We start from the raw sequence: 72,089 nt of genomic DNA on the forward strand, positions 1-72,089 counted from the left end.
TCCATCTTTATCCAAATGTAGATTTTCCACGTTGAGTCCATGTGGCATTCATATCGACTAACTGCCAGCTTGGCACTTCATGTTGGTCCAAATGGGATCACCAACCATCCACTCAACTAATTCTTCTTTCCTGTCAGTTTACTAACCTTGCAGGTATCACACACTGTACCGGTAACCTCATCATGTCTACATTCTGCTGAACTATGGGTGGAACACCTTGACCGGTCATTAGTGTTGGCATTACGTGAACCAGCATGTGAACATGATCATGACATTGTATGTTGTCATTGATGTCAATATGATGAAGAAGAGAGAACTGGTATATATGAAAACTGGTATAACATGGCGAACCAGTATATGTGCCAAAGTAAAGTGGTGTGTCTGTTCAAGGTAAACCAGCATGTTGATATGGGAACTAGTACATGGAACCTTTGTATGACTACTGGTTGGTAGTCTGAGGGTTTTTGGTTGATGAGCTCCAAGCCTATGTGACTCAACCGGTGACTTTGTGTGAAGAGTTAGTATTGTAATAAAGAAGAGACTGAGTTGCCACATCAACCTTGTGCACGTGAAGGATCTTGCATGAAGGAGATTGTTTCCTTCTACCTCGGGAATGTGCGAAGTCTGTAAATAGAGAAAACACGTGATGGGTTATCAGCCACCATGAAAGCGGTGGAAAATGAATGATGGTGAAAATCTTGGGATCAGATCAAGACTATTGTGTTTAATGCAATATGCTCAACGGTCAGGATTGAATCATTTGAATTGCTTAACCTAATAGGTTTAGGGTTTAGGCCTTATTCTACTGACCTATCTTTCCTATAAGGTCATTGTTGTGCTTCTTTCTAAAGTTGTTGGCAAAATTTGTATGTGTGTATCCATGGGAAGTGATACATGATTCTTGCCAGACTAGAGAAGAGAAGTGATATCTACACAGTGTAAGTGCAGAAGGTGAAGGGAAGCTAAAGCGGATCTGCATTAGCATTGAGTGTTGTTCTCAGATCATTGTAAAACCTGTTGATCTTTAATCACCTCAACAGTTGGAAAAATCCCTTAATAGGGTAGCTCTAACCAGCTTATTGAAAATCCTTTAATAGGGTGACTCAAATTCATTGAGTTCTTTAAATCCTCTAACAAGGTAACCTTTAACAAGGTTTAACCCTTAACCGAGTATCTTAGCCATCCCTTAACTGGGTGATCCCTAGCAGGATCGATTCCTAACAAAACCTGTTGTAAGACTTCTTTAACCGGACTAGGCTCCTAACAGAGCGAAATTCTAAAGAGTTCAAAATAGCTTGTGGGTATTCATCCCCACCGTGGTTTTTCCCAGTTGGGTTTCCACGTGAAAAAATATGTGTTATGTGTGATGATTTTCATGTGATGGTTTAAGTGGTCTGTGTCTGATAGTAAATCATACTGAACTAGCTATTGTATTTCTGATGACTTACTTCCTGATTATTCATAAGGGTGAAATGGAAGTGTAGTACTAGGATTACATGAGAAGACAAGTGTTAACCGATTTATGCTCTTCCTAGCTATTCTAGGTTTTGTCGGTTGTATTCTGTTGAGGATCGGTATTATTGTTTGTCTATCAATGCACAGTGTCTGTTGACTAACCAATTGAAGGAAAGTTTTTCTTTGCCTATACTAATTCACCCCCCCCTCTTAGTACCGGTTTGGTACTCACTGTTCATCATTAATCTATCAATTAGATGTGTCTTTCTTTGAGAAAGCTCATTTTCTCATTTCCCCAAGGTGGAGATTCATTTGCATCTGCACCTTGCTCATATTATCGGTGGGATTACATACCGGTTATCATGCCTGTTGACACCCGTCATCAGCCTTTGTTAGACTCCTTCATTGGCCAGACCATTCTCCTATGATTGTATCTACTCAGCCAATTTATCTGAATGACAAACATATCACTCTTCTTCAGCAAGCCTTCTTTGTCAGTCTAGTGCATAATCCTTATCTCATGCACCTAAGAAATTCCCTTAATTCATTAGTGGATCTAGAGTTATCATTCAAGTCCTATCTTTTTCCTCTTCACTCTTATCTCATCAAACTATAATGCCTCAATGCATATAGGAGATAAGCCCCACTTACTTAGTGGAGTAACACCTTGTCATCTGCTCATGTGAGTTCCCTATTTGTGCAACATATCTTCAAATAGGCACATATGATCCAGTGTGGACACACTTACTGTTTAGTCATTTCTTCTCATGATGACTGCATCTTCAATTGGTGAGGCTCTGGTAGTTCTGCAACTTCACATCACACCAGTTCATTCTTCTCTTCCAATGTTGATGTGATTCAAATAACATTCTGCCTCTTCATCACAAACAACCGCTCAAACAAATTTCTATCTCATCACACAAGCCAGACACTAACTTGTGTATTGGTGACTCCTGAGGTCATCTTCCTCATCTTTACCGGTGTTCTGCAATACAAGGTGATATCCAAGATATCACATCCTATACTCCTTCATAACAGTGTTGCACGTACATCTCTTCTACCAGTGATCATCCCATACCAGTTGACATCAATGACAACACAATACCAACAATCTCCCCCTTTTGCATTGATGTCAACACATGTAGTGTCTGTCATACTACAGAATCCTTCTCCCCCTTTGACAACAATGGCAAAAGGCACTGTCAGGATTTCATACCTCCTTGTCTTTATCAACACTTGACCGAATACTTTCTCCCCCTTTTTATTCATCAGATTTAACAATTCCTTTGATACCACTTGTTATATCTTCTCAAGTCACAACACTTGAGATGGGAAACTTAACCATCAATTGACACTAATTGAGCATGCATGTCCACTGCAATTTGAAATCAATTTGCAGAAAGACTGATACCAATTTTTGATGTGCCGGTTAATGATAATCACCTATCAGTCATCCTGCAACACCTCTGCATTTTCCATCTCTTGCAGTTTGGGCAATTAGTACCCTTGCAAGTTCAAGCAAGTCCTCTCTTCATCATGAGCACTTGAACTCCCCCTGAGTCATACATATCAGGTTCTTTATCTCCGATCAGGTACAGTACTGGAACTCCAATGTTCTCCATATACTAGTTTAGTTGTGCATATGTGATCATCTGATGATCCTTCAACTCTATTGTATTCAGCACAACCTATGACATGATCCTAAATTTTCCCTATGTCATACAATGGCATCATCATGCCAAGAGACAAACTAGTTAGCCCAAAAACATGCAAGCCTACATGATCAACAATTGGGGCTAGCATATGTCTTTCAGGTCTTCATCAACACCTCCTAAGACATAATTTCACTCCATGCTATCGGGGCTAATGCAATGCTCTCCAACCTCATTGTCTTATGCATAACCTACAACTACCTGTAGCATCCATGTTGGCAATATTTTGCATGTACCGGTTAACATCTAATGCCAATTGTTAACCTTCACCCTTTGAAACATGCAGTGGTGGTCTATCACTGATCTCTAGGTGTGTAGTCAAGACAACATCTACACACACCTATCTTTACATTCTCATCTTTCATACCAACAACATCATGTTCTTTCATGTTGCCTCCTTCACTGAGGGGGTGAAAGATAAATTCAATGTGTTACTCCCCCTAAGATTTTGCATCTCCTTTAGGCCTTAGGAGACATCACTTGTGCACTAAGTGCACAGTGCTGGTCCATGGTCTTCTTCCTCCATACCTGCTTGGTCTCATCCTTCTTCCCATTTCCAGACTCAAGAGCAGGTCTTTCCCTTTTCTGCTGATGAGTCCTTCCATTTCCTGATTCTTCATTATAGTCGGAAGTAGTGCTATAGTAGCACACAACATTCATCCCAACATTATGATTGGGAAATATCTTGACATACCAGTTTGACCATCTTCTCCTGGTCATGTTGCTTTGACTAGCAACCAAAACTGGTGAACCTCTTACTCCTGTAGGAACATTTATCCTTTGGTTCCAAGTAGATCTCTACCTTCCATATGCTTTGTCTTTGCCTATCTACAGAGAATGACCATTTTGTCAGTATCCATGTAACTACAGGTTCCTCTTCCTGCATTCACACTCTCTATGGTCAGATCCATTGTAGCTATGACAAACCATCTTTGCATAACCGGGAGAAGGGTCATGCATGTATCTACTTCTAGATACATCCTTTCCACAAGCATGATTTCTATGAGATCCTACATTATTCTTTCTACATCTCCTTCTACAATCCCTTACCTTATGGCCATAATCATTACATGTAAAGCAGTAACTAGTAAATGACAGCATATGACACAGATTTACTTTGCCATGCATGAGGAGATCTTGTTGGTTTTGCATCCCCATCTTCACCTTTTTGAGAATGGATCCTTGGTTGTCCATTTTGAGCACCTCTTCCATCTGATCTCTTATTCTTCTCCCACACTTGCTTCCCCCTATGAGTGGTAGCATTTTTCTATTCTCTGTCGATGGAGGATCTCCTTTGTTTCTTCCTCATCTTCCTTCTTCTGGTGGAGTTTTCTTCTTCCATCCTCCCCTTACCTCTGGGATCTGTATGAATATTCCTTTTTGCGGCATTGATCTTCACTTTTGTCTGCAAGTCCACACCAGTTGTGGTCAAGTTAACCTTCTTTAGAGGAACATTTCTAACTGGAGAGGTCTGGCATTTGTTTTCTTCAAGCAGCCACTGAAGTTTTTTGTCTTTTATCTCTAGCTGAGAGGCTAGATCTTCACACCAGAATTTCTTGGTGTCTTCTGCCTGAGTCATCAACTCTGAGATGCATTTCTCAGATTCTTCAAGTCATTTGACTAACTGGTTCTGCTCCAGAATAGCAGCATTCTTGAATAGCTTGTACTCCCTTTTAACTCTATTGAGTTCTTCAAGAGTATTTACAAGCTCTCCTTCAAGGTCAACTTCTGCAGCTTGTTCATCATTAAAAGGATCTTGATGGCAAGATCTATCTACGATGTCTTCCTCTTCATCATCATCACTTCTCAACATATTTTGTTGAGGGGAACTATTTGCCCAGCCACTTTCAGATTCTTGGGCCACGAAGAGGTGAGCTCCTTCTTCATCACTGCTATGGTTGCTAGCAGATCTATGTTCATCATCTAGATAAATATGAGAGGTATTTCTTATATTTTCTTCAATTTTTGGTTCTACTGTTGAGGGTTCATTTCCATAGAGCTTCTTCAATCTTTCCTATAATCTCTTTGTTGTTTTACACTTGTCCACCTATGAAGAGACATCATCGGTGAGTCCACTAAAAATAGCCTTCATGGCTTCTTCGTTGCACTGGTTTCTTCTTTCTTCTACAAATCTGGTAGGAAGATTGACCTTTCTAGGGAGACCATCAACTACTGCCATCCATACATCAAATCCTAAAGAGGATAGGAAAACTTCCATTCTATAGCTCCAAATAGAAAAGTTTGAACCATCAAATACAGGAGCAGAGATTGATACTAAACAAACCATTGTGTCCCTAGGCCGGAATCTACCCAAGTTGGAGAACACTCTTCTAACTGGGAACCTATGCTCTCATACCAATTTTTAGACACAATGCACCACTGAGAGGGGGAGGGGGTGGATCAGTAGTTCTCAAATCCCTTTTCTTTTTGCAATCCTATGTGAGCATGTCGGTTGATAGATTTAACTCAATGCAGCCTTACCGGTTATGGAGGAGACTCACTTAAATGCAAACACACTTACAAGGGGACATCGTATAACACCAACATATACGAGGAAAACCCAAAATGGGAAAAACCTTGGTGAGCAATGTTGTTGGATTCTACTGCTCCAATCCAACCTCATAATAAACACAGTTACAAAGTTTAGGGTACCAACCCCTACCTGATTTATGGGCTAAAACCCAAAGGAGCACCAACCCCTGACTTTAGAGCACCAACCCAAGGAGCTACAACCCCTGCACCGACCAAAAACTCAATGTTCACAATGTAAACATCAAATACATAGGTGGTTATCTTGTTACAAGTGGATCTTGCAACCATTACATTTATCTTACTCTATCAGTGAGATACCTTCTCTACTTGACCGACTCACTTCTCTACTGCTCTTCACCTGTTGCTTCTCTAATAGTAAGAATTACTAGTATATCTCTCTTCTATACTGCTCTCACTGAATCTCCTCTTCATTGCTCTGCTTTTCATTGATTCTCCTCTCAAGCAGTTCTCTGTTTAACTTCTCTATAGCCTCCTTCACTTTTTGCATTGCCAGTAGAACACTACTGGTTCTTCTATCCAACCAGTCGAATGCTTCAACCAGGTTCTCTCTCACTCCCACTCTCTTTACAAATGCTTGTTGAGCACTTGGCTGGTTTTCTCTTGTAGAAGTCTACAACTTCACAATCACACAATATTCTATTATTCAGTAGCACTAATCATTCTCTTCGGCCACACACTTATAGACCAGTTTTCCCTCCCAAAACCAATTCAAAATCTAGGCAGTTAGGATTTCCTCACCATCCTTGACGCAAACCAAATCCAATCAGATCTTTCACAATCTGATCTTTCTGACATCCGATTGCACATCTCCGCCATATTTGCATCTCCTGGATCATGCCTTCCATCTCTGGCGACTTTCTTTTTATCCTAATAGTTGATCCCTTGGTCAATCACAAAAGATCTATCATGCTTTTTCCTCTATCACCTTGATCTGATCAATCACTCTTAGCTGACTCATAGTTGTCTTCGAGACCTCAAGCCTCAAACCCCTACAGGCACTCTGTAGCATGTCCCGTGATTTGTGTGACCTTTCATTAAATTTGACCAACCCTGAAACAACCCTGTCGATGTACATTCCATCTTTATCCAAACGCAGGTTTGCCATATTGACTTCATGTGGCATTCATATTGACTAACTTCTAGCTTGGCACTTCATGTTGCTCTAAATGGGATCACCAACCAGCCACTCAATCGGTTCCTCTTTCCTAATGGTTTGCTAACCCTATCGATATCACACACTATACCAATAACCTCATCATGTCTGCATTCTGCCAAACTATGGGTGGAACACCTTGACTAGTCATCAGATGTGTCTTTCTTTGAGCAAGCTCATTTTCTCATTTCCCCAAGGTGGAGAATCATCTGCATCTACACCTTGCTCATATTACCGGTGGGCTTACATATCGTTTATCATGCTTGATGACACTAGTCATCAGCCTTTGCTAGACTCCTTCATCGATTAGACCATTCTCCTCTAATTGTATCTGCTCAGCCGGTTTATCTAAATAACAAACATATCACTCTTCTTCAGCAAGCCTTGTCTGTCAGTCTAGTGCATAACCCTGATCTCATGCACCTAAGACATTCCCCTAATTCACCAGTGGATCTAGAGTGATCCTTCAAGTCCTATCTTTTCCCTCTTCACTCTTAACTCATCAAGCTATAATGCCTCAATTCATATAGGAGATAAGCCCCACTTACTTGGTGGAGTAACACCTTGTCATCTACTCATGTGAGTTCCCTATTTGTGCAGCATATCTTCAAATAGGCAAATATGATCTGGTGTGGACACACTTATTGTTTAGTCATTGCTTCTCATGATGACTACATCTTCAACCAATGAGGGTCTGATAGTTCTGCAACCTCACAGCACACCGGTTCATTCTTCTCTTCCAATGTTGATGTAATTCAGATAACATTTTGCCTCTTCATCACAAATAACCACTCAAACACCTTTCTATCTCATTACAAAAGTCAAGCACTAACTTGTGTATTGGTGACTCCTAAGGTCATCTTCCTTATCTTTACTGGTGTTCTGCAAGACAAGGTGATATCCAAGATATCACATCCTATACTCCTTGATAACAATGTTGCACATACATCTCTTCTACTAGTGCTCATCCCATACTAGTTGACATCAATGACAACACAATGGCAACAACTCTTGCATGATCTCCACCTTTGAACCTACAAGTGCTAAGGAGGCATTTGGTGATGATCATTGGGTGAAAGCTATGGAGGAGGAATTGGATCAAATTGAGAAGAACAACACTTGGACCCTGGTGCCTCGACCGGTAAACAAGAATGTTATAGGTACTAAATGGGTGTTCAGAAAAAAGTTAAATGAAGATGGTGTTGTAGTTCGCAACAAGGCAAGATTAGTATGCAAATTTTATGCGCAAGAAGAAGGAGAAGATTATGGAGAAAATTTTGCACTAGTAGCAAGACTGGAAGGTGTCATAACATTACTTGCATTTGATGCTCATAAGAAGTTCAAGGTATACCAGATGGATGTTAATTATGAATTTTTGAATGGGATACTAGAAGAAGAGGTTTATATAGAGCAGCCCGATGGTTATGCATTGACAGATAAGGAAGACATGGTATGAAAATTGCATAAAGTTTTGTATGGATTAAATTAGGAACCCATATCATGGTATGAATGGCTTCATACTCATCTGATGAAGATAGGCTTTTCTAGAACCAGTGATAACAACAACATTTATCTCAAGTCTGAAGGAGATGAAATACTGGTCAGTGAAGTATTTGTTGATGACATTATATTTGGAGGTAGTGATGACATGAGTAATTTTTTTGCAGATGAAATAAAGAATGAGTTTGAGATGTCATGAGTAGGGGAAATAAAAAAATTCATAGCCTTGCAGATACAACAAATGAAGAATGGTATTTTCATTACTCAATCCAAGTATGTGAAAGAGGTTTTGAAGAATTTCGGTATGAGTGACTGTAAACTAGTTGGAACCCCAATGGTTACAGGTTGTAAATTGTCCAAAGAAGATACATCTAGGTCTGTAGATGAAAAGGAATATAGGTCAATGATTGGAAATTTATACTATGTTGTTCACAGTCGGCCAGATATTGCCCATGCAGTTGGTATTGTTGCTAGATTTCAGAAGAATCCAAAGGAAGCACATATGATGGCAACCAAGAGAATTTTTAGATATCTTAAAGATACTATTGACTATGTGTTATGGTATCCATATGGAGGAAATTTTGACTTGAAGGCATACAAAGATGCTAATTGGGAAGGAAATATTGATGACTGTAAGAGTACTACTAGTGGAGAATTCTTTCTGGGAGGAAGGATAGTTTCATGGAGTAGTAAAAAGCAGAGTTGTACTTCACAATTTATTGTTGAAGTTGAGTATGTAGAAGCTTATATGAATTGCACACAAGCTATGTGGATGAGGCACATTTTGGAAGGTTTGAAGATGCAAATCTCAGAACCAATAAAGACTTTTTGTGATAATACAAGTGCAATAAACATTTCTAAAAATATTGTTTTGCACACAAGGACTAAGCACATTGAATTGAAATATCACTTCTTGAGGGAAAAATTTCATAGTAAAGATGTTATCTTGAAGCTTATTTCTACCAAGGAGTAGCTTGCAGATATATTTACCAAACCTCTACCTAAGACCACTTTCGAGTATCTTAGAAGTCAATTGGGGGTTGTCCCTCTTCATGAAGTTAGTTGAGCATGATGTTGATTACATCAGTCCCTAGACCACTTTCAAAATTTTACATGGATTGATGAAGAAGTGAATGTTTTCCACAGGGGGAGCATCAAGTTGCAGAATGATGTTGATGCACAAGTCAGAGCAGAATTACATGTTTTTACTTTCACTCTGGCATTGTTGTCAAAAGGGGAGAATAATTATGTGATTAAGGAGAAGAATTGTGTGTCTAATTAGGTAAACCAGCAACAGGCTGAAGCCAGACAGAGCAAGGTGAATACTTGGTAATGTAAACTAGGATTCCTATTCACCAACCTCAGTAGCAATTAGAGGCATTAATATTTGTATTGCCATCAATGCCAAAGGGGGAGATTATTGGCATTTTTAGTTTGTTGGCATTTTGCATATAGATTGCATTAATGATATGTTGTCATTGATGTCAATTGAACTGATAATGGTATTCATGTCATTATTGATAATGTTGTTTTTGATATTGGTTGGTAACCGGTAAGAAGAGATTTGTGGAAGATGTTGTAAACCAGTATGTAAAGTTTGTGAGTTGAAATAGTGAACCGATGTAAAGGGTTAAACCTTTCTATGCAATGTAGCCAGTAAACCCTATCAGTTGTTAAACCCTAACCGATCAAGTTTGTTGGTTTATTATCTGATGAGTGGTAATGATGGAGACACATGTGATCATTGTATAAGGATAAGTTCAAATTGTTTTGGCGCATTTGTTTATTGTCTAGGGAAGGAGCAAAGTGGATTGCATCTAATACACATCACGTGATGAGTTACAAAGTCTGATGAAGTAGTGATCATGTAGTGGTTGGACTTTTCTTGAAGAATGTGAAGAGATTGTCATGATTTCTAACAGTCAAGATTGTACCGACTTGTTTGTAATCTCAATAATGAGAATTAGGTTTTTTTTATGTTACCAACCTAATTGATTTGTATTTAAGGTCGATGAAGTTGTTTGTAAAAGTTGTTGGCAAGATTAGCAGAAACCTGTTGAGTGTGTTGTTGGCTAACCAGTGAATGGATTTTCACTTTGAGTGAAGGTAGATTGAAGCTTAAAAGGATCTGATCAACCAAATGTAGTTCTATTCTGACAGAAGTGAAATCCCTTAATCAGGTAAGCTCGGACAAGCTTGGTTACTCATTAAATCCTCTAACAAGGTGGTCCATTAGCTTGGATTATTAAATCCTCCAGCGAGTACTCCTAACAGGGTATTGTGCTTTTCATTAAGACGTATTTGTAAATCCCTTAACCAAGTGATTCCTAATGAGAATTAGTTCTTAACAGGACATATTGTAAAGCTTTAACAGGCTTGGCTCCTAATAGGGTAAACTTCAAAAGAGTTCAGATAGCTATCCTTGTGAGTCTCATCTCACCGTGGTTTTTACCTATTTGGGTTTTGCACGTATAAACATTTGTGTCAAGTGGTGAATGCTTTTGTGGTTGTGATCTTATTTGCTGATTTGATTAACTTCTGATAAGGTATGATAACTAGAAGCATTGAGAAATAAATATGTTGAATTATGATTAAGCATTGTTGATGTTTACAAGAATAAAGTTGTTTACTGTTAAGTTGTCATAACAGTCAAACCGGTTGATGTCAAGTATTCTTATGAATGTTGATCTTGACTGAGATATGTTTACTTTGTGTGATTGAATTTAAGTTTGGGAACTTTGTATCAATTTTTCAGTATAATGATTCACCCCCCCTCTCAATATTCTACCAAATGCTTATTATTTCATCATACCATCAAGTAAAACAATAGGTAAACATATCCCATCCTTGCCTTTCTAGTCAAAGACATCCTGGAGATAGAATCTCTAGTCAGAGACATCCCGGAAAAGATAAAAGACATGTCACCAAAAGATAAAATCAAAATAAAACCAAGACTCAACACCAACATCCATTGTAGTCCTCCATTTTAGTGTCTCTTGTCACTTGTATAAGTCTATTTGATTTTGGCCACAATGTTTACTTTCGAAAATATAATAGATAGCACTAAACCATAATATTGTTTGAATCTACTAAAAGAGTTGATTTGTTGAAGCCCATTGTTGTTGTTTACATCTCATTTGCAATTGACTGAATCCATGAAATGGATACTTTATTATGGAGAAGACAAAATTTAATTGTGGATGCGTGATGTAAGTGTTTCTTTATTGTGGATTGTGCGCGGATAGACTAAAGAAAACTGGAAGAAATTGTACTCCTTGAAACATATGATGCTCTTAGTTCCACACCTATCACTAAACTTAGGATTTTCCTTAGCCACAGATAGGAGCTGATTTATTATGGATGAAAAGGGGTGAAAAGGAAGGATTATTATGAATGGCTAACCAATCTTAGGTAGATCAATAACAAGCCATGATGGGAATGGGTAAGTTTATTATGTATGGATAGGATGTGAGTGTGTGCAAAGTGAAGGGATGAGATTGAATCTTGAAGGAGGGAGGAGAAATGTCTCTACACATGGTACCAGTAACCTGGTTTTCACTATGGTACTTGCCTAGGGCACCACCGAATTGGTTTTCACCATTGGACGAATTTATTTCTCTTTACTTTTTTTTATTTTTTTCAACTTCTTCTTTTTTTGATATTTTATGATTTTTTTTGTATTTTGGGATTAGAATATTTTGAAGAGCTATGTGTAAAACCTACGAAGGTGCATGTTATTGATAGGATCTTCCAAAGCTTCTCCATCTAGTGTTGAGAGCTCATATGCACCTAATCCATAGACTGTTGTGATGACATAAGGACCAAGCCACTTTGGTTCAAACTTGCCTTTCTTCTCTCTGTATCGCTGATTTTTAGGATTTTTTATCAGAACTAAGTAAACCACCTCAAATGTGGGAGGCTTTACCTTATGATTGTAGCTTCAACTTTCCTGGACTGAATGATATGTAGCTCAAGTGACTATCATCCTTGATGAAGGAACTAAGATAGAATTACTGGGATGTGGACTACACAATCTCATATGCATGTGATCTAAAGAAGTTTGGGCATCCTTGATAACAAAGTCCCTTGAGGAATCTCCATTAAAAGTCCATGATGTATCGCCAGAAGGGAAAGGATGTGCGGAACAAGTGGATGAGTGATGAAGGCTTATGATTGCGAAAAGAAGTGAAAGTATCATGACATGATGAAGACCTAGGATCAACAAGTATGCTTTTTGACATGAAATTTTAGAACTTTTGCCCCCAGTTATTTTGATATTAGGGGAGATCATCTCTTTCTCTTTTTTATTCATAGGATTTTTGTCCTTGACCTTGATTTTTGCAGAGTCCAATAGCTTTTGATTTTGATTTGGACTGAAGGACTTTACTTTATTTTTTACTTTTTGATTTTTCTTTTCAAAGCTTGATTTTTTATCCCCAATTAGTAAGGACTTTTGTGATTCCTATTGATCCAAGTCTAGGAGAGGAGTAGAAATGGAATGAGTGGATGAAATGGTAAAGCTATGTCAGTTCTCAAGAGGGTTGGTGATATGCTCAATAGATTGTTTGCTAGAACCACTCTTAGGACTATTGATATCAAGAGTTGCTGGTGCCACTAGAGGAGATTTGCATTCAGACTTAGTAGCCACAACACTAGGTGTTTCACACCCAATTCCTTGATATTGCAACTTATTTGTAGGTTTTTCCTATCAACTAAATTTCTTAGGAGATAGTGGGACTTGATCAACATGAAAGATATACTCAACACATCCTAGGTATTTAATCTTGAATTTTTCTTTGAGCTTTGTTTGCTTTGATGTAGAAGCTTTCAATGATTCTGGATCCACATATGTTGATGATGGAATAGCTTTCTTATTGACTGGGATTGTTATTTCTGATCTTTCTCATAGGTTATTGCAATATATGAATGAATTTGAATCACCTTTGAAGGTCACTTCAACTCCATTGTGTGGGAACTTGATACATCAATGATATGTTGAGGGAACAACTCTCATTTGATGAATCCATGGGTGTCCCAAGAGTATATTATATGTGAGATCTAGATCAAGGACTTGATAAGCCACATCCTTCATGACCTACTCCTCCATCTATCAGTACTCATTTTATTTAATGTTTGTGTAGGAAGGCTTCAATGTGTAAAGGTGCATTATGTGGTTGGATTATGGAGGTGTCATCAACTTTGGTGAATGTAAGGCAATGTGGAATGGAAAGGTATCCCACCATGGCTTGAAATTGGTCCATGTTTAGATCAATGTGTACATAAGTTTCTCTTAGGACTTTGTCAAGTATGGCTTTATGCGAAGGAGAGATACGCAATAGTTATAGGATTGAGATAAGCACATGTGCCTTCCCTAACTATTCTACTAGGTTGTACTTGGGTTTGGCCAATGAGGAAGTGATGGTTTTAGCTAGAACACCTTGCAGGGTGGCCTTACCTTGACGAGTTGTGATATTACATTCGGATGTAGATTCAGAAGAAGGTCCAATGCCTTTTAGGACAACTTTGGTTCTTTGGGTAGAACTTTTAGGCATTTTTTCCTTTATGATAATAGTAGAAACATAGTTGTCCATCGAAATATGGTTAATAGTTGAATCATAGTCATAGGACACTTTGGTATATTTGACTTGATTATTTGTGGCTTTGGCTTTTCCATTGTCATGTTTAGGGAATGGTTCCTTGAACATCTCATGTTATTGATTGGACTTATGTCCATCAATCTCAATGTCACCTCTATCAATAAGATCATGTATAATGTTCTTCAAGCGATGGAAATTTCTTGTTTTATGTCCCTTTCTCTTGTGATATTCGCAGTACTCATCATCGTTCCACCAATTTGGTGTGACTTTTGGTTCATACGGAGGATTATCTAGAATTTTTATTATCTTGTTTGCCACTAGCTTCCTAAAAGCTGACTCAAGTAGTTCTCCCAATGGGGTGTATTTCCTTTGAGGTTTTGATGTTCCTTGAGTATTTACTTAGTTGTTTGTAGAAGAACTTGGTCCTGAAAGAGTGATTTTTGGTCTCACTGTGTTAGCGTCAACAATGCCATCATTTACTGTGTTCTTGTTCTTGTTCTTTTTCTAAAATCATGGCTTGTCCTTTCCTTTAAAATTTTCTTTATTTTCTTTAAATATCTTGATGATACCTTTCTCATTTAAGACCTTCTATATTTCGAAGCCTCTCTTAATGACTTCCTTAAAAGTGGACAAACAAGCTTTCCTCAAGTCATAACCAATTTCTTTGTTAACATTCTATGTAAATATCTATACCATTTGTTTTTGTGGAATTTCATAAGAGCATCTGCTGGCTAAATTCCTCCATCTTTATAAGAATGATGAAAATGACTCCCCATCTTTATGTTTGGTATTGTACAAAGTGGCAATTGATATATTTTTCTCTGTTATATGATAAATGTTGGATAAGTTCCTTTGCTAAGTCACCCCATGACTTAATTCCAAGTGGAAGTTAGGAGAACCATTCCATAGTTTGTTCACCTAAGCTTTGTGGAAACAATCTCATCAATTATGTTTCTTCTACTGCTACCTCAATGCAAGTTGTGAAAAATTGTCTTATATGTGCCTTAGAGTCCCCTTTCCCTCTGTACTTTTCAAACTTTGGTGTTATGCAGTGTGTAGGAAATGGAGGCATTGGAATGTTTTTATCAAATGGATAGGGATATATATCTCTCATTGTGTAAGCTAGTTTTGGTGTATTGATGTCCTCCATCTTCTTTTGTAAGTCCTTGATCTGTTGTTCCAAATTGTTTTTGGGTGCAGACTGACTTCTTGGACCATATCCTGTTAGAATCAATGATAGCCCCAAAGACACTGAGAGGGGGGATGAATTAGTGTCTAACTGATTAGCAGAATATTTAAACTTATGTAGAACTTTGTATCCCAAAACAGTGTACTAGTAAATAAGAATTAATGCAGTAAATAAGAATAACAGAGATAGCATAGAGAACACACCATAACACAAGATATTTAACGAGGAAACCCGATATGGGAAAAACCTTGGTGGGATTTGTGACCCACAATATTCACTCACTGGCCAATGAATAAATATTACTTACAATGAGGGGTCTACACATGCAGGAAGGCTAGCAGCCTAGAGCTCACTACTCAATTACAAAATAGAAGTCTCACTGACTTAAAAATGGATTATCAAAATCTAATACAATGTATTGCTTTAGATTAGCATCAACTATGTCAGGTTCAATACCAGTTTAAGCTTAGTCTATTACCAAAAACCTTCGATGTCAACTATATCACCTTATACAAAAATCTCATCTATATCATATCTTCTTATCTATCCTCTATGCAAATGACCTATAAGATCTCACACATATATATGAGTCTTTTACAATATGACATGTCATCTTTTACAAAAGATAATTACAATATAAAACAATAAACAAAGTTTATTCCATGTCAGCTTGAGTGTTGGTATGCATTATTGCTCTGGTCGATGAAGTGCCTATCGGTGTAAGTAGAAGTCTATTGCTAGTGCTGGTAACTGTTGGTGGGTAGCCAGATGATTTCCAATTGGTTTCCTGTTGGTTGCCATAAATGACAAAATCAACTATTCTCATAAGAGTGTAGAAATCCAATAATCTCCCCCTTTGGCATTGATGACAACACTCATGAGAAAAATCCAAAAATTGTTCAAAAAACTAGAGTCCAAAAATTTTCCAAAAAGATGTGCTCCCCCTGAGAAAATGATCTCCTCTGATTAAGAATTTTTCTCTCCAGTACTCCCCCTTTGACATCAATGACAAAGGTTGTCAAAAATTGTCAAATGAGAGAAAAAATTTCACCTCAAAGTCTGTAACCGATTGGTTACAATCTGAAAGATATCTGCTAAAACCAAATTTAGACTCTGCATAAACCTTTTTCTATCATTCAAGGTTGCCTTAGTCTATTGGATCATGTCGGTGAGATGATGCATGTGATCTTCTGGTGATTGTTCTCCCTGAATTAATGCCTTAGTTATTTCAATTCTCTGGGAAATAAGATTTTCCAACTTACGACCAAGTTTATCCTTAAGCTCTCTAGCATTAGACCTTATCCTTGTCTTTTCTTTCTCAAGTTTCTCTATCTTTTCCTCAAAACCTGCCATCTCTTTCTCAAAAATTGATATGTGACCAGATGAACCTATTATATTATCAGCTATGTCATCAATTTCTTTTTGTATTTTGCTGATCTCCTTGTCTATGTCTGATGTCAGAAGGTGAGGTTTGCATGTTTCCCTGTATAGCTCTTTATACTCCAAAATAGTAAGAGTTCAATGTTAGTAATAATGTAATCAGATGTTCAGTGCACTTCTTTATGGTGTCAACAAAGAATTTGTTCTCTTTTTCAACTCTCTCCTTTATTGTATCCTCATTCACTTTATCAACCATTATTACATTGTCAACAATAAATTTGGACAATGTGTCCAATTTACTTAAAGAATCCTTAATATGATCTATGTTACATTTTGGTGCAATCAATTTAAGAATTGGTATAGTGTTATCAATTGCCTTGTAGGCCAAAGCATTGCAATCCGTTATCTTTTTTATTGAATCCAAAAGTACCTCTGTAACATTGGTAGGTCTTAATTCACTTGTTGATGTGCCGGATGTCTAACCAATTGCCTTAATTACCTCTATGCTTCCATAAGTTGTAACCATTTTACTTGTGTTTTCATCTTGTGGATCAGCCTGTGTTTGCATCTCAATTAACAAGGGTTTCTCAGACTGCTTTGATGTCATAGTGATTGCTGGTTTCTCTACCTCAGTATGTACCTCTGCCTCAATATGTACCTCTACCTTAGTATGTACCTCTTCCTTAGTATGTACTTTTGTCGGTATCTCAGTCTTCGATGGCTCTATGCTAGCATCTATTCCTTCATTAGGTTTCTCTATTTCTAATGGTTGCTCTGTTTGGGTTGGGATCTCAACCTCAATAGTCTCTACTGGTTTCTCAGCCATGTTGCTATTGCCAACATTGTCTTCCTTAACCTCTGCACTGTCCTTATCTACAACAACATTCACTTCCTAAGTATCCACATTCATGTTGAAGAGTATCTCAGATTCAGGATTTGTGTCATCATGTGTAATACCTTCAGTGTCAATAACCGGTGGATCATCTGTACGTACCAGTGCAGTATCAAAAGGTGGTGGTAAATTGGTAGTGTTCTTGATGTTTGGAATACCACCAATTTTACCTTTTCCCTTGTCCTTATCCTTCTGATATACTTTAAATGTCTTCTTTGGTCGGTTCATTTCCTCTTGTTTTTCCTTCTCTACAAAAAATATATCCGAGTTATCAACAGTTTCATCTGCAATCTCTTTTACTCTTCCTGCCATTAAACTTACTTGTCGGTGTCGACTAGCAAAAATAGATCGGTTAGCTTCAAAAATTAACTCATCAATTTCCTCTTTTGAATTTACAGGATGTACAGCTAGAAGTTTTTCACCTTTCAGTTTGTTATCTAATTCCATCACTGCAATCCTTTTTGCTTCCAGTATCCTATACAAATCATTGGGTAAGTCATCCACAACTTCAATTAAAACCTTTTTGTATATGTCCAGATGTAAAATTATACTGTTTTCAATGCTTTCCCTGTCGAAATCAATAAATGTGTTATAAAGTTGGTGTACATTGGCCAAATTTCCATCATCAGTTATCTCATTCAATAAGTCATTCAAAGAAGGGGTAACAGGTTGTTGTTTCTTCTTTGGTGTCAGTTTCTTTGGTGGTCCCCCTACTATCTGTTGTTTCTTCCTCAAAGTTCTTGTTCTCTTAGGTGAAGGAGAGGGTACCGGTGAAGATTTTCTCTTCCTCCTTTCAACTCTTTTAGACTTTGTTGCCTTGTCACTATCAGTTCCAGAAGATGTGCCAACCGGTGAAATATGTGCCTTCGGTTGTAGTCCTTCAAGTTCACTAGCCGATATGCCACTGATGTTCATTACATTTTCCTTGATTTCCTTCACTTTCTTAGAAGCATCTCTAATAAATTTTTCTCCTTTCTTCCTTTGCTTCAATGTTTTTACATCACTTTCAATAGTCTCAACACTACCAAAAACCTATTCGAATGGTTCTCTCGGTGCATCTAGTAAAGCTTTAGCATATGTCTCAAGAATGTTAAGATCTACCTCATATCCCATTTCAATCACCCATACAGTCCTAGGGAGTACAACTTCCATCCAGGTCTCATCTTTCTTGATAACAAAATAGATTTCTTTGTTATATTTGTCCACTACACTCTGTGGTAGCCTTTCTCTAGTTTTCATTTTATCTTGGAAGGTTTTGAAGTATTCAATTATGTTGTTGTCCTTTGCAGTTCCCATGCTGGTAAAAGCTTCCTTAAATTGTTTTCCTACCGATATGTCATATCTAAAGTCTTTAGGTCCTGTATCAGGGATTTCCTTAGTGAAATACACCATTAAATATACCAAAATATTTCCAAAGAGGAATGTCCCTTTCTTATCTCCTTTAATATTTTTCAAATTGTCAATGAGTTCATCTTTCAGCCATTCACACACATCTATCATTGCATTATTGTTAACCATCTCATAGGCACTATAAATACAAAGACTAGAAACTGAATTTAGCCTGTTTGCATGTGTAGTCTTGTATCCTAACACCATACTTATAAATCTTACATTGATATCTTTGATATCATTCACTCTAAGTGATCTATTGTCAGATGTTGCTCCTGTTAGGGTCATCACTTTGTTGTTAGGAATCTTCTTTGTTTTATCAGGTCTGCTACCGATTGAGGGTAAATCAGTTACTGCCCTAGTTGCTTATCGGGTTATTTTGCAGACACAATCCAACCATAAGAATTCTCCATGTGCTCTACTCAAAACAATTCTTACTACTTCCTCTGGAAATTGGGGAATGTTCAATATCTCCACAAAACCTAGAGTTTCTATAATCTTGTGTTCGAGTTTTACAGCACCATTTTCATCACAAATCACTTTAGTAAACATTTTCATCAATTCTTCAGAACCTAGTTCTTCTATATTGCAATATATATAAATCCTAGGGTCTTCTACAAAATCTACACCTTTAGGAATTTTCAAAAATGCCCCTATAGAGTCATCTTGCTTAGCTACTTTGGGAATTATCTTAAATATGGGCCTAGGGCATTTCACATTTTCCACAATAGTAGGGTTTTGAATAAACTCAGGAGCAAAAGAAGAAGCCATTGAAAAATACCTTTAGCTACCGAAAAATATTCTAAATGCCTAAAGAAATCACTCCGCACCTTCGCCTTGAATGCCTTCGCTTGTTTTCGCGCTCTCTTCTAATTTGAATGCTCGGTGAATCATAAATGAGGGAAATTAGCTGATTTATGATGACATTTCTTTCACCAACCGCATTAAATGCTCATTAATTAAGTGAAAACTTAACACATCTACCGGTAAAGAAGAAATCTATCTTCTCACCATCGACCGAGGGTAATCTGCATGATTTTCAACTTACTGCAATACCCCCAAAGGGTTACTTCTTAGTTGGATGAAGAATCTCCTACTGGTGAAGGATTACTCTGATCTACCTGTATAGAGATAGTTTCATCAACATTCTGATATCTCTTCCTAATCCATTGTTTTGAAAATTCTTGCTTTACCTCATCTACCTTTTCTTTGCCTTTCAAACTAGATCCTTTATTGTTTTCCGGTGAAGTCTTGCTTCTACAAAATTTAGCAATATGTCCAATTTTGTTACAAGAAAAACAAGTCACATTATTCCTCTAAATAGCCTTTCCATATCCTACATCAGTTTGTGATCTATGTTGATTAGATAGGTGTCCATATCTTCCACAAATATAACATTTTACATTCATTCTACAGTTTTCTGAATTATGACCAACTTTGTTGCATTTGGAACATTGACCTGTGGGTGCATTAATATTTTTATTGTTTCTAGATCTACACTGATTTGCTCTATGACCATATCTATTGCAATTGAAACATTTTCCATTAAACTAATAAGCATTAGGTTATCTTACCGGTTTGTTTTGATCTAGATTGTTTGCAGTACCGAAACTTTCTCTAACTTCAAATCCAAGTCCATTAATATCTCCATTAGGTTTCTGACTTTTCAGCATGTCATCAAGCTCCTCTAAAATTTTCTTGAATTTCTCTTTGTGTTGATTTGTAGTAGCCAACTCATTTTCTAGAATTCTCTTTTGTCTCATAAGCTCAGTTATATCATGTTGCATGTGAATCGGATCTGTCTTTAACATATCATTTTCATGACAAAGTCTTAGATTTTCATTTCCAGCATCATTGAGTCTTCTAGTCAAGTCTTCTTTATTCTTTTTCATGTCTTCAATGTCTTTACATAACCTCATAATCATATCTTGCATTTCATTCTTCATATTACTGTGTTGTTGTCTCAACTTGTTTGCAAGTTCATTAAGAGTTTCTTTTTCCTCATCATCTTTCTGAATCTTCTCATGAAGTTTGTTTCTTTTATTTTTTGCTATAGCAAGGTTATCCTGAAGTCCTTTAATGAATTCATGTGCAGTCCTTAGATCATCTTCAAATTTGATATTCTTCAATTTCTCTACATCATAATCTACAAGAGCTCCTTCCAATTGTTTTCTTAAGTTCTCCATCTGTACCAGTGTCAAAATCTTCCTCAAGTTGTTAGGCTTTTGAAAATAAAGGACCAGGTTCTGATACCAATTGTTAGAATCAATGACAATCCCAAAGACACTTAGAGGGGGGGGTGAATCAGTGTCTAATCAGTTAGTAGAATATTTAAACTTATTTAGAACTTTGTATCCCAGAACAGTGTACTGGTAAAAAAGAATTAATGCATTAAATAAGAATAACGGAGACAGCATAGAGAACACACCATAACACAAGATATTTAATGAGGAAAATCGGTGAGGGTAAAACCTCAGTGGGATTTGTGACCCACAATATTCACTCACTGGCTAATAAAAAAATATTATTTACAATAAGGGACCTGCACATGCAGGAAGGCTAGCAGCCTAGAGCTCACTGCTCAATTACAAAACAAAAGTCTCACTGACTTACAAATGGATTATCAAAATCCAATACAATGTACTGCTTCAGATCAGCATCAACTATGCCAAGTTCAGTATTGGTTTAAGCTTAGTCTATTACCAAAAACCTTCGTTGTCAACTATATCACCTTATACAAAAATTTCATCTATATCATATCTTCTTAACTATCCTCTCTACAAATGACCTATAAGATCTCACACATATATATGAGTCTTTTACAATATGTCATGTCAGCTTTTACAAAAGATAATAACAATATAAAACAATAAACAAAGTTTATTCCATGTCGGCTTGAGTGTCGGTATGCATTATTGCCACTATCGGTGAAGTGTTTGTCAGTGTATGTAGAAGTCTATTGCCAGTGTCTGTAACTGTTGGTGGGTAGCCAGATGATTTCTAGTTGGTTGCCAGTTGGCTACCATAAATGACAACATCAACTATTCTCATAAGAGTGTAGAATGCCAACATATCCGATGCCTGAGCCACTGGCTGGAGGAAGAGGATAATGCATGTATGAATGGTATTAATCATAAACATGTTCATATGGAGCGGATCTATAATTATAATGTGTGTAGGGACCACCTGGTATTAGGTCATAAGGCATATCATGAGTTTTCTCTTGTGTATTGCCCCCAAATTTGACACGGGGTTTTCTTGTGTCCAAATTTTGAGCATACCTTTGGGTATCCAATTGCTTTTGAGTTTGGTCCTTAGTATTGGTATGCGGTAGAGTGTATTTATCTGCATAAGATTTCCATAAGGGTGTGCGTAGATGAAATTGTTCATGAGATGTTCTCTCTTGAGTATCATAAGCTTGACGATGTGTATTTGGGATCTCAGGTTTTTCAAACAAGGATGATGGTGACTCGGGCACAAAACATGGTCATCTATTACCTCCACTATTAGGTCTCCTTTGATCCATGTTGACTTGATTTTCTTGAGTAGGTCGATTTTCTATTATTTGGGACATGTCAAAATCATGAGGTATCATAGCTCCACTTTGTGCCATCACCTGTAGGAAATATTGTCTATCTCTTCTCATGATTTCTTGTATCATCTTGTTGAAATGAGGATACATGATTGCGTCTTCCACCTCTGCTGAGTGTACTGAAATGTTGTCAACATTGTCATCTTGTGCATAATTGTTGTTTGTATTATTCATGTTCTCAATATTTTGAATGTTTCTATAGATGTCCATGTCAAGTAATGTGGTACGGTCAAAATTTAAAAAAAGATATCATTGTCGTACTCATAGCCACTCATGTTTGCGGACTCTTGAGCGTCTTCAGCTTCACTCCTAGATTTTTGGGAATGGGTTTCAACCATGAACTAGGGCTTGACTAAGATGTGTGAGACTAGATGAAAAATAGAAAGAGTATGGAAGACCAAGACTTGGATGTGTGAGATTTTGCCAAGATCAAGAGACAATGGAAAGTACAAATAAGAGAGAACAAAATATATGATAGGAAGAAACTGTATTCCATCAAGATGCAAAATATGATCAACTGGATCATTACAAGAAATAGATTGATTTCCCGTACAAACAATGTAGATGAGTCTACTTATGTAGGCAAGGCTAGGGATATGTGAGCACACAAACATGACATGTGGCTCAATAAGAAACAAGGGTAGGTAGGAAATAGGTGTGGGTAGGTAGGAGAAACAATATAATAATCCACATGAGGTGGATCACCCACTGAATGTGGAGTGTAACAACAAGATAAGTCCACAAAAGGTGGAAATTCTCCTACACACACTATCCCAATGTGGCACAAACACCCAAGTCTCTCATACCCAAACTGCTATGTAATGCATTTTCTAAGTAAACTTAAGTAAGTGTAATAATATTTAAGATGAATAATTATTTACACCAACACCCCCCACTTAAGTGCAACTTAGGGGAATGCACTAAAGTCTACAATGCAACTAAGCAATACAAGATGGGTCCCGATTATGAGGCCATGTTAGGTACCCATGTACAAATGCAAATGCAATCTCCCATAAACGGAGAGAGAGAGAAAAACCCAATGGGAAAAAACCCTCCCCCAAAAGAGAGATGATGAAAGAACACAATGCTCTCAATGATGAATGAGAAGAACAAAACTATGTCCCCCCCATAAGAGAGAAGAAGAGACCATGAAGCTGCCCCTCAATGTCGAATCTCTTGCAAAGATGGTCCAATGATGATGACCAAAATACCTCCCCATAAGGAAGAAAGAGATAAAATGTTGCACAATTAATGTCAAAGTGTGACAAAACTAGGTACCAAGTCGATGATGATGAATCACTCGCTACAACAAAAATGAAGATCAGGCATGGAGACAACCTACTTTGAGCATCATCTGGATACTCATAAATGGCAGAAATACTGGTACAATCTAAGTCTCATGGGAGCCATGCATAAATGTGTACAATCTAAGTCTCAACTGGAGCCATGCACCAAGTCTCACAAGATATTCCTAATCTATGTGTACAAGAGGATTACATCAAATAGTCAACAATGAAAAGATACAAAGAGGTGTGGCACTTTATGATAGTATGAGTACAAAATTTCTCAGGCAAGATCATACATCATGATAAAATATTCAAATGTAGAAACATGAAAATGATGCCACCAACAAAGAAGCACTGTAGAATACTGCAGATGAAGATGCCTCTGAATGGAATTTTACCAAGAGATATAAATGAACTGACCCCCATAAAAAGATGATGTTGGCACTTGCAAATAATGGCAAAGTGGACTTCTAATTTCAATGATTATAATTTCTCAAAATGAGATATAAGAGACTTCAACAAATGCTGCTAGTGATCTAAACTTATATCTAAGCAAAATACAAGTACCAAATATGTCAAGAATGGCCAAATAATGAAAGTACAATTTCTACTCAAAATCACTGCAAACAGATGGCAGATTATGAAAGTAGATGAAAAATTATGCACTTTCAAAAAAAAAACGGCACCTGAAAAGGAGTCCATATGAGCCCAAATGAAGCCTCCAAAGTTGTAAAAATTGAGATTTCATGATTTCCAAAAAACATGTATCCGAAAATCAAAAAAATCCTACACCACTGTACAGATCACAAAATTCTACCCCAAAACAAAAAACATAGCTCGAAAAAAGGAGTCCGGATGAGTGAGATATCGCTATTTGAAAATTGTCTACAAAATTATAGTTTCTGGAAAATTTCCGCCACAGCTTCAAACTTCAATTGTCTCTAGATTTGGCCTACGAAGTCTGATTTGGATGAAACAAAAGGAAAAATTGACTTTCTTGGACCTCCTCAATCCAATGGTGACCTCAGATTTAACCCATCAAGCTTCAATAATAACCTGCAATAGAAAGCTCCAAAATACACAACCTCAAATAACTTCAAAATTCTCTCAATTAGCAAACCAATGACACTCTAATGGATCTGATATCATGTGAGACATGGACCAGCTCTGATACCATGTGATATTTTGCCAAGATCAAGAGGCAATGGAAAGCACAAATAAGAGAGAACAAAATATATGATAGGAATAAACTGTATTCTATCAAGATGCAAAATATGATAAACTGGATCATTACAAGATATAGATTGATTGCCCATACAAACATTGTAGACGAGCCTGCTTATATAGGCAAGGCTAGGGATATGTGAGCACACAAACATGACATGTGGCTCAATAGGAAACAAGGGTAAGTAGGAAATAGGTGTGGGTAGGTAGGAGAAACAATATAATAATCCACATGAGATGGATCACCCACTGAATGTGGAGTGTAACAGCAAGATAAGTCCACAAAAGGTGGAAATTCTCCTACACACACTATCCCAATGTGGCACAAACACCCAAGTGTCTCATACCCAAACTTCTATGTAATGCATTTACCTAAGTAAACTTAAGTAAGTGTAATAATATCTGAGATGAATAATTATTTACACCAACAGGATGGAATGTAAATGACTTTGAGGTGTACTTGTAATGTCCAAAGTCTATGACCAAGTATGTATGTAGTAGTTTAGGTGTGATTTCCAAAGAGATGATAGATATCTTGATAAGGTAAGTTGACCTTGACTCCAAGTAAGACCAAATGAGACCCAAAGGTGATAGACCTTGATGAGGGACCACTTAGCAAAATGTTGTTGTATATATTGTGTTTACAAAGTAAGATGGGGACAAGCAAGTGAACTTTGGACTCAAGTTTAGACAAATGTGAATATAATACAAGGTGTAAACCAATGATGAACTCTGTGAGACCCAAAAATAGGTTGAATGCTAAATGAAAACTTGGAGAAATAACCTAGGAAGCTCAAGAATTCCAAAACTGATTCTCTTACTAAGTGGATTGTAATTTTTCCCAATACTGAACACATATGTGCCTGTATCCGTCACAGACGCAGTTATTAAACACAGACTTGGCTAGTTACTACACAAGCACGATTCTGAGAATCTTGTGAATATACAATTTGTTGCGATGATACAGACGTGTTGTTGTCCTACACAAACATAGTTAAAGTACACAGACGTATTTTTGTCAGACATAGACACGTTTCTAAATCTTGTGTGCATTTTTTCCAATTTGTGAAGTTGTCATTGTGACCAAATCTGAATTTTTAACCATTTTTTCATGACAAGAGGACACAATGTTCATGAGGACTCTATGTTTGCAAGTGTTTAGACTAAAAATGAATCAAAAGAAAGCATGTTGTTTGATGTAAAAATGTTTTGCATACACTTGAAGAGACAAAAGACACAATGTTTTGATGTTTGGTCTTGAATGTTTGAATGTTTAAAAGAAGACAAGCACAATTCCTATGGTTGGCCAGAACAATAGTTGTTGATCCCACATGGGGTTTCCCCCAAGGCTATGCTATTCAAATCGGATACTTAGGTGCTTGAACTCACTGGGTCCACCCTTGGCACTCACTTCTTCAGGGCAGACAAGCACCAGTCCCCATGAAAAACTCCCCGTGGCAAACTTTGTACCTCTACTAAGAACCGTATGTGTGTGGGTTGCTCCACAGGTCTGACCTCCTGCCTCAACAACTAGAAGGATTTTAGCTTTCCAAAACAAAAAGGTGCTAGTAAGGGCATCTGCTCGTGTGGCCATACATGTGGCACTTTCAACTCTGTAATTACAGAAGGCTCCCAACCGGTAGGGGTTATGCCCTACTATTGATCAAATAAATTTGATCAAATGGGTTTATGGGGAGACATAGTGTCAGTATGGACTAATCAACACACGTTACCCATGGCTTTCACCATGGATACAATTATTTATAGTGGTTCGGAAGAGGGGGGGATTGCCTCGCTACCACTTGGGTTGTTCCCTCCTCACTAGTAGTCCTAGTGAATACACAAGGAGGCAGACCCTCTAAAGATTAAATAGAAAGAGCCAATAGCTCAAGATACAAAAGACATTGGTTCAATTTCAGTGCACCAATTGAAGTGTTTTCTAATCTATGAAAACAAAGTACACAATAAAAATCAAAGTCAAACCCTTGGAAAGGTCCTACAACAAAGATTTGTTAGTAGTTTGGGTTGTTGCAAATGATTACCCCTACCTGCAAGCAAACAAGTTAGGTTTATTTTAACAAAATCCCAAAACACTTTGTGAAAAATAGGGGCCTTTGACGCATGCTTTTCTTCCAAAGACAAGATGTACCACTTCATTAGTTGGATCACAAGATATTAGCTTAAATAAACCAAATCTTAAATCTTAAATGCAAGACAAAATGAAAACCCTAAATAAGGAACTGAAAATTTTAAAAAAAATGCAGATAACACAGACGTGATTATACCAATCACAGATGTGATTTAAACTCATAGACACCCCTGAATACTACATAGACGCAACTGAAATGAAAACCTGCAATTTGGAAAATAAGAAATGTTGTCGAGAACACAAACGCAATTTTGGAATGCGTAGACACGATTTAAACTCACAGACGCCCCTGACTACTGCACAGACGCGATTGAAATGAAAACCTGTAATCTCGAAAATAAAAATATTATCAGGAACACAGACGTGGCATTAAAAAAATATGATTTTAGAGGGCGCAGATGGGAAAATTCAAAATGTCATCAGAAAATGTTAGATCTGCAACTTCAAAAACACAAAATCTGCAACAAAAGATGTTAAATGCAAAAGGGACAAGAGTCCCACAGGGCGTGCCAAAATGTGTATGGTGAAAAGTGGATAATGAAAACAACAATATTGAAAGACTAAATGAATTCAACCACAAAACCCTAGCCTAACAACAACAAAGATCCACCATAACATATGAAGATTACCTAAGACAATGCAAATCATTAAAATAAAAAAGATTATACCATCACATGTCCACTAGGGTTTGAATCTCTATTCTTCCTATCTCCATTGATCTTGCTTAATATATTTGCTCTCAAATTTTATGTGTGCACAAGAGCTCAACAAAGATCATAAATATGGTTGATATTGCATAAGATTGATTAGAATGCTCATTAACTGAATAGAATGATTAGGTTGATAATGAAGGAGATTTTCTTCTTATATAGAAGACATTGTAGGAAATGGAGGGATAAGATTAAGAGGTGTAAAGATAAAGGGTTGGATAGGATTAAAGGGTAGGTAGAGGAAATATGAAAATGATGAGAGGGTAGGTAATGTAGGAATTAAGAGATGAATGACATGTGTCATGGGTAGAAAAGGATAATGAATTAATTAAATAAATAAAGATTTATTTAATTAATAAAGGAAGTGGGATCAATCAAATAAATGAATTATTTATTTAATTTAGGAAAAGGATAATTTAAATAAATAAAAGTATTTATTTAAATGAGGAAAGGCTTAGAAGAGGATAAATGAATTAATTAAATAAATAAATATTTCTTTAAATAATAGAAGACTTGGGATAAAATAAGTAAATAAATAAAAATATTAATTTAATTAGACATGACAAGCTATCTTCTCGGGTTCCTTATCCTTGGCACCATTCCCTTTATCCTGTGCATCGGTGTTACCACTTGGTGCAGTCTCATCCTTTGGAATCTCAGGGACTACTTCAATGCACTCTACCACCAGAGGATTTGCACTAATCTTAGCATCAAGGGTTACATGGCCTTGATCTTCCAGATGTCCCTCAGTTTGAGTTTCATCCCTCTGATCACTAGAGACACCTTCCTTTACTTTCGGATGGGAAGTTTGAACTGCATCACTGTATAAAGGGTTGTTCTTTATGATTCTTCTCTAGATTTATTTAGTCTCCTTCCTCAATTCTTCAACCCTTCCAATTATCAACCTGTTCACCCTATTTCTGATTCTGAATTCCTTCTTATTTTGTTTCTTAATGAACCTTTTGGCTTCATCTTGGGAGATACAAGTGCAGACATTAATCAATTCTCTTTCTTTCATTTCCTTTTTACTAGTTGTCATCCTCCTTGCATCAATGATATTATATAGATAATTAGGGATACTGTGCTCCAGTTCAACCAAATTTTTACTAAAGTTGTGTAAGTACAAAACAACAGCTTCCTCAAATTTCCTTTCATCTGCTTCAACTAGATTTGATGGTATGATGAAAGAATAAGAATCTAGTTGACTACTGAGAGGGGGGGGTGAATCAGTAGATAGAAAAATTTATACTAACTTCACCAATCTCAAAATCAATCTCAAAGTAAACTTAGAACTATCAATGCAATATCATTGTCAAGATAAAAACCCTCAAGATAAATTGGTTGACTATTACAACAAACTTATAGTAAACAACTTCAAACTCATAAACATCCAAATGCTTTTACTGACATAAGTAAAACTTCATTTCATAATGCTTCTGGTTATCATGACTAATCAAAGTGGATTAAGTAGTTAAGAAAATTAACCATAAGATCATAACCACAAAAACATTCACCACTTGACACAATATTTTTGACGTGGAAACCCAAATGGGAAAAAACATGATGAGATGAGACTCACAAGATAACTATCTGAACTCTTCCGAAGTTTGCCCTATTAGGAGCCTAGCCTATTAAAGCTTTACAAAAGTCCTGTTAAGAATAGATCTTGTTAGGGACCACCCGGTTAAGGGATTGACAATAATGCCTTGTTAGAAGCAATACCCTATAAGAAGTAATCTTGGTAGAGGATTTGAAATCCAAGCTAATGGATCGCCTGATTAGAGGATTTGAATAGCACCAAGCTTATTAGAGGTTACCCGGTTAGGGGATTTCAATTCTTTTGTAATTGTTAGAAAACAATAGGAGTTTGCTGATCTATTTGAATAGAACTACACTTGCTTGTTTAGATGCTTTTCATGCTCCTATTTTCCTTTACTCAAACTATAGATACATCATTCGGTTCAGCAACCACACACTCAACTAAACCTTTGCCAACTCTAAAACTAAATAACTCATAGATCTTATAAACAAATCAATTAGGTCGGTAACACAACAAAAACCTAATTCTCAAATAGAGATTACAAACAAGTCGGTTCAAGTATGACCGTTGGATTACATGACAATCTATGCACATCAATCAAGAAAATCGCGCGCTCCTTGATCACTGCTTCATCGAACTCAGTAACTCATCACGTGCTTTGCATTACATGCAATATACTTTCTCATTCCCTAGACAAAAACCATTTCATCAAAGCCCCAAAATCACTTTGAAACTCTCTTCATACAATAATCATTACCGCTCATCATCAAATCAATTCACCAAACTTAATCGGTTAGGGTTTATCAAATCAATAGGCAGGGTTTACCGGTTCAACTCTCCACAGTACACTCCACAAATTATTCCTACCAGTTATAGTTTCCTTCACTAGGTGTTCCTACCAATTACAAAACATCATTACAAGAATATCATTACCGGTTAATTGACATCAATGACAACATAACATATCATTAATGCAATCTTCATGCAAATGCCAACAATCTCCCCCTTTGGCATTGATGACAATACAAATATCAATATCATTGATTGCTGCGATTGTGAATAGGAACCCTAGTTTACATTACCAAGTATTCACCTTGTCTTCATCTTGTCTTCCTTCTATCTGTCAATCATACAAATCAAATAGTTCTTCTCCCCCTTTGACAACAATGCCAAATTGAAAGTGAAACATGCAATGTCAAATGTCACTGTTCAACATCAACAACCTACAACTTGATGCTCCCCCTATGGAATAACTCTACTTCTACACCAATCATTCTTGAAAATTCTGCAGGTAGCTCTGGGACTGATGTAATCTACATCATGCTCAACTGACCTCATTGAGGGGTACAACCCCTAGTTATCTTCTAAGATACTCAAAAGTAGTCTTAGGCAGAGGTTTAGTAAAGATATCGGCAATCTGCTCCTTGGTAGAAACATGCTCCAAGATCACATCTTTACTCTCCACTTTTTCCCTTAATAAATGATACTTCAATTCAATATGCTTGGTTTGTGCGTGCAAAACAAGGTTTTTGGATATACTTATGGCACTTGTATTATCACATAAGATCTTTATAGGTTCTAAAATCTTCCTCTTAAAACCTTCCAAAATGTGCCTCATCCAGATAGCCTGGATAAAATTCATGTAAGCTTCAACATACTTAGCTTCAGTAGTAGATTGTGATGTACAACTGTGCTTCTTACTACTCCATGAAACAAGTCTTCCTCCAAGAAAAAATGCTCCACCAGTTGTACTTTTCCTATCATCAACATTTCCTACTCAATTTGCATCTGTGTGCACCTTCAAGTCAAATTTTCCTCCATATGGATACCATAATCCATAGTCAACAGTACCTTTCAAATATCTATAAATCCTCTTGGTTGGTATCAAATGTGTTTCCTTAGGATTCTTCTAGAATCTAGCAACTAGCCCAACTACATGAGCTATATCTAGTCTAACGTGAATAACATAGTGCAATTTTCCAATCATTGACCTGTATTCCTTCTCATCAATAGATGTGGATTCATCTTCCTTAGACAAATTACAACCTATAACCATTGGTGTCCCAACTGGTTTATAGTCACTCATACCAAATATCTTCAACACCTCTTCCACATACTTAGACCGTGTGATGAAAACACCATTATTCATTTGCTATATTTACAAGCCTATGAAAAAATTTATTTCACCCACTAGAGACATTTCAAACTCATTTTTCATTTCATCTGCAAAATCATTTCTCATGTCATCATTACCTCCAAATATGATATCATCTACAAATACTTCGTTGACCAATATTTTATCTCTTTCATATTTGAGATAAATGTTGTTGTCTTCACTAGTTCTCAGAAAACCTATCTTTATCAAATGTGTATGAAGCCTTTCATACCATGCTCTTAGTGCCTCCTTTAATCCATATAAAGCCTTATGCAATCTGCATACCATGTCTTTCTCATCATTCAAAGCATAACCATCTGGCTACTCAATGTATACTTCTTATTCTAGTATCCCATTCAAAAATGTTGACTTAACATCCATCTAGTATACCTTGAATTTCTTATGTGCTGCAAATGCAAGTAAAGTTCTGACACCTTCCAACCTTGCCACTGGTGCAAAATTCTCACCATAATCTTCTCCTTCCTCTTGTGCATAACCTTTGCAAACCAACCTAGCTTTGTTATGAACTACAACACCAACTTCATTCAATTTGTTCTTGAATACCCACTTAGTCGCTATCACATTTTTATTTACTGTTTTGGGTACTAGGGTCCATGTGTAATTCTTCTCAATTTGATCTAGTTCCTCCTCCATAGCTTTAACCCAATGATCATCGCCAAATTCTTCCTTAGCAGTTCTTGGTTCAATAGTGGAGATCATGCAGGAATTCTCTCTAATTCTTCTTCCAGTTAGTACTCCAGCATCCTTATCTCAAATAATCTACTCAAGATTATGATTGAGTCTCACATATCTCATAATAACATGATCATTATCTTCAGGTTCATCTTCTTCATTATCATCATCTTCTTCTAAATTTATCTATTCCAGTTGAACTGGTACATCAGTATTTGCTTTACCGATTTTAGGTTTCACAGTTTCTAGTTCCCAAAAAAAATGCAAGGCTCTTCATCCTTTTCCTCCAAACTGGTTTCCTCTGAGACTTCAAAATATTCATCCACTCGAACATCGACACTCTCAATAATTCTCTATGTCTGGTTGTTTGTAGGCCTTACTCTTGGTGGAATAACCAAGAAATATACCTTCATCACTTTTAGCCTCAAATTTGCTAACATAATCACCTGTCTTAATAAAGCATTTGCTTCCAAATATCTTGAAATAACTAACATTAGGTGATCTTCCATACCAATATTCATAAGGAGTCTTGTCCTTGCCTCTCTTTACCAAAATCTGGTTCATAGTGTAGACAGTTGTGCTGACAACTTCCCTCCAAAAAGTTTTTGCTACACCTCCTTGTATCAACATCGGCCTAGCAGCTTCAACAATTGACTGGTTGTTTCTCTCCATGATACCATTTACTTCACAATATCTAGTGAATTCCTGAAAATTAAATTCACTGCCTTGATCTATCCTCAGACACTTTATCTTCTTACCGCTCTCCTTCTCAACTAAGGCCCTGAATGCCTTGAACTTACTAAAAGCTTTAGTCTTGTCCTTCAAGAATGTGACCCACATCATCCTTGAGAAATCATCAATGAAGATCATAAAATATATGTCACCTTGAATACTTTATGTCCTTATTGGTCCACAAAGATCTGTATGAACCAAATCTAATAGATGTTCCGCTGAAAAAGATTTTCTCTTGAAAGTTGAGGATGTCATCTTTCCCAATTGACAATTAACCGGTTTGTCCAACTGAGGCAAACCTCTCACTGTCTTGGACTTACTCACTTTAACAATGTTATCAAAGTTAATATGACAAAATTTCTTATTCCAAAGCCAACTATCATCTATATATGTAGTTAAATAGTTGTTGACTTTAGGATTAAGGTCAAACAAGTTACCTTTAGTTTGCTTCTCGGTTGCAATCAGAGTTCACCTTTGTTCCCATATATTTTGCACATACCGTTCTTAAACTCCAATGGGTATCCTCTATTATTGAGTTGTGCCACACTCAAAAGATTGTCTTTAAACCTCGAACCCAATAGACATCATTTGCACTTCTCTTTCCATTAATAGAAATAGTTCCCTTACCCTTAACCATGCAGGGTGATTCATTACCAAATCTTACAACTCCGCCATCAAATTCCTTCAAAGAAATAAATTTGCTCCGACCACCGGTCATGTGATGTGAATAACCACTATCAATGATCCATTCATCAGAGTTGTCCATTCAAGATACTAATGCCTTTTGATCAGATATCTCCTCTTTAATGGCTACAAACACAATATCTTCATTAGCATCACCATCAGATTCCTCATCAGTGATACCACCATCAACAACAATAAGAATATCTCTTTTGCCTTTACCATTATACTTCCTAATTTTCTCTCATTTGTGCTCATTATCACCATTAGGATAGTTAGCAGCTATGTGTCCAATCTTGTTGCATGCAAAACATTTCAAAGGTAATTTATCTCTATATTTACTAGTACCTCTAGGCAACCACTTGGCCAACAATGCTTCAAGCTCAACTAAACTATCTTCATCATTAGCTTCTCTGCTAGATCTAGATTCATAACTTTGATTGGCATCTCTACTTTTCCTCATACATGGGTTAGAAACAGAATCTCTAAATGCGGACTCGGATTTCTGTACACTACCATCATAACCATTTAATTCAAAAGCAGTAAGCTTGCTCATGATGAAGTCAAGGGTTACCTTAGTTTTGTCAATAGATTTTAGCTCCTGAATGGCTGCAACTCAAATAGAATAGACTGGTAGCAGGGTTCTCAGTACCTTACTGATCACTATGGCATCTCCCATTTTACCTTCTACACTCTTAATTTCACCAACTATCTCCTTTATCCTTTGACTGTACTGCTGGATATTCTCACCTTCAGCCATCCGCATGTCATCAAACTTTCCTCTTAGAATCTCTTCTTTAGCAATCTTAACATGTTCATCACCACTATAAATCTCTTCAAATTTTTTCCATACATCATATGCAGTATCTAGACCATGAACATCTACATACTCTGCATCAGACAAAGAACTGATAATAGCCTCTAATTATTGATTGTTTTCTTATTTCTCTCTCTTTTTATCATCACTCATAGTCCCACTAGGTGCAACATATTGAGCAACAACATATTCCTAGTATTGATTTCCTAGACTCTTGACATAAATTTTCATTCTATCACTCCATATCCTATAGTTCTCTCTATTAAACTTTGGACCTTCCTTCTTCAACATGATCTGCAATATCTTTACCTCAAGTTGTTAGGCTTAGACCTTAGAGGACCTGATATGCTTTGATACCAATTGATGGTATGATGAAAAAATAAGAATTTGGTTGACTACTGAGAGGGGGGGTGAATAAGTAGATAGAAAAACTGATACCAACCTCACCAATCTCAAAATCAATCTCTCAAAGTAAACTTAGAACTATCAATGCATTATCTCTGTCAAGATAAAAACCCTCAAGATAAATCGGTTGACTGTTACAACAAACTAATAGTAAACAACTTCAAACTCATAAACATCCAAATTCTTTTACTGACATAAGTAAAACTTCATTTCACAATGCTTCTGGTTATCATGACTAATCAAATTGGACTAAGTAGTTAAGCAAATCAACCATAAGATCATAACCACAAAAACATTCACCACTTGACACAATATTTTTGACCCGGAAACCCAAATGGGCAAAACCACAGTGAGATGAGACTCACAAGATAAATATTTGAACTCTTATGAAGTTTGCCTTATTAGGAGCCTGGCCTGTTAAAGCTTTACAAATATCATGTTAAGAACAAATCCTATTAGGGACCACCCGGTTAAGGGATTGACTATAATGTCTTTTTAGAAGCAATACCCTATAAGGAGTAACCTCGGTAGAGGATTTGAAATCCAAGCTAATAGATCACCTGATTAGAGGATTTGAATAGCACCAATCTTATTAGAGCTTACTCGATTAGGGGGTTCAATTCTACTATAATTGTTAGAAAATAATAGGAGTTTTCTGATCTGTTTGAATAGAACTACACTTGCTTGTTCAGATCCTTTTCATGCTCCTATCTACCTTTACTCAAACTACAGATACATCATCTAGTTCGGCAACCACACACTCAACTAAAAATTTGCCAACTTTGAAACTAAACAACTCATCAACCTTGTAAACAAATCAATTAGGTCGGTAACACAACAAAAACCTAATTCTTTCATAGAGATTACAAATAATTCAGTTCAATTACAATCATTGGATTACATAGCAATCTCTGCATGTCAATCAAGAAAACCTTGATCGCTCCTTGATCACCGCTTCATCGAACTCAGTAACTCATCACGCGCTCTACATTACATGTAATATACTTGCTCATTCCCTAGACAAAAACCATTTCATCAATGTGCCAAAATCACTTTGAAACTCTCTTCATACAATAATCATGCATGTCATAATCATTACTGCTCATCATCAAATCAATTCACCAAACTTAATCGATTAGGGTTTATTGGTTCAACTTTGTTAGGATTCCCAAAGATACTGAGGGGGGGGGGGGTGAATCAGTATCTAGCCAGTTATATAATTTTCTCTACTTATAACATGAAAAACATATGAAAACTGTATACCGGTAAATTGGAAATAATGCAACAAATAAGAATAACAACCAGAACATGAAAAGAACACCATAACACAATATTTAACAAGGAAACCCGATGTGGGAAAAACCTTGGTGGGATTTATGACTCACAATATTCACTTGCTGGTAGATAAGAGAATATTACTACTTACAATAGGGGCCTGAACATGCAGGAAGGCCAAGTGCCTAGAGCTCACTACTCGGTTACAAAAGAAGTCACACTGACATACAAAAATGGATTATACAAATCCAATGTCTTGTACTGCTTCAGATCAGCATTTTCTATGCCAGATTCAGTACCGGTTTAAGCTCTGCTACATACATAAACCCTTAACCTAACAATTTGCACATAAAGTCTACTATAGTCCTTTCATCAATTGCTTATTAAATGATCTACAATGATCTCATACATATATGAGTCATATTACAATCCGCCATGTCGGCTTACAAAATATTTTACAATTAATTACAAAATATGTTTATACAAAATTGTTGTCGGTCAAGATGTCAATATTCTTCCTTTTCGGTGTCGGTGTTTTGTATGCTGATGTAGAGTCTACTGATGTCGGTGCCTATGTCTGTCTATCGGTATCACATGATTGTAAGTTTGCCATCAATGACAATACCTTCAATCACCTACAATTTCTCATTGGAGTGTGCATTTTCCAACAATCTCCCCCTTTGGCATTGATGGCAGCACTCATGAGAAAAATCCAAAAAGAATGTATCCAACAATGGTTTGCCAAAATTGTCTTACCAAAACTGTGTGCCCAAAAATGTATGCTCCCCCCGAGCTGATGATGTCCTATTCTGATCAGTTTTCTCATCACACTACTCCCCCTTTGACATCAATAGCAAAGGTTGTCATTCACTGTCAGTGGAGTGTGGTTCCTGCCTAGTTTTTTGTAACCGATGGGTTACAATCTGGAATATGTTTGCCAAAACCAGATTTAAATTGTCGTTAAAAATTTTTCTTTCCTATAATGCCTCTTGTGTTCTCTGAACTGTACTAATGAGTTTGTACATTTTATCTTCCAGTGTCTTAAGTTCGGGAACCAGAGCCTCAGAAATTTCTTTTCTCAAAGAAATGAGGTAGTCTAGTTTTGGACCAAGTTTACATTTTAAGCTCTTTGCCTTATGCTTAACTTTCTCTTTGTCCTTCTCTAACTTCTCAATTTTCTCAAAGAAATGAGGTAGTCTAGTGTTGACATCAATGACAAAACCAACACATGACGAAGTCATCCATAAGTCCAACAATCTCCCCCTTTGGCATTGATGGAAACATTAGATGGAAAAACATCTAAGTGCCAAAAACAGAATGCCAAATACCAATAAACCAACAGTCTCCCAAAATAGATCAATACCAGAAATTAAAACCAAAATACATCTCTCTAAGTAGAATGTCCATCTCTCCCCAAAGTACAAAGTTTTTCCATAGATATCTCTCCCCCTTTGACATCAATTGCCAAAGCAGTTAAGAATCAAAATCAAAACTTAACATACAACTAACTACTCCCCCTAAGAAGTATATCTCCTTCATCAAAGCCAAAAAAAAAAAATTTGTTAGTCCCTGTCAGTTTGATGCCAATATTCATCTTTCAAGTCTCTTCCAGTGGGGAAATTACCCCAAGCTGATCTCTAAGATATTCAAATGTTTCTTTAGGCAAAGGCTTTGTAAAGATATCTGCAAGTTTCTCTTTAGTATTCACATAAACCAATCTCACTTCATTTGTTTCAACATTCTATTTCAAAAAATTGTACTTAATAGAAACATGCTTTGTCTTAGAGTGAAATACCGGATTCTTTGATATATCAATTGTTGTTGAATTATCACAATAAATAATTACTGGTTCTTTGCATTTTACCTTTATGTCCTTCAAAATTTGCTTAATCCATAATACCTGAGTACAATTAGTTGCTGCTACAACATATTTTGCTTCTGCTGTAGATAATGATGTACAACTCTGCTTCTTGTTGATCCATGAAATCAATCTTCTGCCAAGACAGAATGCACTGCCAGTGGTACTCTTTATGTCATCTACATCTCCTGTCCAATTTGAATCTGTATATGCACATATCTCAAAATTATCATTCTTAGGATACCATAAACCAAGATTAATTATGCCTTGTAGGTACCGCAAAATCCTTTTTACTGCTAATTCATGATTTTCTTTAGGATTTCTTTGAAATCTTGAAACAATACATATTGCGTTCATTATATCAAGTCTGGTTTGTGTCAAATACAGTAATCCTCCAATCATAGATTTGTACCTTGTCAGATTAATAGGAGATGAATCATCTTTTAATGTCAATTTATCAGTTGTAGTCATAGGAGTACTTACCGATTTGGAGTTTTCCATACCAAATTTCTTCAAAAGTTCCTTCAAGTATTTTGTTTTACATATGAATATACCTTTATCTATTTGTGAAATCTGCAAACCTAGAAAAAAAATTATCTCTCCAACCATAGACATTTCAAATTCTTCCTACATCTTGTTAGCAAATTCTTTACATAATTCCTCTTCACCTCCAAAAATGATGTCATTCACAAATACTTCAATAACCAAAATCTCATCATTGGTAATTTTGTAGTACAAGTTAGTGTCAGCATTACCTTTTGTGTATCCAAGCTTTAGAATATATTTATCCAATCTAGCATACCAAGCTCTGGGAGCTTGCTTCAATCCATATAAAGTTTTCCTTAATCTACAAACCATATCCTTATCATCTGTTAGAGAAAATCCATCAGGCAATTCAATGTAAACTTCCTCTTCAAGATCTCCATTCAAAAATGCACATTTTACATTCATCCGATAAACTTTATAGTTCTTATGAGCTGCAAATGCAAGAAATAGTCTAACTACCTCAATTCTAGCTATCGGTGCAAAAGTTTCATTATAATCAATTCCTTCTTTCTGAGAATAACCTTTACAAACTAATCTTGCTTTGTTCCTGATTACTTCACCATCTTCATTAAGTTTATTTCTATATACCCATTTAGTTCCAATTACATTTTTGTCTTTAGGCTGGGGAACTAATGTCCAAGTATTGTTCTTTTCAATATGTTATAATTCATCTTCCATTGCTTTTATCCAATGTTTATCTTGACATGCTTCAATAACAGATGCTGGTTCAATTTGAGAAATTAAACATACCTCTTCGTTTTCCAATCTTCCTCTTGTCATAACACCTTGATTTTTGTTTTCAATTATCTAATTCTCTAAATGATTCAATGTAGCATACATGGGTTTGTTCACATGTTGTTGTTCTTCAATCACAGTTGAGTTTTCTTATGATGCCAATGTGACTAGATCTTCACTCTGTACAAGTGCAATATGTGTCGGTTTATTTATAATCAATTCAACTGTCGGTTCATAATCTATAGGCCTTGATTCACCTCTAAAATGTTCATCTATCTTCACATTAGTACTTTCAATGATTTTCTGCAATCTTTTATTATAACATCTATATGCCTTTCTTCTAGATGAACAACCAATAAATATTCCTTCATCACTTCTAGGATCAAATTTTCCAATAGACTCATCTCTCCTAATATAGTTGTAGTCACACAAATCTGTCCAACTTAATTAAATAAATACTCGCTATTTATTTGATTAAAAATCCACTAGCCATCAATTAATTAAATTAATATTTAATTAATTCATCTCCAAACATTCTTCTATTAATTAAATAAATTATTCAATTTATTTTAATTAATCCATTAAATCAAATTCAAATCAATTAAATAAATAAAATCTATTTATTTAATTAAATCCCCCTATTCCTCTTTTAAATAAATTAAATTAAACATTTATTTAAATCATTATCCCCCCCACTTGCATTTTCCTACAAATGCAACTTGCACACATTTATTGAAATAAATAAATTTTTATTTTAATAAAATCCTATTTTCCCTCACCCACCAAATCCAATTACATTCCTAAATCTCCTTCTAGATTCTTCTAACCCCTTCCTAATTAGCCTAATCCATCCCCTAATTATTGTCACATTCCTAAGCAAAATGGAGTCACTTCTCAAAGACTTCAAAAGTCTTTGAAAAGCATTTAATGCTTTGTGTGTTCAACAAATTAACCCCCAAAGTCTTCCAAGACCACTAATGGCTCTTACATGACCATTTATGGCTCTTACATAACCATTTATGGTTATTTCAAACTTGTCTCCCCAAACATTTATTGCTTTGACCATGTTTATCCCTTTTTTACATTTGCACAAGAGTTTATCCATTGGATAAAAGCTTTATTCTTTGAATAAAGAGTTTATTCATTCAACTAACCTTGACTTTAACTCCCAAGGTCATATCAAGCATTTAATGCTTATTCCCTCTCCTCTCAACCTATCTTACAGTGACACTTGTCATCCTGGGATTGGATTAAAAGCCCTCACATGGATTTGAAATCATTCAATCCTGACTTTTGTTGAGATTACTCAATCTCAACCATCCATTGCTCCATTTTTCCTATAAATAGAGCTCATTTCTTCATAATCCAGATCCTGAAAACTTGTATGCATTTAACCTATAGGCATTTTAGAGAGCATTTAGCATAGCAAACTAAAATCTTGTTATTTTGTTTAAAATCAATCATTTTAATAGCATCTAGTATTTTAGCTTTTCATTTTACATTTGGAGCAAAATACTAAAATCTCAATCCTCCATAAGCATCCATAGTGCAAAAAGCTGCTGAGAGCTACACTATTTTGGAACTTGGAGATGAGAGGAACAAGGGAAAAGGAGCTAAGAGCATGCTAAGAGGCATTTGGAGATGCCTTATTATCTTTGTTTCATTTGTTAGATATATTAGCATGATTTTAGTATCTCTTTTGATATGCCTGTTTAGATTAGTTTTTGATTGACTAACACTAACGATTTCTTGTGTCTTGTGTTGTTTGTCATTTGCTAACCTTGTCCATTTCGCAGTGCATCAATAGAAATTACTTCCAAATATTCTAAAATATTTAAGAGTAGGAGTATGACCAAACCATAGTTCATAAGGGGTCTTACTGATTTCACTTTTGATGTGAACTTTGTTGAAAGTGTAAATAGATGTATTCATTGCTTCTCTCCAGTACACATGAGGTAGATTTTCTTCCATCATCATGGTTCTTGCTGCATCTAGAATAGTTTCGTTCTTCCTTTCCACAACTCCATTCTGTTGAGGTGTCTGGGGTGCTAATAGTTGTCTTTTGATTCCATTCACTTCATAGAATGCATTAAATTCTCTAGATGTAAATTCTCCTCCTTGATCAGATCTCAAATATTTGATTTTCTTGCCAGTTTCATTCTCTACCATTGCCTTGTATATCTTGAATTTCCCAAAAGCTTCTGATTTCTCCCTGAGAAAAGTAACCCAACACATTCTAGAATAATCATCAATTATTAACATAAAGTATCTATCACCCTGAAGACTTCTTGTTCTTGTCGAACCACATATATTAATATGAATTAAATCAATAATATTGTTGGATTTCTCATAAATGCTTTTAAATGTTGTTCTAACTTGCTTTCCCATTTGACATTCCTTACATATAGGATTATGAGGTTTCACAATATTAGGTAAATCCCTTACTGCCTTAGTTGAACTGATCTTTACAATGCAATCAAAATTCACATGACAGAGTCTTTTATGCCATAACCAAATTTCATCAATGTGAGCAATCAAACCTGTCTTATCACTGGTATTCAAATGAAAGATATTACCTTTAGTCTGATTACCGGTTGCAATCTCCAATACAGTTTTGTTTATGATTTTGCATTTTCCATTCTTGAATTGTAACTGAAATCATTTTTCCACTAACTGACCAACACTCAAAAGATTATGCTTTAAACCTTCTACATAATAAACATTGTCAGTATTGTGCCTACCATCCAAAGAAAGAGTGCCTCTTCCTTTGATTAAACAAGCTTTATCATCTCCAAATCTTACTAGACCTCCATTACATTCCCGAAATGACAAGAATTTTCTTTTATCACAAGTCATATGATGCGAGCATCCACTATCAATGATTCATTCATCCTTTTCTTCAATTTTTGCTGACAGTGCTTGCTCTACCGATTTGACAATGGGTGTCTATTGATCTTCTTTTATTGCAACAAATGTACATCCATTATCTATTGGATCTTTGTCTAAACCATCTGTAACACCTTCATCTACATAGTAAGATGACTTATCTCTATTTTTCTTAAATCGGTGTCTCTGATATTTAAGGTTAGGCTTATATGTTCTTTTTGCATCCTCCCTTAGTCTTGCATGTCTATCAGGACACCTAAACTCTATATGACCAATTTTATTGCAATTAAAACATTTAAAAGGTTCTTTACCTTCATACTTACTTCCTACTAGACCTTTAGGCATCTTCCTTGCAAATAGTGCTTCAAGTTCTTCAAGTTCTTCATTTTCTCTTCTCATATATTCAAGTTCTTTTGCATAAAGTGCTTTCCAATTAGTTTTGTCAGATGATGATGATGATGATAATTTGAAAGCTATATCAATCTTGACTGTAGCAACAGGACCAAATTCCTCAAGCTCAAATCCTAAAAGTTTTCTAACCAAGGTATCTCTAGATATTGATGTATTAGGAATTGTTCTCAACTCATTAATACCAGTCACTTTCATTTTGTAAGCCGGTGGCAAAGATCTTAAAACAATCCTTAAAATCTTCAAGAAGACAGTCGACGACGCTGGCCGAAACTAGCATATCCAACTCAATCCTGCACTTTGGGCCTACCGCACAAGTGTCCGCACACCTACAGGAGCTACACCATATTCACTTGTCTACGGCGCTGAAGCCATCTTGCCTATTGAGGTTGAGTTACCCTCTTTACGGGTCTCTTTGCAAAACATCATCACTGATGAAGACTACAGGGTCTCTCGCTTACAAGAACTAGAACTGTTGGATGAACAGAGACAAATTGCTTTTAATCATCTCAAGGCTTACCAACAACGAATGAGTCGCAGCTACAATCACAAGGTCAAGCCTCGCACATTTGAGGTAGGTGACTTAGTCCTCAGAGAAAACCCCAAGAATCAGCAAGACAGAGATAAGAAGGGCAAGTTCGAACCAAACTGGCTTGGTCCTTACATCATCACAGCGGTATATGGATCTGGAGCATATCAGCTCTCAACTACAGAAGGTGAACCCTTGGAGGATCCTATCAACAGCATGCACCTTCGCAGGTTCTACACATAATTTTTTGGAATATCCTAATTCAAAAATACAAAAAAATCAAAAAAAATAAAAAATACAAAAAAAAATTATAAAACAAAAAAATTGTTACTTGGTGAAAACCTGGCAAACAGGCGCCTTGTGACACAAAAAAATTGAAAAATCGAAAAAAGTAAAGAGAAATAATTTCGTCCAACGGTGAAAACCACTTCGGTGGCGCCCTGGGCAAGTACCATGGTGAAAACTGGGTCACCAGCGCCATGCATAGAGACATTGCTCCTCCCTCCTTCAGGATTCACTTTCATTCTTTCACTTTGCACACACTCACAACCTATTCATCCATAATAAACTTACCCATTCCCATCATGGCTTGTTATTGATCTACCTAAGATTGGTTAGCCATTCATAATAAACCTCCCTTTTCACATCCCTTTCCATCCATAACAAATCAGACCCTATCTGTGGCTAAGGCAAATCCTACGTCTAGTGATGGGTGTGGAACTGAGAACATCACATGTTTCAAGGAGTAAAGTTTCTTCCAGCTTTCTTCAGTCTATTCGCGCACAATCCGTAATAAAGCAACATCTGCATCACAGATCCGCAATAAAGTTTCGTCTTCTTCGCAATAAAGTATCAGTTTCATGGATTCAGTCAGTTTCAGATGAGACACAGCAGCAACAATGGGCTTCAACAAAAATCAAATCTTTCAACAGACTCAGACAACATTATGGTTTAGTGTTAATCTATCCCTTTTGTGAAAGTGAACATTGTGACCACAATCAAACATGACTTATACAAGTGACAAGGGACACTAAACTTGAGGACTACAGTGGATGTTGGTGTCGAGTCTTGGTTTTCTTTTGATTTCATCTTTTTTTTTGGTGACATGTCTTTTAGCTTTTCCAGGATGTCTTTGACTAGAGATTCTATCTCTAGGATGTCTTTGACAAGAAAGGCGAGGATGGGGTATCGTCACCCATTTTCTCTTGCTATCTGTGGATTGTCTCTTAGTAATGCTATGACTTGTCCAAGGATATGAGGACATTGTGAGTCTAGTATGAACTGGGGCATTCCTTGTTTGTGACTGTCTTATCTCCATGCAAACAGGTACAATGACTTTCTAGGTTGAACATATGCCTCGATTGTCATAACCTACTTGCCATAATAAAGCTCAATGATGATAACGCACAAGAAGCTCTTTCACTTTCATATCTTCTATCTTCCATCCCCCTTTCTTGATTGACTTCCATCGTCCTTCTCGAGTCCGTGTAGCCTACTATCACATGACTGAGTATAATGACACACCAAAAACATTTGCATTTCATGTAGTTGCACCTACATTACCACATATAAGCATTTCATACATACATATAGATATCACAACTACATCACATCCTGCACACAACACCAGTTAGCACAATTTACATTTGCATTATCATATTCATCTGCATTACTTACATTCACATTTGCATCATGCATACACATATAAAACATAAACGAACAAAAAAAAAAAAATATTGCATTGCATCATATACATATTTGCTTCCATATCATAAGCATCACATAAGAACATCTCATCACATGGGTACACATGCATATAGCTGCCGCAAAGATGCATCATCTCATATATATATATAAAGTGTCATGATACAATGATGTCAAAATCATATGGCTACAATCACCCGCAGGTGTCTACATCATTATACAAAATGGTACAAAACTGATACAGAGGAACTCACTGATCACTCCCGCCAACACTATTGGTAGTGCTAATCCTATCCATGTCATGGTATCCCATGCCATGTGTCCTACCCTCATCTCCAGTCCTTGATCCTAGATCACTCATCTCAATGCATCCCTGTCTCCATCTCAATCGTAGGGTACTAACTCCCCATCGATCGGTATCCGCAGAATCCTATATACATCCTCCAGGGTGACTGTCATCTCACCCATCGGCAAATGAAACGTACAAGTCTCTGAGTGCCATCTCTTAGCTAGTGCAGTCAGCAATCCCATGTTCGCTCGAAACTCAGGCACATACAGAATGTATCTCAATCCCATAGCCTCAATCGCGACTCGGTCCTCAAGTGTCAACTCAAGTCGCAATCTCTATGTCGATGGGAATCTCTCTCGTGACTCTAGAATCAGCAAATACTCCTATAGTCAAACAACTCAATCATGTCAGTTATAGTGGCATTCACTGTTTATCACAAAATGCTACTCGCTATCTAAATGCATATTGCTATTTACCCTAGTGACAATCACTGTTCATCACAAAGTGTTGCTATTTATCCTAGTGGTACTCACTGTTCATCACAAAGTACTACGTGTGTGACACTCACTGTTCATCACAAAGTGTTACTCACATTTGCACTCCCTGTTCATCACAAAGTGCTGCTCATATTTTAGTACTCCCTGTTCATCACAAAGTACTCTATCTTGGTACTCATTGTTCATCACAAAGTGCCTTGATCTATCCTAGTCTTCCTAGAGGACCTGCTTGAGTGTATCCTCTCAGTAGCTTATCCAATCGACAGCGTATATTCATCACAGAACTGCCGATTTGACCTAGAAGATGCAAATTCATACTTTTCAAACGCAAACACGCTTACATGACATAAACACACATTTATTATATTACCTAGCATGCATTAATGACAACAATAAATGCATCAAAGTACGAGGAGGTTTGGTGGTACTTACCGGCTCTCCTGCCTCTGTTGGCCTCTAAAATCGGCGAACACGGTCGAATCTGTGAATGAAAGCCATCGCTGCTGACTACTCCTGCTCTATTTTCGCTCTGCAATATGCTCTTGTGAATGTGTAGATGACAATGAGGATGTATTTTCCCCCGTGGTCTATCTTATAGACTACCCCTAGCCTTCGTTTCCCGAGTCAGTCTTCTTTATCCCGTGACTTTGTCACTTTATCCGGTTAGTCCATTCTAGCCTCTCTTTCTTATCGAGAGATTGTCTGCAATCTTTTCAGACATTTTCATCCAATCTCTCGAGGGGGCATATCATTCCCATTCTGGGGCAACTCTGTATCAGTTCATCTTATCTTCTTTGAAACAACACAACAAGCCGCATTGTCTCAAAGAGGGGCAAAATGTAGACACCTAAAATTGTCATGTCTAATTAAATAAATATTTTATTTATTTAATTATCTAAGCCTAATTCTTCTATTAATTAGATAAATCTTTATTTATTTAATTAATTCATTTATCCTCTTCTAGCCTTATTTCTCATTTAAATAAATACATTTATTTATTTAAGTTATCCTTTTCCTAAATTAAATAAATATTTTTATTTATTTAATTATCCTACTTCTTCTATTTATTAAATAAATCTTTATTTATTTAATTAATTCATTAGCTTTTTCTACCCATGACACATGTCATTCATCTCTTAATTCATACACTACCTACCCCTTTCATTATTTTATTATTTCATTTACCTACCCTCTAATCCTAGCCGACCTCCTTTTTACACCTCTCAATCTTATCCCTCCATTTCATATTGTGTCTTCTATTTAAGGAGATGCCTTCTTCATTATCAAACCCTAATCATTCTATGCATTCTAATCACTCATGCTAATGATCTTTCATGCAACTTGCTACACTACGATCCTACTTGCAACCACATTCCGTTCTTTGTTGAGCTCTTGTGCACATAAAATCTGAGAGCAAATATATCAAGCAAGATCAATGGAGATAGGAAGAATGGAGATCAAAACCCTATTGGACATGTGAGGGTATGATCTTTGTGATTTCATGTGATTTGCATTGTCTTAGGTAATCTTCATATGTTATGGTGGATCTTTGTTGATTGTTAGGCTAGGGTTTAGTGGTTGGATTCATTTAGCCTTTCAATATTGTTATTATTGTTATCCATTTTCACCATATACATTTTGGCACGCCCGGTGGGACTCTTGTCCCTTTGCATTTAACATTTTTGTTGCAGATTTTGCATTTTTGAAGTTGCAGATCGGACAATTTTCGACGACATTTTAGGTTTTTCCGCATCTGCGAGTGTTCGGATCGCGTTTTTGTGTTTCAGAAGCATCTGCAATATCGTGAATCGCGTCTGTGTTTTTGTTAGAATTTATTTTGCAGGTTTTTGGAGCCGCGTCTGTGAATTGAAAACGCGCTTGTGTCGAATCTGCCCGCGTCTGTGTTTGGAAAAAATGTCTGTGCTCTATGAGCGCGTCTGTGCATCACAGAACCGCGTCTGTGTCTGGTATAACTGCGTCTGTGCTTTCTGTTTTGCAATTTTCAAATTTTTCTTTGATTCGGGTTTTCGGATTTTATACTTAGGGTTTTAGATCTGGTTTATTTTTGGCTAACCCTTGCAAATCTAGCTAACTAAGTTTGTGCAGCTTGCTTTGGAGGCAAAAATGTTTTTGTTGAAGGCCCCTTTTTCACAAAGTCTTTTGGGTTTTCTAAAATTTACCTAACTTGTGTTCTTGCAGGAAGGGGTTATCATTTGAAACAACCCAAACTACTAACAATTTTGTAATTTTGTTGTGTGCCTTGTTTTCATAGATTTGCAAACACTTCCATTGGTGCACTAAAATTGAATCATTGTCTTTTGTGTTTTGAGCGATAGGCTCTTTTTGTTTAATCTTTAGAGGGCCTATCTTCCCATGTGGTCATTAGGACTACTAGTGAGAAGAGAATGACCCAAGTGGTAGCGAGGAAAACCCACCTCATCCAAACCACTATAATCAAATGTATTCATGGTGAAAACTATGAATAACGTGTGCTGATTAGTTCATACCGACACTATGTCTCCCCATAAACCCGTTTGATCAAATTTATTTGATCATTTGTAGGGCGTAACCCCTACCGGCTGGGAGCCTTCTGTATTTACAGAGCTGAAAGTGCCGCATGTATGGCCACACGAGTGGATGCCCTTACTAGCACCTTTTTGTTTTAGAAGCCCAAATCCTTCTAGTTGTTGAGGCAGGAGGTTGGACCTCTGGTAGGAGCCCACACACATACGGTTCTTAGTAAAGATACAAAGTTCACCATGGGGAGTTTTCATGGGGACTGATGCTTGGCTGACCCGAGAAGTGAGTGCCAAGGGTGGAGCCAGTGAGGTCAAGCATCTAAGTATCCGCTCTGAATAGCGTAGCCTCGGGGGTAAAACCCTATGTGGGATCAACAACTATTGTCTTGGCCAGCCCTAAGATTTGTGCTTGTCTTATGCTAAACACTCAAACATTCAAGACTAAACAACAAAACATTGTGTCTTTTGTGTCTTCAAGTGTATGCAAAACTTTTTACATCAAACAACACACTTTTGGAGTCTAGACAGTTTGCAAACATTGAGTCATCAACATTGTGTCCTCTTGTCACGAAAAACAGTCAAACAGTCGGATTTGGTCACAACAAAACAACTTCACAGATTGGAAAAATTGCACGAAGTGTACAGAAACGCGTCTGTGTCTGTTTTAACCGCGTCTGCGTAATCTAAGCGCGTCTATGAAGGGCAGAATAGCGTCTGTGTTTTTATCAGCGTCTGTGTCCAACAAAGAAGCGTCTGTGTCTATGAATCGCGTCTGTGAAGCATACAGAGACGTCTGTGTCAGGAATTGAAAACTTTAACAGTCCAGCAAACAAAGAAAATCAGTTTCAGAATACTTGAGCTTCCTAGGTTGTCTCTTCAGGTTTCATCTAGCATTCAACCTGTCCTAAGGTCTCATACAGTCCATCATTGCTTTACATCTCATTTTACATTCATACTTGTCTAAAAACTTGAGTCAAAAAGGTCACTTGCTTGTCCTCACTATACTCTTTCAACACACTACATACAACTACACTTTGCTAAGTGGTCCCTCATCAAGGTTTCTTACCTTTGGGTCTCATTTGGTCTTACTTAGAGTCAAGGTCAGCTTACCTCATCAAGAGAAACGATCCTCTCTTTGGAAGTCACACCTACTCTACTACTTACATACTTGGTCTTACACTTTGGACATTGCAAGTACACCTCAAGATTCATTTACATTCCATACAACTCTTGGTCTTCCATACTCTTTTCACTTTTCATCTAGTCTCTCACATCTTGGTCAAACACCTAGTTCATGATTGAAACCCGCCTTCAAAAATCTAGGAGAATAGCTAAAGAAGCTCAAGAGTCTGCAAACATGAGTTCTTATGAGTATGACAATGATTTATTCTACAATCCTGAGCACACTACATTACCAGACATGAATGTTTATAGAAACAATCCAAATGTGGAAAGCGCAAATACTATAAACAACAATGCTACACACAATGACAATGTTGACAACTCTTCAATACTATCAGCAGACATAGAAGAATCCATAATGAATCCTCATTTCAATAGATTGGTTGAAGAGATAATGAGGAGAGATCGTCAGTACTTTTTACACATGATGGCACAAAGTGGAGCTAAAATACCGCATGATTTTGACTTATCTCAACTTATGGAAATTCGACCCTCACAACAAACTCAACCCAACATGGATCAAAGGAGACCAAATAGTGGAGGAAATAGAGGACCGAATAATATGATGCCTGAGTCACCATCAGTTTTGCTTCAAAAACCAGCAATCCCACATACACAAGCTCAAACGTATGATACTTACACTCAAAGACCATCATGGAGGCCTTATGCAGACAAATATGCACAATTACATGCTCAAGGTATGGATCAATCAAAACAAGTGGATACTCAAAGACATCCTCAAAATTTTGACACAAGGAGACCTCATGTCAAAATTGGGGGCAACACAATGGAAAATGAAATGCCTATTGAGTATGGTATATATGCACAAAATAGATATGGGGTCCCTCAACATGAAGTTATGCCAAGTGCTCCATATATGCTGCAACAATATAGACCTCCATATGGACATGTCTACGATCAGTATCATCCATACATGCAACAAGCTCCTCCTCAAATGGGTGCTTCAAACACGGGGTATGTTACAAGAAATCAATCTCCTCCCAAGAATAATTTGGAACGACAAATTAGAGATCTACAAAAGAAGATGGAGGACATGAGTACATCAAAACCAACATACACTATGAGAGATATATGTCCTTATCCCTTTGATAAGAGCATTCCAATGCCCCCATTTCCTGCACACTTTGTGACGCCAAAATTTGACAAATATAGAGGGAGAGGAGACCCCAAGGCACACATAAGACAATTCTTCACAGCCTGCATTGAGGTAGTGGCAGAATAAACATACTTGATGAGGTTGTTTCCACAAAGCTTAGGCGATCAAGCTATGGAATGGTTTTCTCAATTACCTCCCGGTATTAAGTCATGGGGTGACTTGGCAGAGGCATTCATTCAGCATTTCTCCTACAACATAGAAACAGATGTCTCAGTTACTACCTTGTGCAATACTAAACAAAAGGAAGGAGAATCTTTTGCAACATTTTTACAAAGATGGAGAAACTTAGCTAGCAGATGCTCTTGCGAAATCCCGCAGAAACAAATGGTGGAAATGTTCACACAAAATGTTAACAAGGCTAATGGCTATGATCTCAGAAAAGCTTGTTTGTCTACATTCAAGGATGTTATTGAAAAAGGCCTAGCAACAGAAAAGGTCTTAATTGAACAAGGAGTTATCAAGATATTTAAAGAAAACAAAGATAACTTTAAAGGAAAGGACAAACCAAAATTTTGGAACAAGAACAAGAATACAGTTAATGATGGCGTGGTTGATGCCAATATAGTGAGACCAAAGTTTATCTTTTCTGGATCAAGTTCTACAAACAATCAAGTGAACAATCAAATGACTTCTAAACCACGAAGGAAGTACACCCCATTGGGAGAACCACTTGAATCAGTATTCAAAAAGCTTGTGGCGAACAAAGTGATAACAGTTCCAGATTTTCCTCCATATGAGCCAAAGGTCAAACCTAATTGGTGGAATGATGATGAGTTTTGTGAATTTCATAAGAGCAAGGGTCATAAGACAAGTAATTGCCATCGATTGAAGAACATTGTGCAAGATCTCATTGATAGAGGCGACATTGAGATTGAGGGACATTCATCTAATCAAGAGCATGAGATGTTTAAGGAACCGTTCCCAAAACACGACAAAGGAAAAGGCAAAGTCACAGATGATCAAGCCAATTACACTAGAGCACCTTACAATTATGATTCTACTATCAATCACATCTCGATGGACAATCATATTTCTACTATTACTATCAAGAACAAAAATCCTGAGAATCCTTCTCAGAGACCCAAGATTGTCCTAAAGGGTGTGGGATCTTCCTCCGAGTCTACTTCTGAATGTCATGTTACAACTCGTCGAGGTAAGATTACGTTGCCAGGTGCCTCAACTAAGAATACCAATTCTTCATCAATCAAGCCTGAGTATGACCTTGTAGAACAGTTAGGGAAGACACCCACGCTCATCTCCATTCTTGAGCTTCTACGCATATCCCCTGCTCATAAAGCTATCCTTGACAAAATCTTGAGAGACACTGCCGTCCCTACTGATCTGAATGTGGACCAGTTCCAAGCCATGGTGGGATACCTATCCGTTCCACACTCTCTCACATTCACAGAAGCTGATGACACCTCCATAAGTCAGCCACATAATGCACCTTTACACGTTGAAGCCTTTATACATAAACATCGAATAAAGCGAGTCCTGATAGATGGAGGAGCAGGTCTAAACATTTGTACTTTGAGCACCATTAGACAATTGGGATATTCTGACAAAGCTGTGAATTCTACAAACCAAATCACCATCAAGGCCTATGATGATGAAGAGCATTCATCCAAGGGCACAGTTACCTTACCACTAAGAATTGGGCCAGTCACAAAGGATGTGGTTTGTCAAGTCCTAGATCTGGATCTCACATATAACATATTGCTAGGACGTCCTTGGATTCATGAAATGAGGGCAGTCCCATCGACATACCATCAATGCATTAAGTTTCCTCATAATGGAATCGAGGTAACGGTCAACGGTGATCCAAATCCGTTCATATATTGCAATAACTTGAGATCACATACTGAGACTATAATTCCCAGTAATCGTGAGGCTACTCCTTCTTCGACGTACATTGATCCTAAGTCATTAAAACCCTCGACATCCAAACAAGGTGAACTTAGAAGCGAGTTTCAAGACAAAGGCATGGGAGAATACACTTTGAATCAGACAATGTTTTTACGACAAGTCATGAGTTCTCCAAAAGAATATGGGAGGCCACATCCTAACAAGTAAATCTCCATCATGATACTCAAATGGGATCCTACTACCTTTCAAAGATGGGGTGAACTAAAAGAGGAAAATTTATACAAAATGCTCTACAAAGATGTTGAAGAGGACACACAAGATCAGATTATTATACCCTGTGAGAACTATGGCAAAGGCTTCAAAATTCTGCAAAGATTCGGATATGATGGAAAAATCCCTCTCGGGTTACACAAAGAAGGCGTCATGGAGCCCTTACAACCTGAGTTAACTACAAGAAGGGAGCGCTCAAAGGGACTTGGTTTTCTGAATTCCAAGATACACAATAAAAGAACAAAAGAGGCATTGCAAATCAAAGTTGCCAAAATTCAACAAGAGGACTACTATTCCACAGATTCTAATGAGTGGGAATGGGGTTCAGACAAATCCTCTAGTGACTATGAGCTCACCGAGACATTCAGAGAACCAGATGAACCCACAAAAGAGGAGTAATTTTACAAAAAGTTCAAAGTTGGTCAAGAACCAACCCATAAGGATCCCGCACAGTCTTCATTTCAAGGTCCTAGGTTGAAATCGCATAGGATGAGGACACCTGTCCCTGAAGGCGCTACTAGTGATGATAATTTGGATTCGCTCGCGATCGAAACTGATGAGGAGAGTGCCATCAATGACCTTGACGATTGTCTTGACATACCTGAATATAACCACATCTTCAATCTTCGCCCTGCAAACTCTGAAAACACTAAAGAACTTCCCCTTGTTCACCCCCAACTCATTGACTGGGATCATGAAGGACTAGCACAATTTGATACATTTCAAAATGACGAAGCTATTATTGACTATCTTGGTATATGAGATGATCTTCCCCCTGGAGACCACAAAGCAGGATACACCATAGAACTCAACAACATGGCATATTTTGGTGAGGGTGTCGGGCCTTCTAGTCGCAAAAATGTGAAAATAAGAACAAATCAAGGGTCTTATGGCGAAAACCACACTGTGGCGCTATCTGACTCCAAAAAAGTAAAAAGAAAGGACGTATCTGAGGGCGAAAACCTCTCTGAGGCACCCGAAGATGGAAGGCTCGACATTCTCCCAGCATCATATGAGGAAAAATCATCCATGTTCGTAGAGGAGACTATAAAGACAAACATTGGTATGGAAGAGATTCCTCATAACATATTCCTGGCTCAATCATTAACAGAGTCCGAAAGATCAAAATTCATAAGCTTCTTCAAAGAACGACAAATCAACTTTGCATGGTCATACGCTGATATGCCTGGATTAGATCCGGATCTGGTAATGCATCATTTGACAGTCAAACCGGGGGCAAAGCCAGTAAAATAGAAATTAAGGAAAATGCACCCGCAAGTGGCATTACTAGTCAAGGCAGAGCTGGAAAAATTATTGGATGTCGGTTTCATACGCCCAATTGATTATCCCGAATGGATCTCCAATCTAGTACCTGTTAGTAAACCAGATCGCAGCATAAGGATATGTACAGATTTCAGAGACATCAACAAAGCTTGTCCGAAAGATGACTTCCCATTACCAAACATTGACTTGATCGTTGATCTCACAGCAGGTCATGAAATGCTATCTTTAATGGACGGATTTTCTGGATATAATCAAATCAGGATTGCGCCTGAAGATCAACATAAAACATCATTCACTTGTCCATGGGGAACCTTTTGTTGGAATGTCATGCCTTTTGGGCTGAAAAATGCAGGCGCTACTTATCAAAGAGCGATGACCACTATTTTTCATGATCTCATGCACATAACAGTGGAAGATTATGTTGATGATCTCTTTGGAAAATCAATAGACAGAGATACACACTTGGACATACTTTCAGTTGTCTTTGATCGGCTAGAAAAATACAAAGTAAGATTAAATCCAAAGAAATGTGTCTTTGGAGTAACCTCAGGGAAGCTCCTAGGATTCATTGTGTCTAAAAGAGGAATCGAGGCTGATCCAGCAAAAGTCAAGGCTATCTTGGACATGCTGCCACCGAGGAATATCAGTCAACTTCGATCTTTACAAGGGAGACTCCAATCCATACGAAGATTCATAGCACAACTTGCAGATAAGTGTAATCCTTTCCAGCACTTGCTACACAAAAACATCAAGTTCAAATGGGATGAGAACTGTCAACAGGCTTTTCAGGCGCTCAAAGACTATTTTTTGAACCCACCAGTTTTGATGCCACCAATTCCAGATCAACCTTTGTTACTCTACATATCAGCTACTCCAACGGCACTGGGGGCACTCTTAGCACAACAAATACCTGACGGCAAGGAAAAAGCAGTATACTATATCAGTCGCACACTGGTGGGATATGAGCTAAATTACACACCAATCGAGCATGCCTGTCTCGCTGTGGTCTTTGCTTCACTAAAATTACGCCATTATATGCTCACTCACAAGACTAAGTTGATTGCCAGAATTGATCCACTAAAATATCTTCTCAACAAAGCTACACTTACTGGGCGGCTGGCCAAGTGGGTAATGATTCTGAGTGAATTTGACATCGAGTACATAGACAGAAAAGAAATAAAAGGACAAGCAATTGCAGATCAATTAGCAGATGCTCCCATGATAGATGATGTTCCTCTACAGTCAGAATTTCTAGATGAAGCAATTTTAACAATATCACATGTGAAGCCATGGCAACTATACTTTGATGGCTCATACACACAGCATGGAGCAGGAGCGGGTATTCTCTTTATAACTCCCCAAGGCGATTCTATACCAAAGTCATACTGCTTATCATTTCCTTGCACCAACAATATAGCGGAATATGAGGCATTAACAACTGGATTAAGAATTGCAGTTCAATGGAAGATCCAAGAACTTCGCATTTTTGGGGATTCTCAACTGGTCATCCGTCAAGCAACTGATGATTACCAAACAAAAGATGAAAAGCTAATGCCTTACAAACAACTGGTAGATGATTTGAAACAGCACTTCACAAAGATAGATTTTGAGCAGATACCAAGAGAACAGAATCGTGCTGCAGATGCCATGGCTACGATTGCTTCACTAATTGATCTACCGTAGAATGAGACCTGCTATGAGTTCCTGGTAGACAATCTGTTGGTTCCCTCATACGAGATCACTCCTACTGAAATGATATGCGTTGTTGGTCCTGAATCCCAGTTATATGGTTCCATATTCACATACCTTCACGACAATACCCTACCTCCTGATCTATCAAACAACCAACGCCGCACTTTCATTCGCCAATCATCTCAATACGTCATTCTAGCTGATATCCTATACCGACGAGGTCTAGATGGAACTCTTCTTAGATGTTTAGAAAGCGACGAAGCTCAGATTGCGTTACGTGAAGTGCATGAAGGGATATGTGGTCTGCATACTAGTGGTCCTACCTTGGCCAAGAAACTTATCAGGACTGGATATTACTGGCCCAATATGGAAAAAGACTCATATCAACTTGTCAAGAAATGTAAGCAATGTCAAATTCATGGAGACCTCATACATGCACCAGCACGAGAACTACAACCACTTGCGTCTCCTTGGCCCTTTTGTCAGTGGGGACTCGATCTCATAGGCAAAATTCACCCTCCTTCTTCCAATGGTCATAAATTCATTATCACAGCTACAGAGTATTTCACAAAATGGATTGAAGCCGTGCCTCTCACACAAGTCACTAGGAAACAAATTGCTACCTTCATCCTGAACAACATCATTTGCCGATATGGTATTCCTAAGTCCATTATTACTGATAACGGGCGTCCCTTCAAAAATCAGGATGTTCGTGAACTCTGTGAGCCCTTCCATATCTCCCATTGTTTCTCCACACCATATTACCCCCAAGGTAATGGCCAAGCTGAGGCGTCTAATAAAACAATCCTTAAAATCCTCAAGAAGACAGTCGACGACGCTGGCCGAAACTGGCATATCCAACTCAATCCTGCACTTTGGGCCTACCGCACAAGTGTCCGCACACCTACAGGAGCTACACCATATTCACCTGTCTACGGTGCTGAAGCCATCTTGCCTATTGAGGTTGAGTTAGCCTCTTTACGGGTCTCTTTGCAAAACATCATCACTAATGAAGACTACAGGGTCTCTCGCTTACAAGAACTAGAACTGTTGGATGAACAGAGACAAATTGCTTTTAATCATCTCAAGGCTTACCAACAACGAATGAGTCGCAGCTACAATCACAAGGTCAAGCCTCGCACATTTGAGGTAGGTGACTTAGTCCTCAGAGAAAACCCCAAGAATCAGCAAGACAGAGATAAGAAGGGCAAGTTCGAACCAAACTGGCTTGGTCCTTACATCATCACAGCGGTATATGGATCTGGAGCATATCAGCTCTCAACTACAGAAGGTGAACCCTTGGAGGATCCTATCAACAGCATGCACCTTCGCAGGTTCTACACATAATTTTCTGGAATATCCTAATTCAAAAATACAAAAAAATCAAAAAAAATAAAAAATACAAAAAAAAATTATAAAACAAAAAAATTGTTACTTGGTGAAAACCTGGCAAACAGGCGCCTTGTGACACAAAAAAATTGAAAAATCGAAAAAAGTAAAGAGAAATAATTTTGTCCAACGGTGAAAACCACTTCGGTGGCGCCCTGGGCAAGTACCATGGTGAAAACTGGGTCACCAGCGCCATGCATAGAGACATTGCTCCTCCCTCCTTCAGGATTCACTTTCATCCTTTCACTTTGCACACACTCACAACCTATTCATCCATAATAAACTTACCCATTCCCATCATGGCTTGTTATTGATCTACCTAAGATTGGTTAGCCATTCATAATAAACCTCCCTTTTCACATCCCTTTCCATCCATAACAAATCAGACCCTATCTGTGGCTAAGGCAAATCCTACGTCTAGTGATGGGTGTGGAACTGAGAACATCACATGTTTCAAGGAGTAAAGTTTCTTCCAGCTTTCTTCAGTCTATTCGCGCACAATCCGTAATAAAGCAACATCTGCATCACAGATCCGCAATAAAGTTTCATCTTCTTCGCAATAAAGTATCAGTTTCATGGATTCAGTCAGTTTCAGATGAGACACAGCAGCAACAATGGGCTTCAACAAAAATCAAATCTTTCAACAGACTCAGACAACATTATGGTTTAGTGTTAATCTATCCCTTTTGTGAAAGTGAACATTGTGACCACAATCAAACATGACTTATACAAGTGACAAGGGACACTAAACTTGAGGACTACAGTGGATGTTGGTGTCGAGTCTTGGTTTTCTTTTAATTTCATCTTTTTTTTTGGTGACATGTCTTTTAGCTTTTCCAGGATGTCTTTGACTAGAGATTCTATCTCTAGGATGTCTTTGACTAGAAAGGCGAGGATGGGGTATCGTCACCCATTTTCTCTTGCTATCTGTGGATTGTCTCTTAGTAATGCTATGACTTGTCCAAGGATATGAGGACATTGTGAGTCTAGTATGAACTGGGGCATTCCTTGTTTGTGACTGTCTTATCTCTATGCAAACAGGTACAATGACTTTCTAGGTTGAACATATGCCTCGATTGTCATAACCTCCTTGCCATAATAAAGCTCAATGATGATAACGCACAAGAAGCTCTTTCACTTTCATATCTTCTGTCTTCCATCCCCCTTTCTTGATTGACTTCCATCGTCCTTCTCGAGTCCGTGTAGCCTACTATCACATGACTGAGTATAATGACACACCAAAAACATTTGCATTTCATGTAGTTGCACCTACATTACCACATATAAGCATTTCATACATACATATAGATATCACAACTACATCACATCCTGCACACAACACTAGTTAGCACAATTTACATTTGCATTATCATATTCATCTGCATTACTTACATTCACATTTGCATCATGCATACACATATAAAACATAAACGAACAAAAAAAAAAAAAATATTGCATTGCATCATATACATATTTGCTTCCATATCATAAGCATCACATAAGAACATCTCATCACATGGGTACACATGCATATAGCTGCCGCAAAGATGCATCATCTCATATATATATATAAAGTGTCATGATACAATGATGTCAAAATCATATGGCTACAATCACCCGCAGGTGTCTACATCATTATACAAAATGGTACAAAACTGATACAGAGGAACTCACTGATCACTCCCACCAACACTATTGGTAGTGCTAATCCTATCCATGTCATGGTATCCCATGCCACGTGTCCTGCCCTCATCTCCAGTCCTTGATCCTAGATCACTCATCTCAGTGCATCCCTGTCTCCATCTCAATCGTAGGGTACTAACTCCCCATCGATCGGTATCCGCAGAATCCTATATACATCCTCCAGGGTGACTGTCATCTCACCCATCGGCAGATGAAACGTACAAGTCTCTGAGTGCCATCTCTTAGCTAGTGCAGTCAGCAATCCCATGTTCGCTCGAAACTCAGGCACATACAGAATGTATCTCAATCCCATAGCCTCAATCGCGACTCGGTCCTCAAGTGTCAACTCAGGTCGCAATCTCTGTGTCGATGGGAATCTCTCTCGTGACTCTAGAATCAGCAAATACTCCTGTAGTCAAACAACTCAATCATGTCAGTTATAGTGGCATTCACTGTTTATCACAAAATGCTACTCGCTATCTAAATGCATATTGCTATTTACCCTAGTGACAATCACTGTTCATCACAAAGTGTTGCTATTTATCCTAGTGGTACTCACTGTTCATCACAAAGTACTACGTGTGTGACACTCACTGTTCATCACAAAGTGTTACTCACATTTGCACTCTCTGTTCATCACAAAGTGCTGCTCATATTTCAGTACTCCCTGTTCATCACAAAGTACTCTATCTTGGTACTCATTGTTCATCACAAAGTGCCTTGATCTATCCTAGTCTTCCTAGAGGACCTGCTTGAGTGTATCCTCTCAGTAGCTTATCCAATCGACAGCGTATATTCATCACAGAACTGCCGATTTGACCTAGAAGATGCAAATTCATACTTTTCAAACGCAAACACGCTTACATGACATAAACACACATTTATTATATTACCTAGCATGCATTAATGACAACAATAAATGCATCAAAGTACGAGGAGGTTTGGTGGTACTTACCGGCTCTCCTGCCTCTGTTGGCCTCTGAAATCGGCGAACACGGTCGAATCTGTGAATGAAAGCCATCGCTGCTGACTACTCCTGCTCTATTTTTGCTCTGCAATATGCTCTTGTGAATGTGTAGATGACAATGAGGATGTATTTTCCCCCGTGGTCTATCTTATAGACTACCCCTAGCCTTCGTTTCCCAAGTCAGTCTTCTTTATCCCGTGACTTTGTCACTTTATCTGGTTAGTCCATTCGAGCCTCTCTTTCTTATCGAGAGATTGTCTGCAATCTTTTCAGACATTTTCATCCAATCTCTCGAGGGGGCATATCATTCCCATTCTAGGGCAACTCTGTATCAGTTCATCTTATCTTCTTTGAAACAACGCAACAAGCCGCATTGTCTCAAAGAGGGGCAAAATGTAGACACCTAAAATTGTCATGTCTAATTAAATAAATATTTTATTTATTTAATTATCTAAGCCTAATTCTTCTATTAATTAAATAAATCTTTATTTATTTAATTAATTCATTTATCCTCTTCTAGCCTTATTTCTCATTTAAATAAATACATTTATTTATTTAAATTATCCTTTTCCTAAATTAAATAAATATTTTTATTTATTTAATTATCCTACTTCTTCTATTTATTAAATAAATCTTTATTTATTTAATTAATTCATTAGCTTTTTCTACCCATGACACATGTCATTCATCTCTTAATTCATACACTACCTACCCCTTTCATTATTTTATTATTTCCTTTACCTACCCTCTAATCCTAGCCGACCTCCTTTTTACACCTCTCAATCTTATCCCTCCATTTCATATTGTGTCTTCTATTTAAGGAGATGCCTTCTTCATTATCAAACCCTAATCATTCTATGCATTCTAATCACTCATGCTAATGATCTTTCATGCAACTTGCTACACTACGATCCTACTTGCAACCACAATCCGTTCTTTGTTGAGCTCTTGTGCACATAAAATCTAAAAGCAAATATATCAAGCAAGATCAATGGAGATAGGAAGAATGGAGATCAAAACCCTATTGGACATGTGATGGTATAATCTTTGTGATTTCATGTGATTTGCATTGTCTTAGGTAATCTTCATATGTTATGGTGGATCTTTGTTGATTGTTAAGCTAGGATTTTGTTGTTGGATTCATTTAGCCTTTGAATATTGTTATTATTGTTATCCATTTTCACCATATACAGTCTTAATGAAATGTTCTTTCCATTGTTTTCTTGATGTTCATTTCCTTCCTAGTTTCCCAGACCCTTTAGGTTTACATCCTCTATCTTTTTTTAGTTTCTAAAACCCTTATTATTTTACATGCTTACTATTTTAGAGTATTAATTTGTTAAAACCATTCTTAGTATTTTACAGTCTTAAGGAAATGTTTTTTCTATTGTTTCCTTGTGATGAATAATGATGAACAATAAATAACCAACAATAATGAGAGGGGGGGGTGAATTAGTATAGACAAAAACTTCTTAAACAACTTAAGTTGCAAAGACTACGCTAATTGGTAAACAATATCACCAATTTAAATCAAGGCACTACTAGTAAAACACAATATGATTGTAAAAGACATAAATCGGTAACATCTAGATCTTCTCCAAATCTAACGTCTCATCTCAACTTCACCCATATGCTTAAGCAAGTAATACATTAGAAATAAAATGACCATTGGATCAGCTTGCATTACCACTTAACAGAAAACACTAAAACATCACATGAAAAAGAATCACACATAACACACTATTTTTTCATGTGGCAACCCAACTGGGAAAAACCATGGTGGGGATGAATACCCACAAGTTGTTCTTGAACTCTTCTAAAGTTCACTCTATTAGGAGCCTAGTCTGGTTAAAGACTTTACAACAAGTTCTGCTAGGAACTGATCCTGCTAGGGATCGCCCGGTTAAGGGATGGCTAAATACCCGGTTAGAGGTTAAAACCCTGTTAAAGGTTACCTCGCAAGAGGATTGGAAGAACTCAATGATTTTGAGTCATCTTGTTAAAGGATTTACAAAAAGCCTATTAAAGCTACCTAGTAAAGGGATTTTCCATCTGCTGAAATGGTTAGAAATCAACATGTAATACACTGATCTTATAACAACACTTAATGCCATGGTAGATCCACTTCAGTTTCTTTACATCTGCAATCACACTCTGCAAATCTCTGCTTACTCCTTTGGTCTGGCAAGAATCACCTCACATACATTCATATGCCAACAACTTCAAATAAAAATCATCATCGACCTTATAGACAACAATTAGGTTGGTGGCCAAAACCTAAAACCCTAAGCATCTAGGTAAACAATATAGTCCATCCAATCTTGGCTATTTAAACACATTACATAGGGTAAAACAATCTTGAACAAATCTCAAGACATTCTCCATCGTTTGTTATTCACCGCTTCTAGAAGCTGATAACCCATCATGCACTCTCCACTATTTACTAAGATTTTGCACATTCCCAAGGTAGATAGAGTCAATCTTCTTCATGCAAGATCCTCAAGGAGATCCTTCACGTGCATAAGGTCAATGTGGTAACGAAATCTAATCTTCATTTCAATGCTAACTCATCATAGGATGTCATCAATCGAATCACGCAGACTTGGAATGCATCAACCAGAAACCCTGAAGCTGACACTACCAACTGGTAATTATATCAAATGAAACCCCGATACAAATTTTGCATATACCGGTTCACTTGTTGCATATACCGGTTCATACCATTATACCAATTCACTTGCCAGTTTTCTTACTTCAATATATCGGTTCATACTTCAGCATATTGACATCAATGACAACATAAACTATCATCATGTCATCAAACTTTGCACATATGCCAACAATCGCCCCCTTTGGAATTGATGGCAATACACAAAGATATCTCTACATCTTCTTCCATATTATATGTCTTTAGTACTGCAGATATCTTCTCTGCTTCACATTTCTCCCCCTTTGACAACAATGCAAAAGTGGAGGCACAAGCTTCCATGTTCCACTATGTTGCTCCCCCCGAGGAGTAGCATCCTTCAACACATCAATCCTAAAAATATTTGATAGTGCAATACCTAACTGATGTGGAGCACATACCTTTAGTTCACCTCTTGAAGGGGCAACACCCCTAATTCACCTCTTAAATAGGTAAATGTAGCCTTCGATGGAGGCTTGGTGAATATATCTGCTAACTGCTCTTTATTGGAAACATGTTCCAATACAACCTCTTTGTTTTGGACTTTCTCCCTCAAGAAATGATACTTGAGCTCGAAGTGCTTGGTTCTAGCATGTAATACCGGATTTGTGGAAATATTAATTGCACTTGTGTTATCACAAAATATATTCACCGGTTCAGATATAGGGATTTGAAACTACTTAATACATGCTTCATCCAAATTGTCTGAGTATAGTTCATAAATGTTGCTACATATTTTTCTTTTTTTGTGGACTGAGAGATACAACTCAGCTTCTTGCTCATCCATGAGACTAGTCTACCATTGAGAAAGAATGCACCACTGGTTGTACTCTTCCGGTCGTCCACATTACCAGCCCAATCAGCATCAGTAAACACTTTGAGATTGAAATCATTATTGTATGGATACCACAATCCATAATCTATAGTTCCCTTCAGATATCTAAGAATCCGCTTGGCTGCTACCAAGTGGGATTCTCTTGGACATTTTTGGAAACATGTAGCAATGCCCATTGCATGTGCAATGTCCGGTCTATTGTGTACTACATAGTGCAACTTACCAATCATTGATCGGTATTCCTTCTCATTCACCAATGCTGAGTCATCTTCTTTTGACAATTTACAACTGGTCATCATCAATGTACTAACCGGTTTGTTGTCTTCCATGCCAAAGGTCTTCAACACCTCTTTGACATACTTGGACTGGGTGATAAAGATACCATCTTTCATTTGTTGAATTTGTAATCCAATGAAGAACTTAATCTCTCTGATTAGTGACATCTCAAATTCCTTCTTCATTTCATCTACAAACGCATGGCTCATCTTGTCATCTCCACCAAAAATTATGTCATCAACAAACACTTCACAGACCATAATCTGATCTCCTTCTATCTTCAGATAGATATTGCTATCTTCACTTGTTCTTTCAAATCCAATCTTCACAAGATAGGAGTGTAAAATGTTCATACCATGCTCTAGGTGCTTGCTTCAATCCATACAAGGATTTATGTAGCCTACACACCATATCACTATCTTCTGATAGGGAAAACCCATCTGGTTGCTCTATATACGCTTCCTCTTCAAGTATTCCATTCAGGAATGTAGATTTCACATCCATCTGATACACCTTGAATCCCTTGAAGGTTACATATGCAAGTAGCATTCGAACTCCTTCCAATCTAGCTACTGGAGCAAAGGTTTCTCCATAGTCTTCTCCTTCTTCTTGAGCATATCCCTTACATACCAATCTTTCTTTTTTTCTTACCACTATGCCATCTTCATTCAGCTTGTTTCTAAAAACCCATTTGGTGCCAATAACATTTTTGTGCTCAGGTCTAGTTACCAAAGACCATGCACCATTCTTTTCTATCTGATCAAGTTCCTCTTCCATAGCCTTAATCCAGTCTTCATCTTTGTGTGCCTCTTTAAATGTTTTGGGCTCAAATTCAGAAATCATGCAAGAATTCTCTCTGACATTTCTTCTTGTAAGTATTCCTGCATCCTTATCCCCTATGATCTTCTTTGGATCATGATGCAGCTTTAAATACCTAGGAATGATCTTAGTTGATTCCTCTTGCTTTTCCTCTTCATCCCCATCTTCATCTTCATCTACCGTAGCATCTACTATTGTAGGAGCACTGTTACTTGTACTTGGTTGTTTTGCAACCGGTTCCCAAAAGGTTACATCTGGTTCATCTATCGCTCGCTTGTTGTTGGTTTCCTTAGGTTTCTTAGAGGTCTCATCAACTCTAAAATTGATACTTTCAACAATTCTTTGAGTCCTATTGTTAAAACACTTGAGAGCATTTCTCTTGGTGGAATACCCTAGGAATATTCCCTCATCACATTTTGCATCAAACTTGCTCTGGTATTCACTTCTCTTGATATAACGCTTGCTACCAAACACTCTAAAGTATCTTACTACTAGAGTCTTACCGGTCCAATACTCATAAGGATTTTTATCCTTACCTTTCTTGATGAGTACCCAGTTCATAGTGCAGACTATAGTGCTCACCGCTTCTCTCCAAAAAGTGTGAGCAAACTTCCCTTGAATCAGCATCGTTCTGGCAGCTTCAACTATAGTCTGGTTGTTCCTTTCTGCTAGGCCATTCTGTTGTGGAGTTTGAGGGGCAAACATTTGCCTCTTGATGGCATTCTCTTCATAGTACTTATTGAATTCACCAGAAGTGAACTCACCTCCTTCGTCAGTTCTAAGGCATTTAATCCTCTTACCGCTTTCATTTTCAACTAGTGCTCTGAAGGCTTTAAACTTTCCAAAATTTCAGACTTGTCTTTCAAGAATGTGACCCACATCATTCTTGAGCAATCATCAATAAGAATCATAAAGTACCTATCTCCCTGAACATTCCTAGCTTACATAGGACCACACAAATCAGTATGCACAAGATCAAGTAAATTATTTGTTGTGAAAGATTTACCTTTGAAGGTTGAGGAAGACATTTTCCCCAATTGAAATTCTCTGCACAAAGGATTCTCTAGTTTGTTCAGCACAGGAAATCCTCTAACTTCCTTGATCTTACTGGCCTTCACAATATTATCAAAATTTACATGGCAGAGTCTCCTATGCCATATCCAACTATCATCAAACTTAGCCATTAAACATTGACTTATATTTGTATTTAACTAAAATAAGTTACCTTTGGTCTTCATACTGGTGGCCATCAGTTCACCACTCTTTCCTTTTATTTTGCACACTCCATCTTTGAATTCCAAAGTGAGTCCTTTATCATTCAGTTGGGCAACACTCAAAAGGTTATGCCTGAGACCTTCTACCCAATACACATTATCAGCATTGCTTTTTCCATTTAGAGAGATGGACCCTTTGCCTTTTACCATACATGGTGCATCATTACCAAATTGGACTACACCTCCATCGTACTCTTCCAGAGACAGAAACTTCCTCCAGCCACCAGTCATGTGGTGGTAACATCCACTATCAATAATCCACTCATTAGAATTATCAAAGCGGGAGACAAGAGCCTTCTTGTCTGACACATCTTCCTTAACGGCTACAAACACTATGGCTTTACTTTCTTAATCTTCTGATTCATCATCAGTAACACCTTCATCGACTACAACAAGATAGTTTCTCCTATTTTCTCCTTTAAAATTTTTAAACTTCTCCGGTTTGTCCTTATTATCACTATTGGGATAGTTGACAGCAATGTGTCCTATCCAATTGTAAGAAAAACATTTCAAAGGGAGCTTACCTCTGTATTTTCCAGTTCCCTTAGGAAGTCTCTTGGCAAGAAGAGATTCAAACTCCATCAAGATCTCCTCATCATCCATATCCCTACTTTGTTTGGGTTCACAGTTGGTACCAACCTCTTTTCCCTTTCTAGATAGTACATCAAATGCTCTAAAGGTTGATTCAGTCTTCTAAACACTGCCATCATAAATGTTTAGCTCATATGCAGTCAACTTAGCAATGGTGGAGTCAAGGGATACCTTTTACTTGTAAATGAATCTCAACTTTTGAATAGCGGCAACCCTTATTGCATAGACCGGTAATAAGGATCTCAAAACTTTTCTAACAATGGTGGGATCATCTATTTTGTCTCCTGCACTCTTGATGTCTCCTACAATAGTTTTAATTCTTATCCCATATTGTTGAATGGTCTCTCCTTCAACCATCTACATGTCTTCAAATTTTCCCCTAAGGCTCTCTTCCTTATCTTTCTTCACATGCTCATCACCACCATAGATAGTCTCTAGGGTATCCCATACATCTTTGGGTTTGTCTTGGTCTTGAACATCTATAAACTCAATATCAAATAAACTATTGATAAGAGCTTCCATGACTTGCCCATTCTCCTGAATTTCTCTTCTTTGATCATCGGTGAGAGTACTAGTAGGGACAACATAAGTATTCTCAACATAGCTCCAGCATTGAGCACCCATGCTTTTAATGTAGATCTTCATTTTTTCCTTCCATATCTTAAAGTTATCTTTGTTGAACTTGGGACCTTCCCTCTTCATCATTAGAATAGGATCTTTTCCTCAAGCGGTTAAGCTTATAACACAGAGGACCTAGAGGAAACTTTGATACCAATTGATAAATAATGATGAACAGTAAATACCCAACAGATACTGAGAGGGGGGGGTGAATCAGTATAGACAAAAACTTCTTAAACAACTTAAATTACAAAGACTGTACTAACTAGTAAACAATATCACCAATCTAAATCAAGGCACTACCGGTAAAACACAATATGACTGTAAAAGACATAAACCGGTAACATCTAGATCTTCTCCAAACCTAAAATCTCATCTCAACTTCACCCATATGCTTAAGCAAGTAATGCATCAGAAATATAATGACCATTGGATCAACTTGCAATATCACTTAACAGAAAACACTAAAACATCACATGAAAAAGCATCACACATAACACATTGTTTTTTCACGTGGAAACCCAACTAGGAAAAACCACGGTGGGGATGAATAGACACAATTTTTTCTTGAACTCTTCTAAAGTTTTCTATGTTAGGAGCCTAGTCCGATTAAAGACTTTACAATAGGTTCTACTAGGAACCGATCCTACTAGGGATTACCTGGTTAAGGGATGGCTAAATACCCAATTAGAGGTTAAAACCCTGTTAAAGGTTACCTCACAAGAGGATTTGAAGAACTCAATGATTTTGAGTCACCTTGTTCAAGAATTTACAAAAATCCTATTAAAGCTACCCAATAAAAGGATTTTCCATCTGCTGAAATGGTTAGAAATCAATAGGTAATACACTAATCTGATAACAACACTTAATGTCAGGGAAGATCCACTTTAGTTTCTTTACATCTACAATCACACTCTACAAATCTCTACTTACTCCTTTGGTCTGGCAAGAATCACCTCACATACATTCATTTGCCAACAACTTCAAATAAAAATCATCATCGACCTTATAGTCAACAATTAGGTCGGTTGCCAAAACCTAAAACCCTAAGCATCTAGGTAAACAACACAGTCGGTCCAATCTTGGTTGTTTAAACACATTACATAGGATAAAACAATCTTGAACAAATCTCAAGACATTCTCCATCATTCGTTCTTCACCGCTTCTGGAAGCTAATAACCCATCATGCGCTCTCCACTATTTACTAAGATTTTGCACATTCGTGAGGTAGATACAATCAATCTTCTTCATGCAATATCCTCAAGGAGATCCTTCATGTGCATAAGGCTGATGTGGTAATGTGATCTAATCTTCATTTCAATTATAACTCATCACAAGATGTCATCGGTCAAATCACACAGTCTTGGAATGCATCAACTAGAAACCCTGAAGCTGAGACTACCAACCGGTAGCATATCAAATGAAACCTTGATACAAACTTTGCATATACCGGTTCACACTCCAACATACCGGTTCACTTGTTGCATATACCAGTTCATACCATCATACCGGTTCACTTGCCAGTTTGCTTACTTCAATATACCGGTTCATACTTCAGCATATTGACATCAATGACAGCATACACTATCAGCATGTCATCAAACTCTACACATATGCCAACACCTTAATCTTCATTTCCTTCTCTATTTTCCGAACCCTCACTATTTTACATCCCCATGCCTTATTTAGTTTCTTAAACCCTTACTATTTCACATCCTTATTGTTTTACAATCTTAGTTTGTTAAACCCTTTGTTATTGTTTTACAATCTTAAGGCAATGTTCTTCTATTATTTCATTGATGTTCATTTCCTTCTCTATTTTCTAAACCCTTACTATTTTACATCCTCATGTTTTTTTTAGTTTCTTAAACCCTTACTGTTTCACATCCTTACTGTTTTACAATCTTAGTTTGTTAAACCCTTTCTTACCATTTTACAGTCTTAAGGAAATATTTTTTCTATTGTTTCCTTGATGTTCATTTCATTCTATATTTTATAAACCCTTACTATTTCACATCCTTATTGTTTTATAGTCTTATTGTTCATAATCAACCATCAAGCATACTTATTGTTTTACATACTTATTATTCATAATCAAGTATCAAACATACTTGTTATTTTACATACTATTCATAATCAAGCATCAATCATTATTTTACAAAATAGCATGGTCATCCATCAAGTTAACAAATAACATGTTGAAGCATCGTTGTCAAAAAAAAAATTGTAAAGGGAAGCATACATGTTTTGTTCACGCATCATTGTCACCTTACATAGTTATTATGTCATGGAATATAAAAATGCATAATAGTTACTCATCAAAAATCATTGTAAAAATAACATGGTTAGCTTGTTTCATTTCATAGTTACCCATATTCTACCATAGTTCAATTTTTAAGTCAGAGATAAAATTTTATAATCTCAAGAATCATTGTCTTGGGAAGCTAATAACAAATTTATTTTGTTGCTTTCACAGGTAATATTTATGATTCTACTTATTGTCTATGGATGAGGAAGGGAGATCAAATGATGACATGTGTCACAAAGAAAAGAGAAACCACAAGGTTGCCACCTCATAACAAAGGAGTCAGATTCCCTCAAGAGCCTAAAAACCCACCTCAATTTGATAGCACTGCATAGCTTGTAACCTTAGTACTCGAGGGTACTACACCTTAGAGACCAGTGACAATAGTAAAAATACAAAAAAAGTTGTGGTAGGCAAATGACATGAAAGGGTCACTCGAAGATGTTGAGGATAAAGGCATGTTAGTAAGGACTACATCAAAAAAATGGTGCATCCCAACAACCACAATCTCTAAATATTTAGGTGTTCTGACGAACACCTCTAAGAAAGGTGCCCCGACTATCCTCAATAAAGATGAAGAAGATCTTATTATTGAATGGTGCGAAGAGATGGCATCAATCATTCATGGACTTAATATTGTCAACTTGAAGGTAGAGGTCGCTCAAATTTTCCAAACTAGACCCAACCCTTTCAAGAATGGGCTACTTGGAAAGTCTTGGTGAACAAGTTTTAAGGGTCAACATCCAAAAATCACATTGCAGACATGTTGTCATCGATTTCAGCTAGCCTAAATTATGGGACAACCCCTACAAAACTTGTCTATTTCATAGCCCATGTCCTCCAAGGTCAGTCGACTTACCTCAAAAGTCATGTTGATTCGTGTCTTCGTTTTTGTAATTTTTTGTTTTCATATTTTTTCCTTGATCTTTTATTTCATCTTTTGATTACACTTCAGGTTTTAAAACCTGAAATGTTGTGTTTCTTGTGTTTTCCTAAACAACAGGTTTAAAAACCTGAAGTGCAGTTTTGGTCTACAAAGTAGTGCAGGTTGGGTGTTTTAAAACCCGACCTGTAGGTCATTTTCCTTGACACATCAAGTTTTAAAACCCGATATGAGGGAGGGATGAACTCGGGTTTTGAAACCTGGTGTGTCAAAGTGTGCCACCTTACTTAAAGTGCATTAATTGCACCATGTAATTAGGGTTTTAGCACATTTTTAAAGGTTTATTTCACCATTTTAAATCTTGTTTTCACCGTTTTTATCTCTGCTAGCATGTTTTTGTTAAGGGAAAGCATTTTAGCATCAATTTTCTTCCATTTGCCTAATTTATTTCCCCCTTTACTTCTTCAAGTGCGTATTTTCCTCGAAATGTTTCCTTCACTGTTATTTTTTTAGTTCTTACGGGTTTTCTTTCCTTGTTTGCTTTAGGTTAGGGTTTAGTTTTTAAGTATGTTTGATGTTGTGATGCCCAAACTTTTGGGCAAAATTGCAACAACAATTTTTTTAAAATAACGCTAAATTACTTGTGACCTATGTACAATTAGATGTGATAGTTCACATAGTTTCACTAAAAAGATATCCTAAGTGTCAATTTAATTGGGTCTCTAATGCGAGCAATAAAATATTATTCCAAGTGTTGAAAACCATTTAATTTTATTTAAGTATAATCCCTAATAAATTATTTTTCAATTTACTTAAAATTCCCATTGTTAATTAAAATTGAATAAAATATTCCTACAAAGTCAACACAAGTTTATTATTAATTAATTTGCCCAATTGCAATCTTCAATTTTAACTATATTTAGTGTTAATATTATTTCCTTATATTATTTAAATAATTTCATAATCCATTAAATTAACATTAATACAAATTCAGTGTATTAATATTAATTAATTGAACAAATTTATTTATAGATCCAAACATCATTATAGTATTTAAATCATTATTAATGTTTCCTATTTGGACTAAAATAAATCCATTGATCAAAAGCCCAATAACTTCTTAAATTACATTAACCCCCTTTCAATACTCTTAATTGTAATTAAAATGACCAATATAATCTATTTTTTAACATTAATTCAGTATTCCCTCTCAACACAAAATGTCCCTTTTAAAACAAATACCTTCTTATATTAACACAATAAGATATTATAAAATTGCTTTATTTGATATGGGGTTTTCCCCATATAACTTTATTTTAAAATATAAAACCCCTTTTTAATATTCTATTCATTATGAGTTAACCCTATTTAGGGTTTTTTTTTCTCAATGGAGAATACAATATAACTATCTTCTATTTTCTTTTAACAAGCCCTAACCCGACTTCAGGTTAGGGTTTTCATGATGAATGTTTCTTTTTTTTTGTTGCAAGTTCCAAGTTAGCCATGGCGGTGGTGGAGATATTACACAGCCGGTGGGGAAAAGAAACATGTCAGTGGTGGTGGGGAGGATGTCGGGTTGAGAGGCAGAGAGGAGGACAAGGATGGTGAACCATTGTGTTGGACACCGCCCACAGCGCACAGGAACCCCTTGCACCTGTGGGGATGCCCCCCAATAGCCGTGAATGTAGTTGTAGATGCTTTGAGTAGGAGACGTCATGAGATATACTCCATGTCTATAGACACAGATTTGAGAGATGGCATATTGCAACACTTGCCCAAGGATGCGTGGTATTTAGAGGTGTGTCAGGTAGTGCGATCTCAGAAGACCCTACAAGGGAGATATGCAGATTATTCATTAGATTCTGATGGACTACTACGCCATAGAGGGTGCATTTATGTACCTTCTTCTAGGAAATTGCATGATTTTATTATGATAGAGACTCATATAGCTCCCTACGCAGCACATCCCGAGGTTAAGAAGATGCATGTGGATTTGAGACAGTTGTATCATTGGCTGGGTATGTGGTAACTCATTGCAAAACTAGTAGCCTAATGCCTTGAGTGTCAGAGAGTTAAGGCGAAGCACCGCTATCCAGGTGGGTTGCTCTAGTCTCATGCGATACCAGAGTGGAAGTGGGACACAATTTCGATGCATTTCATCTTTGGTCTTCCTATGTCATCTCATCGTCATGATGCTATCATGGTGACAGTTGACAAGTTGACCAAAGTATCTCACTTCTCA

Source organism: Cryptomeria japonica, chromosome 10, assembly GCF_030272615.1.
Source record: "Cryptomeria japonica chromosome 10, Sugi_1.0, whole genome shotgun sequence".
In the NCBI taxonomy this organism is placed as follows: Eukaryota; Viridiplantae; Streptophyta; class Pinopsida; order Cupressales; family Cupressaceae; genus Cryptomeria; species Cryptomeria japonica.